Raw genomic sequence first — 72,089 nt, 5'->3', positions numbered from 1 at the left:
CGGTGCTCTGCACCGTTCATTGTGCCCCATTGCTGTGCCATATACGGTGCTCTGCACCGTTCATTGTGCCCCATTGCTGTGCCATATACAGTGCTCTGCACCGATCATTGTGCCCCATATCTGTGCCCATATACGGTGCTCTGCTCCGTTCATTGTGCCCCATATCTGTGCCCATATACGGTGCTCTGCTCCGTTCATTGTGCCCCATTGCTGTGCCATATACGGTGCTCTGCACCGTTCATTGTGCCCCATTGCTGTGCCATATACAGTGCTCTGCACCGTTCATTGTGCCCCATATCTTTGCCCATATACAGTGCTCTGCTCCGTTCATTGTGCCCCATATCTGTGCCCATATACGGTGCTCTGCACCGTTCATTGTGCCCCATTGCTGTGCCATATACAGTGCTCTGCACCGTTCATTGTGCCCCATTGCTGTGCCATATACGGTGCTCTGCACCGTTCATTGTGCCCCATTGCTGTGCCATATACGGTGCTCTGCACCGTTCATTGTGCCCCATTGCTGTGCCATATACAGTGCTCTGCACCGTTCATTGTGCCCCATTGCTGTGCCATATACAGTGCTCTGCACCGTTCATTGTGCCCCATTGCTGTGCCATATACAGTGCTCTGCACCGTTCATTGTGCCCCATTGCTGTGCCATATACGGTGCTCTGCTCCGTTCATTGTGCCCCATTGCTGTGCCATATACAGTGCTCTGCACTGTTCATTGTGCCCCATTGCTGTGCCATATACGGTGCTCTGCTCCGTTCATTGTGCCCCATTGCTGTGCCATATACGGTGCTCTGCACCGTTCATTGTGCCCCATTGCTGTGCCATATACAGTGCTCTGCACCGTTCATTGTGCCCCATTGCTGTGCCATATACGGTGCTCTGCACCGTTCATTGTGCCCCATTGCTGTGCCATATACAGTGCTCTGCACCGTTCATTGTGCCCCATAGCTGTGCCCCATATAGTGCTCTGCACCGTTCATTGTGCCCCATATCTGTGCCCATATACGGTGCTCTGCTCCGTTCATTGTGCCCCATTGCTGTGCCATATACGGTGCTCTGCACCGTTCATTGTGCCCCATTGCTGTGCCCATATACAGTGCTCTGCACCGTTCATTGTGCCCCATTGCTGTGCCATATACAGTGCTCTGCACCGTTCATTGTGCCCCATATCTGTGCCCATATACGGTGCTCTGCTCCGTTCATTGTGCCCCATTGCTGTGCCATATACAGTGCTCTGCACCGTTCATTGTGCCCCATATCTGTGCCATATGCGGTGCTCTGCACCGTTCATTGTGCCCCATTGCTGTGCCATATACGGTGCTCTGCACCGTTCACTGTGCCCCATAGATGTGCCATATACGGTGCTCTGCTCCGTTCATTGTGCCCCATAGATGTGCCATATATGGTGCTCTGCACCGTTCATTGTGCCCCATTGCTGTGCCATATACGGTGCTCTGCACCGTTCACTGTGCCCCATAGATGTGCCATATACGGTGCTCTGCACCGTTCACTGTGCCCCATAGATGTGCCATATACGGTGCTCTGCTCCGTTCATTGTGCCCCATTGCTGTGCCATATACGGTGCTCTGCACCGTTCATTGTGCCCCATATCTGTGCCATATGCGGTGCTCTGCACCGTTCATTGTGCCCCATTGCTGTGCCATATACGGTGCTCTGCACCGTTCACTGTGCCCCATAGATGTGCCATATACGGTGCTCTGCTCCGTTCATTGTGCCCCATAGATGTGCCATATACGGTGCTCTGCACCGTTCATTGTGCCCCATTGCTGTGCCATATACGGTGCTCTGCACCGTTCATTGTGCCCCATAGAAATCTCTGCCGCCGCTGCTGCAATAAAAAAAAAAAACACATACTCACCTCCCTTGATTGCAGCTCCCGGCGTCTCGTTCCGGCGCCTCCATCTTCCCGGTGTCTCTGCTCTGACTGATCAGGCAGAGGGCGCCGCGCACACTGTATGCGTCATCGCGCCCCCTGCCTGAACAGTCAGAGCGCAGACGCCGGGAAGATGGAGGCGCCGGCCGGGAAGATGGAGCGGCGCCCGGCGGCTGGAACGAGGACCGGTGAATATGCTATACTTACCTAGTCCTGGCGATCCTCGCGCTGTCCCTCTGCCTGGTCTTCGGTGCCGCAGCTCTTCCTGTCAGCGGTCACCGGCACCGCTGATTAGAGGAATGAATAGGCGGCTCCGCCCCTATGGGAGGTGGAGCCGCTTATTCATATCTCTAATGAGCGGTCCCACGTGACTGCTGAAGAGGGGAAGAAGCTGCAGCACAGAAGCCCGTGGGACGGCAGGGACAGCGCGAGGATCGCTGGGACTAGGTAAATATACCTCAGCGCCCTCACCCCCTCACCCGCCGACCCTGCCACCCACATTGACTCGAGTATAAGCCGAGAGGGGCACTTTCAGCCCAAAAATTTGGGCTGAAAATCTCGGCTTATACTCGAGTATATACGGTAATCAGTTTTTATGAAGAGGTAAGCTATAGGCTGGACCACGGTGAGTCATTGGACGTGGTATATCTCGATTTTTCCAAAGCGTTTGACACCGTGCCGCACAAGAGGTTGGTACACAAAATGAGAATGCTTGGTCTGGGGGAAAATGTGTGTAAATGGGTTAGTAACTGGCTTAGTGATAGAAAGCAGAGGGTGGTTATAAATGGTATAGTCTCTAACTGGGTCGCTGTGACCAGTGGGGTACCGCAGGGGTCGGTATTGGGACCTGTTCTCTTCAGCATATTCATTAATGATCTGGTAGAAGGTTTACACAGTAAAATATCGATATTTGCAGATGATACAAAACTATGTAAAGCAGTTAATACAAGAGAAGATAGTATTCTGCTACAGATGGATCTGGATAAGTTGGAAACTTGGGCTGAAAGGTGGCAGATGAGGTTTAACAATGATAAATGTAAGGTTATACACATGGGAAGAAGGAATCAATATCACCATTACACACTGAACGGGAAACCACTGGGTAAATCTGACAGGGAGAAGGACTTGGGGATCCTAGTTAATGATAAACTTACCTGGAGCAGCCAGTGCCAGGCAGCAGCTGCCAAGGCAAACAGGATCATGGGGTGCATTAAAAGAGGTCTGGATACACATGATGAGAGCATTATACTGCCTCTGTACAAATCCCTAGTTAGACCGCACATGGAGTACTGTGTCCAGTTTTGGGCACCGGTGCTCATGAAGGATATAATGGAACTAGAGAGAGTACAAAGGAGGGCAACAAAATTAATAAAGGGGATGGGAGAACTACAATACCCAGATAGATTAGCGAAATTAGGATTATTTAGTCTAGAAAAAAGACGACTGAGGGGCGATCTAATAACCATGTATAAGTATATAAGGGGACAATACAAATATCTCGCTGAGGATCTGTTTATACCAAGGAAGGTGACGGGCACAAGGGGGCATTCTTTGCGTCTGGAGGAGAGAAGGTTTTTCCACCAACATAGAAGAGGATTCTTTACTGTTAGGGCAGTGAGAATCTGGAATTGCTTGCCTGAGGAGGTGGTGATGGCGAACTCAGTCGAGGGGTTCAAGAGAGGCCTGGATGTCTTCCTGGAGCAGAACAATATTGTATCATACAATTATTAGGTTCTGTAGAAGGACGTAGATCTGGGGATTTATTATGATGGAATATAGGCTGAACTGGATGGACAAATGTCTTTTTTCGGCCTTACTAACTATGTTACTATATTACTATGTTACTATCACTAACTTTATGACCACCAAACCGCTACATGACCAGCTCCGCCCTCACCTATTGTATCCTCACCTATCCCTTGTAGATTGTGAGCACTTGCGGGCATGGTCCTCTCTCCTGTACTAGTCGTGACTTGTAAGATTTTTGTACCTGTTTTTTATTATGTATACCCCTCCTCACATGTAAAGCGCCATGGAATAAATGTCACTATAATAATAAATAATAAAATAATAATAATGACTGTTGTATATGAACTGTTGAATTGTAAAGCGCTGCAGAATGTGTTGGCGCTATATAAATAAATGTTTTTTCTATCTTCAAAAAGGGGAAGAAGGTGGACCCAGGGAACTATAGGCCGGTGAGTCTGACTTTCATACCAGGAAAGATCTTTGAACAAATTATTAAACAACATGTATGTAAGTACCTGGATAAGAATGAAGTGATTAACCAGAGTCAGCATGGGTTTGTAAATAATAAGTCATGTCAGACTAACTTAATTTGCTTCTGTGACAGAATCACTGACTGGGTGGATCAGGGAAATGCTGTAGATATAGTATATCTTGACTTCAGCAAAGCATTTGACAAAGTATCTCACACCATGCTTATTGAAAAAATGACTAAGTATGGAATGGACAAGGCAACTGTTAGGTGGATTCTTAACTGGCTGAGTGATCGGACCAAAGAGTGGTCATAAATGGCTGCACATCCAGTTGGAAGAGTGTCTCAAATGGGGTACCACAGGGTTCTGTCTTGGGCCCTGTATTGTTCAACATCTTTATCAATGATTTAGATGAAGGAATTGAGAGTACACTGATAAAATTTGCTGATGACACAAAGCTAGGAGGGATAGCTAATACTAGAGAAGAGAGAGATAATTCAAAAAGATATAAATAAACTGGAGCAGTGGGCAGCAACTAACAGAATGGTTTTTAACAAGGAAAATTGCAAAGTACTACATCTGGGCAATACAAATGAAATAGCATACACAAAATGGGAGGAATAGGGTTAAGCAACAGCACATGTGAAAAAGACTTGGGTATACTAATAGATCATAAACTGAACATGAGTCAACAGTGTGATGCAGCAGCAAAAAAGGCAAATGCAATTCTGGGATGTATTAACAAAAGCATACAGTGATCTCGTGAAGTCATTATTGCCTTCTACTCCTCTTTGGTCAGACCTCATCTGGAATACTGTGTCCAGTTTTGGGCACCAAATTTTAAAAAAGACATCAACAAACTGGAGCAAGTTCAGAGAAGAGCGACCATAATGGTGATTGGTCTGCAAACCATGTCCTATGAGGAACAGTTACAGGATTTAGGAATGTTTAGCTTGCAGAAAAGAAGACTGAGAGGAGATTTAATAGCTGTCTAGAAATATCTCAAGGGCTGTCACATTGTAAAGGATCATTTTTATTCTCATTTGCACAAGGAAAGACTAGAAGCAATGGGATGAAACTGAATGGGAGGAGACACAGATTAGATATTAGAAAAAACTTTTTGACAGGGTGATCAATGAGTGGAACAGGCTGCCACGAGAGGTGGTGAGTTCTCCTTCAATGGAAGTCTTCAAACAAAGGCTGGACAGACATCTGTCTGGGATAATTTAGTGAATCCTGCTTTGAGCAGGGGGTTGGACCAGATGACCCAGGTGGTCCCTTCCAACTCTACCATTCTACGATTCTAAGATTATTATCATCTCACGCCTCAGCTATTGCATCATCCTCCCGACTCTTGCACCTCTCCAGTCCATCTTTAACACTGCTGTCTGAATAATCCACCTCTCCCTTTGCTCCTCCTCTACCTTTCCCCTTGTTAATCTCTTCACTTACTCCCAATTCCAAAGTGAAGCCATTTTAAACTACTAACACTGACCTAGAAGACCAGCCATAATTTGTCTCTTCCATATATCTCCAACCTAATCTCCTGATACCTTCCCACAGTAATCTCCTTCCAATACCTCCTTCTCTCCTCACCTAACCATCTCCGAGATTTTCTTGCTCAACCCCCTGTTTGCAATTTACTGCCTCAAATTTTCCTTTTGTCTCCCACAATAGCAGCAACCACTCCTATGTTTGACCTGTCACCTGGGTCTTTGTCAAGCTAGATACAGATCTATATTAGGGGTAAAAACCGTGCTGTTTCTGTTTTTATGATGCCATAATAAAGTAAGTTGAGCATTATTGGATGCTGAAGCTATTTTTATTTACTCCTAGAGACAAGAGGAATTCCTTCTCTCCTGTGTCAGAGTCAACAGCAAAGCTTAGCAGTGTAGCTGTAAATCCGGCTTTGGGGTGATGGCAAACTTACTAAAAAATAAGATGCACTGTGTGTGTGTGTGTGTCTGCCTTTCTTACTTCATCCAATTTCACCTTCCTCATTATACAGAATTCATCTTGTTTTGTGCAAGCCGGTTTCAGAGAGTATGATGAATTCAGGAGCTAGGGAGGGAAGTGGTTCATAAGTGGGGAAGAAAACAGATTACTCTAAAATATATTGCAAAGTTTCATTAAAATTTACCATTACTACTTGCGGTAGATTATTTCAAAATTCAAAAGTTGAAAAAACAAATCCATATGGAAAAGAGTTTTCCTAGGAGAATTGTATCATTTTTGAAATGAGTAAGTCCTTGAAGTTGTATTTGTTATATTAATCTTCAGTAAGGATGTTCAGGTTCTGGTACCTTACCCAAACTTTTTGCAAAGTTTGGCCAGGCACCTGAACAGTGCCCAAACTTCCACCAGAACACGAACCCCTTTGAAAATAATGAACACCCTCTCTCTTCCCCTCTATCTCTTCCCCCTCTCTCTCTCTCTATTCCCCCTCTCTCTCTCTATTCCCCCTCTCTCTCTTTCCTCTCTCCCCTCTCTCTCTTTCCTCTCTCCCCTCTCTTCCCCCCCTCTCTCCTCTCTCTCTTTCCCTTCTCTCTCCCTTCCCCCTCTCTCTTCATCACCTCTCCTCCACATCACTATGGACTTACCTCCAACACTGCACCGCACTTCTGCAGGAAGTCTGTGTTTTTCGTTCAGGCACAAACAGTGACTGTCCTGTTAGGAACGCTGAACATTTCTGTTCGGGTTCGCCCATCTCTACTCTACAACATTGGGCACCAAGCAGTAAAAAAACAATGTTTGACCTTATCCCCAATGTGAGACCTTACAAGGGATATATTGAGGGACAGTATTACATTAGAAACACAAGATTTTGTTCTTGCATAGTTTGGTACCAGAAGAAACTTGTGAGAGTAGATTATGTGGGGTAATTCATCTTTTATCTACACAGAACATGAGGTACATGCATCAACTTCTTAATACAGCATAACAGGAAGTCTAAAGGACCTTTTTACCAGAGAGAAAGTGAAACCAAAGTACAAGTATATGCATTACATTTAACTAAGCATATAACAGTAACAACATCGCCATCTACTGTCAGAAAAGTGTAAACTCCTCCAGCACACAAATAAGTCTGTATCTGTTGCATATCTACCAACATTTGTATCCACATAAGCAGCTCCATAAAGAGGCCTTCATAGAGGAACATCACAGCGGTGCTAGTTTCCAGGATTATTATATAGGGTGGCATAATGTTCTTTAGCTGGACCCCTATTGTCGTCAATAGGCTAGAATGCAAACGAGATCTCTGCAATGAGGAAGAATGCAGGTCTCAAAGGGGTTGTCTAGCTTTGAGGGCATTTTTTTTATTTAAATGCATATATTTGGGGCTAAATTACTTTCCTGTATATTTGGGGCTAAAAATTTTTGCAATTGGGTTTCATTACAAATTCTGCACCATTTGGCTTTTACAGAATATTTTTATCCTTTTACTTACAACTTTTATGTTTTCTGTGGCCGTAATTCAGCTGAAAGAAGGTCTGAAAAAGACAGATGAGAATTATAAACTCTCCCATCTTTCAATTTGAATGAGCTCACTGACATATTCTCAGTTAACACATTCTAAGACCAGCAAAAGACAGTGCAACACAGAGGATATAAAGGGCAAATAGTGAAAAATTTGTAATGAAACTCACTTGTAAAAATTATTTTTAGCCCTAAATGCATATACTTAGAGTGGTTTCCAGCACTTTTATGTTGATGGTCACCAATATCAAATCACTGGAAGTGCGACACCTGGCAACTTGAGCACTCAGTTATTCCTAATGCCGGGTGTCCTAAAAACCTGCTTCAAAAACTCTTGGAAAACTTCATTTCTATTGGAAGTCTACATATATTTTTGGGGTTTTTTTTAAGCTTTTTTTCTGAAGAGGATTTGTAAAATGCCTGGGAAGAGTCAATATATAAGTAGGTCCAGAAATATTTGGACAGTGCCGCAAGTTTTGACATTTTAGCTGTTTACTAAAATATATTCAAGATACAGTTATATAATTGATATGGGCTTATAGTGCAGACTCTCACATCCTAACTGAAGGAAGGATTTAGGAATTAGGCCGGGATCACACATGCGAGAAACACGTCCGTGTCTCGCATGTGAAATCCAAGCTCTGGCGCCGGCACTGTGGAACGGAGCATGCGACCGCATAGCAACACATGGAGCCGCACGCTCCGCTCCCAAGTGCCGGCACCAGAGCTTGAATTTCTCATGCGAGACACAGATGTGTTTCTCGCATGTGTGATCCCGGCCTTATAGCTCTTAAATATGTAGCTGCCTCTTTTTCAAGGGACCAAAGGTAATTGCGCAATTATCTCAATCTCTTTAATGGGCTGTATGGGCTATTCTCTCATTAATCCATCATCAATTGAGCAGATTGAGGGTGAGGAGCTGATTACAGGTGTGGTGTTTGCATTTGGAAGCTAGTGTGAACCCGCAATATGCGGTCAAAGGAGCTTTACATGGGAGAGACACAGAGATAGCAGGAATGTTAAAAGTGGCCAAATCAACAGTTTGGTACATTATGCAAAAAAAATAGCACACTGGTTAGTTTGGGAATTCATAAAGGCCTGAATGTCCACAGAAGACAACAGTGCTGGATGATCACAGAATCATTTCCATGGTGAAGAAAAACCCTTCACAACATCAACCCAAGTGAATAACATTCTCCAGGAAGTAGGTATATCAGTATCTAAGTCTACTAGTGATGAGCGAGTATACTCATTGCTCGGGTTTTCCCGAGCACGCTCGGGTGGTCTCCGAGTATTTGTGACTGCTCAGAGATTTAGTTTTCCTTGCCGCAGATGCATGATTTGCGGCTACTAGACAGCTTGATTACATATGGGGATTCAGTAGCAACCAGGCAACCCCCACATGTACTCATGCTGGCTAGCAGATGTAAATCATGCAACTGCGTCAACTAAAACGAAATCGCCGCACAGTCACAAATACTCGGAGGCCACCCGAGCGTGCTCGCTCATCACTAAAGTCTACCGTAAAGCGAACACTTATGAGAGCAAATACAGAGGGTTCACTACAACCATTAACCCTAAAAATAGAAAAGCCAGATTAGACTTTGCCAGAAAACATCTAAAGAAGCCAGTCCAGTTCTGGAAATCATTGTTTGCACAGATGAAACCAAGATCAAATCAAATCAGAATGATGGGAAGAAAAAAGTATGGAGAATACTTGGAACGCCTCATGGTCTAAAACACAGCACATCCTATTGTAACACATGGTGGAGGCACTGTGCTGGCCTGGGCATGCATGACTTCCAATGGACCTGGGCCACAATTGTTTATTGATGATGTGACTGAAGAACAGAAGCAGCCGGATGAATTTTGAAGTGTACAGGGTTACACTTACTGCTCAGATTCAACTAAAGGCAGCAAGTTTGATTGGAGATCGCTTCACACTACAGATGGACAGTGGCCCAATGCATACTGCAAAAGCAACACAGGAGTTTTTTTTTTTTAAAGACAAAGACGTGAAATATTCTCTAGTTTCCAATTAAATCATCAGATCTCAAGCAGTTTTTCACATGCTTAAAACAAAACTTAAGGCAGAAAGACCCACAAACAATCAGCAGCTGAAGTCAGCTGCAGTAAAGGCCTGGCAAATCATCACAAAGGAGGAAACCCAGCGATTGGTGACATACGTGGCTTTCAAGATTTCAGGCCGTCATTCTCTACAAAGTATTAAAAATCAACATTTTATTTATGGTAAAGTTAATTTATACAATTACTTTTGAGCCCCTGAAATGAGAAGGATTTGTAGAAAAATGGTTGGAATTCCTAAATTTTTCACCAGATATTTTTGTCACGTATCATGTTTCAAAACATAAAGATACCAATTTAAATTATCGGTGAAGAATCAACAACAAGTGGAACACAATTGTGAAGCTGAATGAAATTTATTGGTTATTTTAAATTTTTGTGGAAATTACAAAAATGAAAAGTGGGGCATGCAATATTATCTGGCCCTTTACTTCTAGTGCAGCAAACACACTCCAGAAGTTCATTGTGGATCTCTGAATGATCCAATGTTGTCCTAAATGCCTAATGATGATAAATATAATCCACCTGTGTGTAATTAAGTCTCTGTATAAATGCACCTGCTCTGTGATAGTCTCAGAGTTCTGTTTGAATCACAGAGAGCATCATGAACACCAAGTAACACAAGAGGCAGGTCCGTGATACTGTTGTGAAGAAGGTTAACGCCGGATTTGGATACAAAATAATTTCCAAAACTTTAAACATCCCAAGAGCACTGTGCAAGTGATCATCTTGAAATGGAAGGAGTATCATACCACGACAAATCTACCAAGACCCGGCCATCCCTCTAAACTTTCATCTCAAACAAGGAGAAGACTGATCAGAGATGCAGCCAAGAGGCCCATGATCACTCTGGATGAAGTGCAGAGATCTACAGCTGAGGTGGGACAGTCTGTCCATAGGACAACAATCAGTCGTACACTGCACAAATCTGGCCTTTATGGAAGAGTGGCAAGAAGAAAGCCATTTCTCAAAGATATCCATAAAAAGTGTAGTTTAATGTTTGCAACAAGCCACCTGGGAGACACACCAAACATGTGGATGAAGGTGCTCTGGTCAGATGAAACCAAAATCGAACTTTTTGGCAACAATGCCAAGCGATATGTTTGGCGTAAAGGCAACACAGCTCATCACCCTGAACACACCATCCCCACTGTCAAACATTGTGGTGGCAGCAACATGGTTTGGGCCTCCTTTTCTTCAGCAGGGACAGTGAAGATGGTTAAAATTGATGGGAAGATGGATGGAGCCAAATACAGGACCATTCTTGAAGAAAACCTGTTGGAGTCTGCAAAAGACCTGAGACTGGGACAGAGATTTGTCTTCCAACAATGATCCCAAACATAAAGCAAAATCTACAATGGAATGGTTCACAAATAAACATATCCAGGTGTTAGAATGGCCAAGTCAAAGCCCAGACCTCAATTCAATCGAGAATTTGTTGAAAGTAGGGTTAAGTGACTTACTTTTTTAGGATCGAGTCGGGTTTCGCGAAACCCGACTATCTCAAGTCGAGTGGAGTGAAATCGGACGATTATCGCGAAAAGTCGGGGATCGACCGAAACCCGAAACCCAATGCAAGTCAATGGGGAAGCATAGTCGGCAGTGAGTGGAGGCCAGGAAAACGCCTACAGTGCCCATTTTAATGGCAAAAACATCCATTCTTGTTACTGAAGCTTGTCAATCTTAATTTACCTTATAATAATAGTTAGGCATTGGAAATTGGGGGTCATTTGGCTAAAGTAGTGGGGCGTAGGGCTGGTTCAAGTATTTAGTGGGCCCAGGAAACGTGGACCACGTCACGGCAGTGGAGCAGGGAGAGGTAAGTATTTCAACTTTGCAAGTGCTGTGATCCCGAGCAAGCAGGGGGGGCCCACTCGTTCGCATTGGCACTAGCACAGGGCCCCTCAAAGTACGGCGGTGTGTTTGCACGGCAGGGGTGCCTCCCACCGGCAGCGACACTTTTGCATACTATGAGGGGCCCTGTGCCAGTGATGTCGACCAACGAGTATTCCCCCCCCCCCCACCTGATGAAGGAACCTGCACTTTCATCTGCACCTTCCTCTTTGTCCCAGTGTAAAGTGGTATAGTATGCGGGAAGGGGAACCTGACTTTCAGCAGGGTCAGATTCTGGCTGTGTAGCGTGCAAGGGGAATGTAGCGGTCTGGGTCAATGTCCCAGCAGACTCATCTACCACTGGCTGGGCAATGGGCAGGATGAGGAGGAAACACAGATATAGGCCCAAATAATAAAGTGGGCTAAATGCATTTCAAAATTGTTAACAAGACTAACCAGGCGGCATTGCTTTGTTCAGTGGAGTACAACTGTAATGAGAGGCTGACACAGTGAGTAGGCCCAAATCAGTAAGTAGGCTAAATGCAGTTCAAAATTGGTAACAGTAGTAAACAGGCGGCACTGCTTTGTTCAGTGGAGGAGAACAGCAAGGAGCGGCAGACACCGTTAGTAGGCCTCAACCAAACTAGTAGGCCAAATGCAGTGTAATCTAAAAACTACTTAATGAAAGCCTGAAGATAGAAGCTCAGGAAAGGAAACCAGGAGAAAACCTTGGAGCGGCAGACACCGTTAGTAGGCCCCAACCAAAGTAGTAGGCCAAATGCAGTTCAATATTAAAACTACTTAACGAAAGCCTGAAGATTGAAGCTCGGGAAAGTAAACCAGGAGAACACCTAGGAGCGGCAGTCCGCTGTATTGAGTGGCACAGACAGACACAGGTAGTAGGCCTTAAACCAAACAGTTGGCTCAAAGCAGTTTAAAAAAGGTTACAGGGGTACACGGGCAGCATTGGTGTGGTCAGCAGAGGACAATTGGAAGGAGGGACCGCAGACAGACTTACTAGGCCTAAAATAAAAAAGTAGGCTCTATGCACTTTTTGAAATAGGTTCCAGGGGTACACAGGCAGCATTGGTGTGGTCAGCGGAGGACAATTGGAAGGAGTGTCTGACACAGTTAGTAGGCCAAAATAATACATTGATGTTAACGTCTGGCAAAAAACAACAAACAAATAAACAGGTGGCATACCTAGGTACAGGGGTGGGCTCCTCTGCTGACTTGCAGACAGTGGTATTTGGCGCAAAGTATTAGCTCGTGTAAATGTAGGACAGGGCCCCTGAATATTTTTACTAGCATCATATATGTCAACAAATTGGTTTTGGCAGTGCCATTGAAGGATTTAACTGCATAGACTAAACAGTGAGAGATAATTTTGCAAGTGGTAGAGCACTGTTTGATCTTGGGGGGGGGGACACTCTCTCGTGGCCGGCGGTACTGGCCCAGGGCCCCTCATGTTACAACGGTGTGTCTGACGTTGGGTGTGCACCACCACTTCCAGACACACTTCATTGTACTATGAGGGACCCTGTGCCAGTGCCATCGCCCAAAAGTGGGCATACCCACCTCTTCAGACAAACGGCAGTCTCACGGGTGCTTGCGCCAAGTGGTGACCACGGCCCCGTGGGGGGTGTCAGCCCATTTAGGGAGGTGTAAAAATGTCGTATGCTGGACATACAGCAGCTGCGCAAATGGAGAAATTGGAACAGTCAGTAAGACCAGTCCAAAAGCAAGACCTTTTTACAGGAAAGCTAGGTGTCAGCCGGGAAAGGTGGGGCAAAATAATTAGAAATCCATGATTGGTTCATTTTAATGAAGGTTAGATCATCAACATTTTGGGTAGCCAGACGACTCCTTTTTTCAGTCAGTATTGAACCAGAAGCACTGAATACTCTTTCTGATAGCACACTAGCTGCTGGGCAAGCAAGCTCCTGCAATGCATATTCTGCCAATTCAGGCCAGGTGTCTATTTTGGATGCCCAGTAATCAAATGGGAATGATGGGTGAGGGAACCATACTGGACAAATGTTGTCTCCTGTCACTTTGAATTGATGCTGCAGTACCTGTCCTGTCTGCGGTCATTGCGAAAACACTCCACAACCTGGTCAGAAAACCACTCTGTCCACTTCTGATTTGTGCACCTCTAACACCTCTGCCATGTTGCCCCCTGCAGCTCGTGTGAGAACCATCAGCGCCGCTGTGTGCTGGGAATGCCTGAATCAAACGGTCTACAAGAGTTGCTTGTTTGGTTGCCAATATTTGCTCAAGGTTCTCATGTGGCATGATATTTTGCAATTTCCCTTTATTGCGAGGATCCAGGAGGCAGGCCAACCAGTAATCGTCATTGGTCATCATTTTTATAATGCGGGGGTCCCTTTTTTAGGATACGCAAGGCATAATCCGCCATGTGGGCCAATGTTCCAGGTGTCAATTCACTGCTTGTGCTGGGTTGAGGAGCACTTTCTGGCAAATCAATGTCACTTGTCTCCCTCAAAAACCCTGAACCTGACCTTGCAACGCCACCAGTTTCTATTGCCCCCTGAGAAGCTTCCTCATCCAAAAAATATTCATCCCCATCATCAGCAGACGCATTAGGGGGATGATCATGCTTATGATGGCGTCGTCTGCACTAACCAGACGTGTGCATTCCTCAAAACACTGAAGGACTTGACACAGGTCTTGTAGCTTCGACCACTGCACACCTGATAACTCCATGTCTGCCATCCAACTGCCTGCCCGTGTATGTGTATCCTCCCACAAATACATAACAGCATGCCTCTGTTCGCACAGCCTCTGAAGCATGTGCAGTGTGGAGTTCCACCTTGTTGCAACGTCTATTATTAGGCGGTGCTGGGGAAGCTTCAAAGATCGCTGATGTTCTGGATACGGCTGAGTGTAAGTGCGAACGGCGGATGTGCGAGCAAAGTCTGCGCACCTTCAGGAGCAGGTCGGGTAACCCCGGATAACTTTTCAGGAAGCACTGCACCACCAGGTTCAAGGTGTGAGCCAGGCAAGGAATGTGTTTCAGTTGTGAAAGAGCTATGGCATCCATAAAATTCCTTCCGTTATCACTCACTACCTTGCCTGCCTCAAGATGTACAGTGCCCAGCCATGACTGAGTTTCTTGCTGCAAGAACTCGGACAGAACTTCCGCGGTGTGTCTGTTGTTGCCCAAACACTTCATTTCCAACACAGCCTGCTGACGCTTGCCACTAGCTGTTCCATAATGGGACACCTCGTGTGCAACAGTAGCAGCTGCGGATGGAGTGGTCGTGCGACTGCGGTCTGTGGACGAGCTCTCGCTTCTGCTGGAGGAGGAGGAGGAGGAGGGGGCGCGAACGCCTACAGTCAACTGTTTCCTAGACAGTGGGCTAGGCAGAACTGTCCCAATATGGCTGTCCCCTGTGGACCCTGCATCCACCACATTAACCCAGTGTGCCGTGATGGACACGTAACGTCCCTGGCCATGCCTACTGGTCCATGCATCTGTTGTGAGGTGCACCTTTCTACTGACAGATTGCCTGAGTGCATGGACAATGCGGTCTTTTACATGCTGGTGGAGGGCTGGGATGGCTTTTCTCGCAAAGAAGTGTCGACTGGGTAGGTCGTAGCGTGGTACTGCGTAGTCCATCAGGGCTTTGAAAGCTTCGCTTTCAACTAACCGGTAGGGCATCATCTCTAATGAGATTAGTCTAGCAATGTGGGCGTTCAAACCCTGTGTACGCGGATAAGAGGATGAGTACTTCCTTTTCCTAACGAGAGTCTCTTGTAGGGTGAGCTGGACTGGAGAGCTGCATATGGTAGAACTAGCGGGGGTGATGGTGAACATGGCAGACTGAGAGAGGGTTGATGATGGTATTCTTGCAGTTGGCCTACATACAGTGTTTCCTACCACGAACCTGGTGATTCCCTGACTGCTTTAGCCTTGCGACGAAACCTCCACATTTGCTGCAGGTGGTGTCGTAAACGGTGGGCTTACAGTGAGGGAAGGAATGTAGCGTTGCTGACTAGCTTCATTGTGAGAGGGTGCAACAACTTTACGGGACGTTTGGTAGTTAGTCCAGGCTTGCAAGTGCATGGTGGTTAAATGTCTATGCATGCAACTTGTATTTAGATTTTTCACATTCTGACCTCTGCTGAAGGTCCTTGAGTATTTCTTACAGATGACTTTGCACTGATCATTTGGATCTTGGTTAAAAAATTGCCAGACTGCACTCTTCCTACTATCGGATACCTTTTCAGGCATTGCACACTGAGCAACTTTAACCGGATGGCCACGCTGTCCTACAACTGTTTTTGGTTTTGACACACGTTTTTGGCCAGATACGGGCCTGCCTGATGAAAGCTGTTGTGATGTTGATGCCTGCTGCGGCTCCTCCTCCGCTTCAGAGCTACTGCCGGCGGCACCCTGTTCCCCCAATGGCTGCCAATCGGGGTCAACTACGGGGTCATCTATCACCTCCTCTTCTATGTCCTGTGCACCTTCCTCTGTGTCACCGTGTAAGCCGGTGCTAGAGCGTTCGGGACGGGACCCAATATTCTCATCAGGGTCAGATTCTGGCTCAGTACGCTGCGAGGGCAATATTGTGATCTGAGTCAATGGAACAGCATAATAATCTAGCTGTGGCTGTGCATCTGTGCACTCCATGTCCGATTCATCTTGTAATGGGCATGGCCTGTTAACAATTTCCCTTTCTAACCCAGGCACGGTATGTGTAAAGAGCTCCATGGAGTAACCTGTTGTGTCTGATCCTTCTCTGTTGTTTTGGGTGAAGGAGACAAGGAAGCGACTTGTTCCTGACCGGGAGCATGCACTGACGACGCACTGCTTTTAAATTTTGCACTTTCCGAAGAGGAGGCGAAAGAGCTAGAGGCAGAGTCAACAAGGAAAGCCAAAACTTGTTCCTGCTGCTCCGGCTTTAAAAGCAGTTTTCCTACTCCCAGAAAAGGGAGCGTTCGAGGCCTTGTGTAGCCAGATGATGACGCTGGCTCAACAACTCGAGACTTAGGTGCTATATTGCTTTTCCCACGACCACCTGATGCTCCACCACCACTACCATCATTACCAGCTGGCAATGACCGCCCACGGCCACAACCTCTTCCACCAGACTTCCTCATTCTTGGAAAAATGTAACCAAACTAACAAACGCTATATGGTACTGTAAAACCAGTTAGAAGGTGTACGTAAACTAGTTGTGAGTTTAAATCTCCCTTTATAGGTGTGTGAGACTGCTGGGAAAATCAGGCCCACTGTATTACACTACACCGTTTGAGTGGCAGAAAGTGGATGACAGATGCCACAAGCAGGACTGACGCAGATGCACTCAGTGGCAATATAAATCTCCCTTTTTTATGTGTGGGAGACAGCAGGAAAAAATCAGGCCCACTGTATTACACTACACAGTTTGGCAGAAAGTGGTTGGCAGATATATCAAAAAATACAAGGGCTGTAGTAGAATTTCAATCTCCCTACAATGATCAGAGGACAAGTATGCCAGCAATAAACTGACTGCTGCACACAAGAGTGTGGACAAAGAAACAAGAGAACTGTGCAGAAAAGAAGGAGCAACAGGATTTTTGCTTTGAAAAAAGCAGTTGGCTTGCACAGCGGCGTACAAACAGCAATGCAGCTATCAGGTAGCCTTATAAGCCACAGAGCTGATGCACAGAAATCTAGCCTCCACTGTCCCTGCAAAGAAAAGGTGGTGTTGGACAGTGGAAATCGCTACAGCACAAGCAGTTTGGGGGTTAATATTCCCTTACTAACAATATCCCTGCTTCAGACGAAGCTACAGCAACCTCTCCCTATGCTCAGATCGGCAGAAGTAAGATGGCGGTCGGCGTGCACACCCCTTTATAGCCCCTGTGATGCTGCAGAAAGCAAACCAATCACTGTAATGCCCTTCTCTAAGATGGTGGGGACTGAGACCTATGTCATCACACTGCCCACACTCTGCATCCACCTTCATTGGCTGAGAAATGGCGCTCAACGCGTCGTATGAAACGCAACTTTGGCGCGAAGATCGCCGACCGTGTGGCCGATCGCACACTGGGATCAGCTCGGATTTCACGAAACCCGACTTTGCCGAAAGTCGGCGACTTATGAAATTGACTGATCCATTTCGCTCAACCCTAGTTGAAAGAGTTGAAAACTGCTGTTCACAAACGATCTCCATCAAACCTCACTGAGCTTGAGCTGTTTGCCAAGGAAGAATGGGCAAGAATTTGTCTCTCGATGTACAAAACTGATAGAGACATACCTCAAGCGACTTGCAGCTGTAATCTCAGCAAAAGGTGCGCAACAAAGTATTAAGTTAAAGGGCTGAATAATATTGCACGCCCCACTTTTCAGGTTTTGAATTTCCACAAAAATTTAAAATAGCCAATAAATTTTGCTCAACTTCACAATTGTGTTCCACTTGTTGATTCTTCACCAAAAATTTACATTTGGTATCTTTGTTTGAAGTATGATATGTGGGAAAAGTTTGAAAAGTTCCAGGGAGCGGAATACTTTCGCAAGGCACTGTAAATGTGGACTGGAAATGCCGTTGTGTTAATAGCACCATAGAACAACATTGACTCCGATCAGGACCAACTCAATAAAGGCCTGTTTTGGGTGTTTTGCACCAATTTCTCCATTTGTGCCTTTTTTTTTTTTAAGTCTTTTATTTGTTCGCCTGTATTTTTTAGTAAGTTTGCTAATGGGGTTTAGGGTTTCCAGATGTTTTCGCCTGATTCATCATTGTTGACTTTAAAAAAAAAGGTCACAATTTGGAAAAAATGTCCCTCATTCTCCCTCTGGAGTAATTCCATGTATGGTAGAAATTTTTGCAACATTTTGAGAAATACGTGACTTTTTGCACTAAAAAGCAGCCAAAATAGTTAAACAGAAGGCAAATAATTTTTGGCTTTGTACAAATTTCATGTACTGTGTATGACATAAATGACACGAAACAAAACGAAAAAGAGATGGCGTGAAAAAAAAATTATTGTGGTGTTTTAGAGAAAAACATACTTTAACTGCGTCACAACCTTGGATGTACTCAGTACGTCCTGATTGGGAAGTGCTTCCCGGCCTTGGATACACTGGGCACGTCCAGACGATTTTGCGCACAGCGCTATCAGCAGTTTAACCACCTAAATGCTCCAATTGAAAGCACTAGTTAACCCCTTCAGTGAACACCATAAAAAAAAAATTGATAAAAAACGGGGCAAAAAATTTTGCTTTTTCATTATACCACTGAACAAAAAGTGGAATGATACTAGATCAAAAAGACAAATGTAAAAAAAATAGTATCTCTCAAAACCATCTTGTTCTGCAAAAAAAAAAATGCCATACAGCTCCATTAGTGGAAAAATGTAGTCATACATCTCAGAATATAGTGATGCAAAATTAATTTTTTTCTATAAAATAGTTTTTACTGTGTAAAAGTGACAAAACATAAAAAAATATCAATTTGGTATCGCTGTAATCGTACATTGACATTACAATATTGCCAACCGATCTGAATGGGCAAACACTTGGCACATGATATTTAAAATAGATAAATGTAAAGTAACGCACCTAGGACAGAGTAATCCTATTGCTGCATATACATTAAATGGAAGTATACTTGGGATTACAGATTAAGAGAAGGACTTGAGTATTCTGGTTACAAGTAAACTGAGCAGCAGTACTCTGTCAGGCAGCAGCTGCAAAAGAAAACAAGATTTTAGGATGTATAAAAAGAGAGAAAATCCTGCGATCCCAACGTATTATTACCCCATTATAAATCACTGGTGAGGACACATATATAGAATATGGGATCCCGTTTTGGGCTCCACATTTTAAAATGGATATTCATAAGTTAGAATCAGTTCAACGATGGCGACTAGATTATTACAAGGGATGGAAGGCCTCTCATATGAGGAGAGGTTGGAAAAGTTGGGCTTGTTTAACTTAGAAAAAGACGCCTCAGAGGGGATCTCATTTACATGTATAAATATGTGTGGCCAGTACAAAACACTGGCACATGACTTGTTCCTTCCAAGGACTGTCCTGAGGACTAGGACTTATTACGCGTGGAGGAAAGGCGATTCCAACAGCTAAACAGGAAAGAGTTCTCTACAGTTAGAGCAGTCAGACTGTGGAATGCCCGACCACAAGAGGTAGTAATGGCAGACACTATAACAGCTTTTAGAGAAGGGCTCGACGATTTCCTTGATAAACATAACATTGCGGGTTATAGCTAGATTAGTGACGAAATGTACAATTGGTGGAGAAAGGTTGAACTTCATGGACCTAGGTCTTTAGTCAACCTAAGTAACTATGTACTAACCTGAAGAATAAAGCTGCCTTATCAATATTACCATATGCAGAACGGCATAAAAACACCCCTGTAAGGGAAAGGGGGGCGTTAACTTTGCTCACTTCGGGAGAGGGGAGAGAAGGACCCAGCAGGGATCGGCTCTCTGGCGCCACCGCTTGCTTCAGGTCAGTCAGGGAACTGCCCCGAGGGCAAATAGTCACCGGAAAGGCTTCCCTTATAGGTACGAGTTAGTGAGGCGCTCACAGTGAGGGGGATATATATCACCAGTCCAGCCTGGGGATATATTTAAACCTCCCGGCCGTCACTGCCAGAGTTCCTCACTAAAACAGTATGGTATACTGCCACCAGTTCCTTATTTAAAATAAGCCCCAGTCAAGAACTAACCCTGCGGCAGCATATAATATAACCGACGGAGGGTGGGGATTCGTGGATCGAGATAAAAGAGCAGCCCAAGATTAATTTTATATTTAATCGCCGAGGAGGAGCACTAGAAAATACAGCTATACATACAAGAGCAAATATATACAGTCAGGAGTGTAGTACAAGGATAGGGTATTGATAGGTTGCAATTACTGTGTTATGTACCATGTGACCACTGGGAGGCGCTGATTGTTATGAACAGGTGATTCAGAACCACAATGGACCTAGTGGTTAAGAGCACACAAAGTGACCTGATAGTTACTAACATAGGACGAGCTCTGGGACGTGGGAACTCTGCTGACCGCAATCCCTAATCCTATCATACCACACTAGAGGTAGCCGTGGATTGCGCCTAACGCTCCCTATGCAACTTGGCACAGCCTGAGAAACTAACTAGCCCTGAAGATAGAAAAATAAGCCTACCTTGCCTCAGAGAAATTCCCGAAAGGAAAAGGCAGCCCCCCACATATAATGACTGTGAGTAAAGATGAAAATACAAACACAGAGATGAAATAGATTTTAGCAAAGTGAGGCCTGACTTACTGAATAGACCGAGGATAGGAAAGATAGCTTTGCGGTCAGCACAAAAACCTACAAACAACCACGCAGAGGGGCAAAAAGACCCTCCGCACCGACTAACGGTACGGAGGTGCTCCCTCTGCGTCTCAGAGCTTCCAGCAAGCAAGAAAAACCAATATAGCAAGCTGGACAGAAAATACAGCAAACAAAAGTAACAAGCAGAACTTAGCTTATGCAGGGCAGACAGGCCACAAGAACGATCCAGGAGAAAGCCAGACCAATACTGGAACATTGACTGGAGGCCAGGAACAAAGAACTAGGTGGAGTTAAATAGAGCAGCACCCAACGACTCAACCTCGTCACCTGAGGAAGGAAACTCAGAAGCCGCAACCCCACCCACATCCACCAGCGGAAGCTCATAGACAGAACCAGCCGAAGTACCACTCATGACCACAGGAGGGAGCTTGACCACAGAATTCACAACAGCTGATCAATCACAGGTCCAAATCTTAGTTATAGGCTTTCTGAGCTGCGTCAGCAAACCTATCCTCCGACCATCAGAAAAACCCCAGTCCAAAATGAGGGGCTGCCTTATATCTCCTACGCTGCTACCTCACACATCTGCTCCCACCCCTGGGTGGTGCAACCTCTCTCCTCCCATGTCTGAGAATATGATTTTCTGCCTAGAACTGTGGCTGGCCCATAACTTTGCGCCCAAAGCTCTGAATAGATTGGTTTTACCACCACTGGATTCCGCTGGATTTTATCTGCGCATAGAGACTAAATATGACTATCTTATGTAATTACTGCTAGCTATGCTTTATAACTCCATAATCCAGAGTGCTACAAGTGGCTTAATAATATGGGCACGTGGGGAAAGGAACGCCGATTCGGAATATGTGCTCGGCTTATATTAAGAGATATTGCATTCTAGGATCGGCGTTTGAAGTGTTTGTATCTGGTCTAAATGTTAATGATTATGGTTTGGAGTTTACCCCAACTATAAGTACCACAAATGTAAATTTCTTGGACCTGAATATCTACATAGAGGGCAATCAGTTATGCACGAAGTGCTATCGTAAAGAAGTGGATGCAAATAGTTACATCCACATCACAAATTGCCATCTCCCCGGTGTCTCACGAATATCCCCAAGGGTCAATTCACACGTATTAAACGTAACTGTACCAAAGAGGAGGATTACCGTGTAGAGGCAGAATTCTTGTCACAGCAGTTTTTGGACAAAGGATATCCGAAACATGTGATAGATCAAGCTAAATGTGACATGGAACATATACCAAGAAATGAGATGGTATATCCAGTAAAAGCAACCTCTACACAAGAAATCAACATTGGGGAACAAATTTGTCAACTTTCTCTTATATCCCAATTCCATACAGGCCACAATCAATTTAGGAGAATTATAGCAACACATTGGGCAGTTCTACAAGGGGACAAAACGGTAGGGGAATATCTACCTGAAGTCCCACGGTTTATATACAAAAAAGCCCAATCTCTGGGCCATATCATAGCCCCCACCACCAAACTGGCTATGAGCTATGGAAATAAGAGGCCCAAAGTATCTGCACAACCAAATGCGGGTTTTACACCATGTGGTAGCTGCTTTAGCTGCATTAACACCAATTTTAAAAAAGTAATACAGACCACATTTAAAGACACAAGTGGGAAGAAGGAATTCATCATAAGAGATAAGATCTCATGTTTCTCTAAGGGGGTCATTTACGTGATCCGTTGCCCATGTGATAAACTGTATGTGGGGCGCACTAAGCGGTGTCTCATGACTCGGGTGAAAGAGCACCTCAAAAACATCCAGAAGGGCCACTCGGGACACCCCCTCTCGCGGCATTTCCTAATGAAACACAATAAATCAACTAAGGGAATATTCTTCACTGGGATCCAACGTGTCCACCAGAACCCAAGGGGCGGTGATTATATTAAGAGCATGTCCAGGGCAGAGACCCAATGGATATTTACCCTGGACAGCTTGGCCCCAAAGGGCTTAAACCAGGAGGTGGAATTATTTGCGTTTTGAGGTATACAAACTATCCTGCCTAAATACAAGGTGGCTGACTAGCAATGAATAGGTAGTTGAAGATGTGTTCATGGGTATTATTGGGAATTAATATAAGGCCTACCACACAAGCTTCAGAGTAATCAGGTCTCCCTGTTTTCAGGAGACCCCTAAGGATAAACCATTTGAGGTATACAATTTTAAGTACTAGAGACTAAGTGGAAGAGACAGATAAGGATAAAGATAATTATAATACAATATTTAATATATAGGAGTCTTTGTGTAGAGGCATATGTATGCGTGCATGTATGTATGTGTGCATATATGTGAATCCCAGTTTTACCTCCATGCAAGACCTGGTTGGAGGACAGATATCTCTCTCTCTCTTTCTCCTTTTAGAGTTTTTTAAGAGTGCTTATTAAAGTTTTTTAGAGGATTTTTGGGGAGATTTGCACAAAGATGTCCAGTAGTAATACTATAGCTAAAGTGCTATCAGTACAACATGCCCATTTCCTGGCCACTACTGAGAGTTTTCTCATCTAACTGATGTCGCGTGTTCATGTCCATATGTACGTGTGTATATATTTTTATATATATATACATATATGTATATATATTTTTAGTATTCTTTATACGTACACAATTTTTTATATATTTTGTATTTTCAAATAAATTATGTTTTTAATGCATACACATACATTTAGGTCCATTCATCCTTTGATTTATTTATTTATTTATTCGCTCAGCATATTGCGAGATTCATTTGCCTGTCCCATCATATCATATTGCAACAGATCAAAGTAGATGCACTGGGCTCTAAAATATATTCGGGGCACGTAGGGAGTACATAGGAGATCAATGTGGATGTTTGTACATATGCTGGGAGACCTGGGGTTAAATTTGGGGCAGGGTATATAGATGGCGGGATACTATATAAGATAAGTTGAGCAAGGGGAACGGTAACCCTGAGGAAGAAGAGGGTCACTCTTCGAAACGCGTTGGTTGTTTCCTATCCCCCCTTTTTGAGCGTTCTAGCGCTCCTTACTACAGGTGACGTCACGAGGTAGGAGCCTATCGGCCATCTTTTTTGTTGCATGCGGTATTCATGGAACGCTACCGGCCGGGGCTTCCCTGTACTGCACTCCGCCATCTGATACTCACCACACCGCAGCCCCGGGAGAACTGACTGGGCGGGTGAAGTCACACTCAGCACGGGTCCATACTCAGCCGCATCTAATTGGTATAAGGTAAGCGGAGGGACATCGGCGTCTGAGTGCCACTTATATTTAGTGTGTTGTCAGTGGAGGAGCTTGGAGGATCATCTGGTATCGGTCCTGGGATTTATTGCCACTAGCTATACAGGTGGGATTTTGGTGGATTACTTCACACCAGATACTGTATGTGGGTGGCTACTGTTTCCAACATCCTCAAGCGCGGCATCTATTGGTTTTATAGATATTGTATTCTGTTATTATAGATCATTTTCCAGATTCCATACCTCATAGCCTTGCTGTGCCATGTGCTTGGTCACACAAAGAGGTTCAGGTTGTTATAGCTGCAGAAGAGTTCGCACCCTTGTGTTAACAGCTTCAAAAGAGCTTGTCCTAGCTCTTTTAATTAAAAGGAAACAATGATGCTGTGGAATCCCAAGGTTGGGGGCACATTTCAGGAGTGGAAGGAGATGTCCTGAACTTAAAATCCAAAATGGATTCTGCCTTGTCACTCACAACCCCCAAAAAACAATTCCTGAATTGCGGGATTTTGTTCATTCTGCTTCCCAAAAATCAGAATAGAAAATGATCAAAAAGTGTTGTGACACAAAATGGTACCAATAAAAACATCAACTCGTCCCTCAAAAAAGGAAGCCCTCATATGACTATATATGGAGAAATTATGGCTCTCAAAATATGGAAATGCTTTTTGCAATAAAAAGCATTTTTAGTGTGTGACCGTAGCCAAACATAAAAAAATACTCTGCTCAAAAAAACAAAGGGAAAACAACAGAATATAAAACTATATATATAAGTAAATCAAACTTCTGTGAAATTAAACTGTCCACTTAGGAAGCAACACTGTTTGACAATCAATTTCACTTGCTGTTAATAATAATAATAATAATTTTTATTTATATAGCGCCAACTTGTTCCGCAGCGCTTTACAAATTATAGAGGGGACTTGCACAGACAATAGACCTTACAGCATAACATAAATGCAGTTCAAAACAGATACCAGGAGGAATGAGGGCCCTGCTCGCAAGCTTACAAACTATGAGGAAAAGGGGAGACACGAGAGGTGGATGATAACAAATTGCTGTTGTGCAAATGGAATAGACAACAGATGGAAATTATTGGCAATTATCAAGACACACTCAATAAAGGAGTGGTTCTGCAGGTGGGGACCACAGACCACATCTCGGTACCAATGCTTTCTGGCTGATGTTTTGGTCACTTTTGAATGTTGGTTGTGCTTTCACACTCGTGGTAGCATGAGACGGACTCTACAACCCACACAAGTGGCTCAGGTAGTGCAGCTCATCCAGGATGGCACATCAATGCGAGCTGTGGCAAGAAGGTTTGCTGTGTCTGTCAACGTAGTGTCCAGATGCTGGAGGCGCTACCAGGAGACAGGCCAGTACACCAGGAGACGTGGAGGGGGCCGTAGGAGGGCAACAACCCAGCAGCAGGACCGTTACCTCAGCCTTTGTGCAAGGAGGAACAGGAAGAGCACTGGCAGAGCCCTGCAAAATGACCTCCAGCAGGCCACAAATGTGCATGTTTCTGCACAAACGGTTAGAAACCAACTCCATGAGGATGGTCTGAGTGCCCGACGTCCACAGATGGGGGTTGTGCTTACAGCCCAACACCATGCAGGACGCTTGGCATTTGCCACAGAACCCCAAGATTGGCAAATTCACCACTGGCACCCTGTGCTCTTCACAGATGAAAGCAGGTTTACATTGAGCACATGTGACAGACGTGTCTGGAGACGTTGTGGAGAGCGATCTGCTGTCTGCAACATCCTTCAGCATGACCGGTTTGGCTGTGGGTCAGTAAAGGTGTGGGGTGGCATTTCTTTGGAGGGCACACAGCCCTCCATGTGCTCGCCAGAGGTAGCCTGACTGCTATTAGGTACCGAGATGAGATCCTCAGACTCATTGTGAGACCATAAGCTGGTGCGGTTGTCTCTGGGTTCCTCTTAATGCAGGACAATGCCAGACCTCATGTGGCTGGAGTGTGTCAGCAGTTCCTACAAGATGAAGGCATTGAAGCTATAGACTGGCCCACCCATTCCCCAGACCTGAATCCGATTGAACACATCTGGGACATCATGTCTCGCACCATCCACCAACGTAACATAGTAACATAGTTAGTAAGGCCGAAAAAAGACATTTGTCCATCCAGTTCAGCCTATATTCCATCATAATAAATCCCCAGATCTACGTCCTTCTACAGAACCTAATTGTATGATACAATATTGTTCTGCTCCAGGAAGACATCCAGGCCTCTCTTGAACCCCTCGACTGAGTTCGCCATCACCACCTCCTCAGGCAAACAATTCCAGATTCTCACTGCCCTAACAGTAAAGAATCCTCTTCTATGTTGGTGGAAAAACCTTCTCTCCTCCAGACGCAAAGAATGCCCCCTTGTGCCCGTCACCTTCCTTGGTATAAACAGATCCTCAGCGAGATATTTGTATTGTCCCCTTATATACTTATACATGGTTATTAGATCGCCCCTCAGTCGTCTTTTTTCTAGACTAAATAATCCTAATGGAACTAGAGAGAGTACAAAGGAGGGCAACAAAATTAATAAAGGGGATGGGAGAACTACAATACCCAGATAGATTAGCGAAATTAGGATTATTTAGTCTAGAAAAAAGACGACTGAGGGGCGATCTAATAACCATGTATAAGTATATAAGGGGACAATACAAATATCTCGCTGAGGATCTGTTTATACCAAGGAAGGTGACGGGCACAAGGGGGCATTCTTTGCGTCTGGAGGAGAGAAGGTTTTTCCACCAACATAGAAGAGGATTCTTTACTGTTAGGGCAGTGAGAATCTGGAATTGCTTGCCTGAGGAGGTGGTGATGGCGAACTCAGTCGAGGGGTTCAAGAGAGGCCTGGATGTCTTCCTGGAGCAGAACAATATTGTATCATACAATTATTAGGTTCTGTAGAAGGACGTAGATCTGGGTATTTATTATGATGGAATATAGGCTGAACTGGATGGACAAATGTCTTTTTTCGGCCTTACTAACTATGTTACTATGTTACTATGTTACTAATGTTGCTAATCTATCTGGGTATTGTAGTTCTCCCATCCCCTTTATTAATTTTGTTGCCCTCCTTTGTACTCTCTCTAGTTCCATTATATCCTTCCTGACCACCGGTGCCCAAAACTGGACACAGTACTCCATGTGCGGTCTAACTAGGGATTTGTACAGAGGCAGTATAATGCTCTCATCATGTGTATCCAGACCTCTTTTAATGCACCCCATGATCCTGTTTGCCTTGGCAGCTGCTGCCTGGCACTGGCTGCTCCAGGTGACGTTGCACCACAAACTGTCCAGGAATTGGTGGATGCTTTAGTCCAGGTCTGGGAGGAGATCCTTCAGGAGACCATCCGCCGCCTCATCAGGAGCATTCCCAGGCTTTGTAGGGAGGTCGCACAGGCACGTAGAGGCCACTCACACTACTGAGCATCATTTCCTTGTCTTGAGGCACTTCCACTGAAGTTGGATCAGCCTGTAACTTCATTTTCCACTTTGGTTTTGAGCATCATTCCAACTCCAGACCTCCGTGGGATATTAGTTGTGATTTATGTTGATCATTTATAGGCTTTATTGTTCTCAACACATTCCACTATGTAATGAATAAAGATTTACAACTGGAATATTTCATTCACTGATATTTAGGATTTGGGATTTTAGTATTCCCTTTATTTTTTTGAGCAGTGTATATAATTCTGGTATCGCTATAATTGCACCAACCCAGAGAATAAAATGGTCTAATCACTTATACCGCATGAGGGACGGAGTTAAAAAAAATAAATAAAACCAATTCTTAACCTGTTGTTGATTTTTTTTTTTTTTTGCATTCTGCCTCCAAAAGATCACAGTAAGGCTCGGCTCACATTTATTCTGACAATAAACAACAATAATAACAGACAACCCGAGCACACCAGCCTGACCAACGAACTGAGGCGTGCTTCTAGGGTTGCTAAGTGGAGATGGAAAAGATCCCACTCCAGCGAGCACTACATTGCATTCAAACAGTCCCTCACTACTTTCAATGCCACACTCGCTACAACAAAACAAAACTACTTTTCATCTCTCATATCCTCCCTGTCTCACTCACAACCCTAAACAGCTATTCAACACTTTTTCAATTCTCTCTTCCATTCCCCAGCATCTCCTCCCTCTCCACTCTTCCGCTGAAGACTTTGCCTCATTCTTCAAGCAGAAGATTGATAACATCAGAGCAAGCTTTGGCCTACAACCTCCAGAGCCTTTCCTCCTAACTACTCAGCCCTCCTCCAGAACCAACTTCTCCAGCATGTTGCATTCGGCGGTCACATCAAAACGACGCACGAGGACGCATCCGCATTCAACGCATGTCCCTGTGTGCACAATATAGGTACGCAAGACACATGCTGATATGTACGCAGGCATACGCTGTGTACAGAAGCGCTAGTGTGAAACCATCCTAACTGGTGTTTTCCCCTCATGCTTCATGCCTCATTCACACCCATCCTCAAAAAGCCCTCTCTTGACCCATCCTCTGTATCTAGCTATCACCTCATATCACTTCTCCCCTATGCCTCAAAACTGCTGGAGCAACACATCTATTTTGAACTGTCCTCCCACCTCTCTTCCTGCTCCCTCTTCTACCGCTTACAATCTGTCTTCCGATCGCATCACTCTACTGAAACTGCCCTAACTAAAGTTACCAATGACCTACTTACCGCCAAAGCCAAGCGACACTACTCTGTCCTCCTCCTCCCAGAGCTGTCCTCTGCCTTTGACACAGTAGATCATTCCCTCCTACTACAGACCCTCTCACCTCTTGGCATCACAGACTTGGTCCTATCTTTGATCTCATCATACCTAACAGACGGGACGTTCAGCATCTCCCACTCGCACACCACCTCCTTACCTCGCCCCCTATCTGTCGGAGTCTCGCAAGGTTCAGTGCTAGGGCCCCTGCTCTTCTCCATTTACACCTTCCGCCTGGAACAGCCCCTAGAATCTCACAGCTTTCAGTATTCAGTATTGCACACAGATCCACCTCTCTGGACCAGATATCACCTGCCTACTAACCAGAATCCCACAAAGTCTGTTCGCTATTTCATCCTTCTTCTCCGATGGATTTCTAATATTTAATATGAACAAAACAGAATTCATCATCTTTCTGATTCTCACTCGAGCCCCCCCCTCATTTCCAACGGACATATCCATTAAAGTAGATGGCTGCTCACTATCCCCAGTGCCACAAGCTTGCAGCCTTGGGGTAATCCTTGACTCTGAACTCTCCTTCAAACCACATATCCAAGCCCTTTCCACTTCCTGCCGACTTCATGTCAAAAATATTTCCCGGATATGTACATTCCTCAACCAAGAATCTGCAAAAACCCTAGTCTATGAACTCATCATCTCCCACCTTGACTACTGCAACCTCCTGCACTGTGGCCTCCCCTATAACACTCTCACACCCCCCCAATCTATTCTAAACTCTACTGCCCGACTAATCTATCTGTCTCCTGCTGTTCTCCAGCCTCTCCTCTCTGTCAATCCCTGCACTGACTGCACATTACCCAGAGACTCCAATTGAAAACCCTAACCATGGTATACAAAGTCATCCACAACCCATCTTCTCCATACATCTATGACCTAGTCTCCCAATACTTACCTGCATGCAACCTCCGATCCTCACAAGATCTCCTTCTCTACTCCCCTCTTATTTCCTCTTCCCACAATCGCATACAAGATTTCGCCTGGGCATCCCACCTACTCTGGAACTCTCTACCACAACATATCAGACTCGTGCCTACCATGGAATTCTTCGAAAGAAACATGAAGACCTACCTTTTTAGACAAGCCTGCAACCTGCAGCAACCACCAAACTGCTGCATGACCAGCTCTACTCACACCTACTGTATCCTCTTCCATACCTTGTAGATTGTGAGCCCTTGCAGGCAGGGTCTTCTCTTCTCCTGTAGCAGTCATGACTTGTATTGTTTAAGATTACTGTACTTGATTTTTATGTACACCCCTCCTCACATGTAAAGTGTAACGGAATAAATGGTGCTGTAATAATAAATAATAATATAACAAAAAGTAAGCGTAGAGCACCGGCTAAATGTAATCCAAAACGTTATGTAAAATGTTCCCAGTAAAATCCTCAACTCAATCCACAAAAAATGGCAAGTCCCCACTAAGGTCCATCACCTTTCAATGGAAATATAGGGTGCTTTCACTTTACTGGTACAAAGGGTCAGGAAAAGTGCTATGGCTCCTCGCTGCACAAAAGAAATTCAGGGAATTCTGCACTCCCAAATCCAAATGTCCCCTCTTTTCTGAGCCCCCGTGTGCTTAAACTACGTTTAGCATCCCACATGTTTGGCATTTCTATAATGATGAGAGCTCACCTAATTTACGGATGCTTGTCTCCAGAAGCATAAGCTGGACATACATACTGGGCGCTACAATGGCAGTTTGCAATTTACTCAGTAACATCCACTGCTGTTTGTTTCTGGAAAACACCCATAGAGTCCAAATAGTCATTACACCTGTAGATAAATTCCCAAAGGGACATAATTTCCAAAATGGGGTCACTTGAGGGGGAAATCTGCTCATCTAGCACTTTGGGGCTTTGTATATGGAGTCCGCAAGCTTCCAGGAAAATCTACGCTCCAGGAAGTAAGTAATGCTCCGTCCCTCCCGAGTCTCGCCATGTGGCTAATTAGTACTGTTCAGCCACATATGGGGTATTTCTACATTCAGCAGAAATAAAATTTCTGTGACACACCTGTAGTGTCAATATGATCACTGCACCCCTAGATTAACTTATCAAGATTTGTAGTTTGTAAAATAGGGTCACATATAAGGAGGTCTGCTGCTCTGGCACCTCAGAGTCTTTCCCTGTAGATAATGGCATCTGCAAACCATAACCGAAAATCTGCACTATAACATGGCGCTCCTATCCTTTTGAGTTTTGCACTGTGCCTGAAAAGTATTTCCCGTTTACATATATTGACGTACTCAGGAGACATTTTTTACAACAGAATGAGGTCAATTTTTTCCTATTAGCCCTTAGAAAAATGAAAAACTTGGGTCTAAAACAACATTTTAATTGTAAAAAATTAATTATTCTTTCTTCACCTCCCAATGGTCTAAAATTCTTTGAGGCACATGTGACATCAATATGATCACTGCACCCCTAGATTAATTCATTGGGTAGTGTAGTTTGTAAAATGAGGTCATATATGTGGGATTTCTGCTGTTCTGGCCCTTCAGAGGTTCTGCCAATGTGACATGGCACCCTCAAACCATTTCTGCAAAGTCTGAACTCCAATATGGGTCTTCTTACTTTCTGAACTTTGCACTGTGCCTCAAAAGTAGTTTTTGACCACATATGGGGTATCGTGAACTCAGAAGAAATTGCACAACAAATTTTGGGGTCCATTTTTCCCTGTTAACCTTGTGAAAATGAAAATAAGATAAGTTCCTTAAGGAGTCTAGTTTCCAAAATGGGGTCACTTGTGGAGGGTTTCCACATGGTGTCATGTTTCAAAAATTGTGCTGATGTAAAGTAGACATGTGAGAAATGTTATTTATTAACCATTTTGTGTGACAAATTTATGGTGGGATCCCTCTCTTATACTAAAGTGCCTCCAGATCTTTCTTTCTCTACAATGCAAGTTTATAGATCTGTCGAAAAAAATCAGACCGCACTTGAATGTTATCCATGTGCTGTCCATCTTTCATGGACTATTTGATAGAAGAAGCTGGAGAAACCTTTTCCTTTTTTTCATATGGGAAAAGTGATGACCCCTTTTTGCCTATGAGAAAAAATACTGATGTATGAAGGAGCATCTTTTCAAGGCTATTGGAGGCTCTGCAGTACTTGCAAATCACAGTTAATCAAATACTTGGTGAAGCTGGTGAATTTGAATTTCAAAAGTTGTAGCACTCGTCCCCGTGTTATTCTATGAGGTCATGTACATGTCCGATTTTATTTCCCCAGAACAAGCCAGACTAGGGTAAAACGTGCATCATGCACAATTTGTTTTCAATATTCAGATGGCTCTCACCCATACAAGTCTATGGGTCAGTGGAAAAATGGGATTGCACTTGGATGACATCCAAGACTGGTCTGATATTCATGGACTGATGTAATGGAGAAAGTGGAGAAACTTTATATTTTTCTCTCCATCTCTCCACCAGAAAATTGTATCCCACTCTGATCACAATCTGATCAAACTCTGCAGCTCACCATCCTTAGGGGAAGTGTGTACTAAAAACATTTCTCCATTTACCTTTTCTTGTCTCCTGAACCCATTATAGCATTATAATTAGTACAAAAATGACTCAATTATGATTGATAAGTAAAAAGGGCAGCACACTGCAGCGCCAAAACATGCAAACTTGAAAACATGAAATTTGAACTGCATTACTGCACTAGAAATATGAAAAATGAGAGCTTTTAGCGCATAAAAATGGCCATATTTATGTGTACCTCGTAGCCACTTTACGGCATCTCTCTTATACGAGGTCCTACGCTTGACCTACCTCACCGAGAATAAACGTCTCCATCTGAATGGGTACATGTGAAACCTCTTCTTGGACTCAAATTCTCTCTTTCTGTGGAGGGGTATTGGACCTACTATAATTAAAACACCTGTGGCTAGGAGGCGGGGAGTGCACGATCAGAAGGCTAAAGAATACATTTCAAAAACCTGACCTGCACATCCAAACATAGACTGAGTGTGAACAGGTGCTGAACCCAGAGTCGCCAACTCGCACATAGTTAAGTAAAAAGGGCAGCACACTGCAGCGCCAAAACATGCAAACTTGAAAACACGAAATTTGAACTGCATTACTGCACTAGAAATATGAAAAATGAGAGCTTTTAGCGCATAAAAATGGCCATATTTATGTGTACCTCGTAGCCACTTTACGGCATCTCTCTTATACGAGGTCCTACGCTTGACCTACCTCACCGAGAATAAACGTCTCAATCAATCAATTATGATTGATATATATATATATATATATATATATATATATATATATATATATATATATATATATATCAATCTCCTGAACCTGAAGGGAACTGAAGGTAACTGGCCAGTCACTATAAAGAATGTTTCTGTTTGTTTTCACTTTCACCCCTATAATCCTTCACTTTCTGGTGCCTCCCCCAATCCCCACACCAAGTAAAGAACTGTTTATCTCTGCTTCAATCCTCCCCATCCATCTCACCTCCTCCTCTGAACTGTTCCTTAACATACAATCCTCTGTCTCAAAGCACAGGCACCCCCCTCATGCCCTCTCCTGCTCCCACCTGCTAACACTTTCTCTGCTCCTGCTCACTGCTGGTGATATCTCTCCAAATCCTGGTCCATCCTCACCATTTTCCCACAGTCATTTCTACCTCCCATCCAGGTACGGACTGGGGCTGAAATTCAGCCCTGGCATTTGAAATCACACAGGCCCATGCTGTCACCGCCCACACGCACCAGATGGGGATATATTACTAACATTACCCTGGATGGGGGGCGTGTCCTAGCTGGCCATGTGAGTGGAAGCAGGGAAGAGTGCTCCTGCTGCCATAAGGACAAAAATCCTGCTTTAACCCCGATTTTCGGGTAAACTCACCTAAATCCGGCTGGCTGAAGGTCCGGAGAGTGCAGCGGTGCGGAGCAGCAGGTACGGAGTCGGCAGCGGTGACCAGGAGGCGGCAGAAAGACGCTGGCACCAGCGATGCAGGAGCCAGCCAAGATGGCTTCGATGCTAGGGAGGACGCCGAGAAGGAGAACGCCGCATGTCAGCGGCGCATGGAGGTGGCCGCAAAGCTGCAGCAGTATGCCAGAGTGGAGGCTGCTGAGGAGGCAGAACCAGGATCTGGAGCTGGAGCTGACCAGGTGGAGGAAGCAAGCACAGCCGAGCAGCATGAGGTACAGAGGGGGAAGGAGAGAGGCAGCATGGCTGGGGCTAGTGGGGGACCTGGAGGCATATCACAGGGAGAGGAGCCGACTCTTAGAGATGTTATCACACTGATCTCTTCATGTCAGCAATCCCTGAACTCCTTGGCCCAGCAGATGCAGGAAGTTAAAGGGGACACGGCACAGATTAATGCGGCTCTGCAGAAACTGGACAAACGTATAGGAGTGGTGGAGGAGAGGGTGAGCACGGCAGAAGATCACATAGTTAAGCTCCAAAAAGCTGAAAAGAAGTTCGCCCAAGCAATAGCCGAGCTCGCTGCCAAAAATGAGGATTTGGAAAATAGATCCAGAAGAAATAATATACGTATAGTGGGGCTGCCTGAAAAGACTGAGGGGAGAAATCCCACTGAGTTTGTTGAGAACTGGCTGCTGGAGAAGATTGGGAGCACAGTGTTGACAAAAGTCTTTGCTGTTGAACGGGCTCATAGGGTCCCGCCGCAGCCCCCTGCCCCAGGAGCGAATCCCCGTACCATGTTTGCTAAAATACTGAACTACAGGGACAGAGACATTATCCTTAGAAAGGCTAGAGAGATGGAGGATCTGACGGCTGGAGGTCAGAAAATCGCCATTTATCCGGATTATTCCGCTGCGGTTCAGAAACAGCGGATGAAGTTTACTGGAGTCAAGCGGCGACTGAGGGAGCTGGGAGTGCAGTACTCAGTGATGTTTCCCGCCAAGCTGAGACTGGTGGCTTTTAATAAGACCCACTTTTTCTTGACACCGGAGGACGCTACCCAGTGGCTTGATACTCATGAGAAAAAACTTAAGGGAATGGGCGACTGACATTTCGGCGAGATCCAGTTGGGATTTGTTTTCTCTGTCGATGGAGGAGAGTTCTGCGCTCGTTAGCAATGGTTAAAGAGTTGAGCAACTGTTGGGGGTTTTGCTGGGCCATATTGAAGGAATGGCCGGAGGGGACAGTACCAACTACTAAGTACGGGGGAGGAGGGTTATGCTGGGTACTGTGAACTGGTTTGGTACTTTTTCTATATGTTAATATAAGTTGAAATGTTAAGATACAATAAAGTGAAAGTTGGGGGGGAAATTGTGATTGCTATGGCAGCGGGACGCGAATGGAGAGGGTTAAGTAAGGGAGAGTGTTCGCAGTGGGCAGTGGAGCCCCACTCTTGCTGAGAGGAAGAATGCGTTATATTGGGGGGGTTAGGGAGGCAGGTTGGGAGGGGGCAGGGGGGGTGGGAGCATTGGGGCAGCTCATTTGGGAATATGGATACTTTAAGAAATGATGAGCCACATGATGGGAGATTGTATTAAAATATTGAGTTGGAATGTGAGAGGTCTGGTGGATAAAACACGGCGGGCGGCAAGTCTGCAGTATGTCTGAGAACAGAAGGTCTCAATGATATGCCTGCTGGAGACACATTTAGTGCGGGAGAGGGTGAACATATTGAATAGGCGCTGGATACAGAGGGCGTATCATTCTACTCGATGTATTCTAGGGGTGTGTCTGTGTTAATACCTGCGGGGGTGCAGTATGAGGAGGTAATGGTAAAAGAAGATTTGGATGGTCAGTATGTGGTGGTGAAATGTAAAATGAATGGAGTATTGGTATGTATAGTGGCAATGTATATTCCGCCCCCATACTCAAGCAAGAAGATAAGAGAGGTGCTGGAGAGGGTACAGCGCTGGGGACCGTTACCATTACTAATTATCGGCGACCTTAATAATATATGTGATGACTTTTGGGATAAGAACAAAAAACCCCAGAATAGGACGGCGGGACATATCACTACGTTTGGGACTTATGTCGGGGAAGTGGGCATGGTTGATTTATGGAGAGTTAGGCATATCGGGGAAAGGGCGTATTCATGCTACTCACCAGCTCATGGTACGCTGTCTAGGATTGATCTGGCACTGGGTAACCGATTACTAGATACGATGGTAAGGGACGTGAGATATTTACCTAGGGCTCTCTCAGACCATAGTCCAGTTGAAGTGTAATTTCGATCAGTGGGGACACGGAACGGGAGCAGAAGGGAGTGGAAAATTCACCCTAATTGGCTACACAGTATAGACTTGGAGAAGATTAAGAAGGAATTGGTGGAATTTTTTGAGATAAATGAGGGTAGCGTAGATGTGCTTACTGTGTGGGAAGCCATGAAAGCGTACTTGAGAGGGCTGTTGTTTAGGCATATTAGCAGGTGTAAGCGGAAATCGAGAGAGGCAGAGAGGCTGGCGATAGATGGGCTGAGGGTGGCTGAAGATGAGATGGTAATAATGGGTACTTTGGAGGCTGGGAGGAGGTTAAAGGCAGCTCAGAGTCAGCTAGAGGCGGTCTTGCTGAGTAAGGCTGAAAGGAAGAGGGAATTCATGAATTTGGCCTATTACCAGGAGGGTGAATCAGTGGGTCATTTGCTGTCGCTGGTGGCATCTGCCCAGAGAAATACTTCCTTTGTTCACTCTTTGGTGACTGGGAGTGGTGTTGCTGTTTCTGAGACTTCAGAGATTTTGGAGGCTTTTGCAGATTTTTACGCAGACTTATACTCCTCTCGGGTAGATGGGTCAATGGAGGACACGGTGGCGTTCCTTGAGGAGTTGGAGCTCCCGAGGCTGAGTGACACAGCTAGGGAGGATTTGGAGGCTCCCATTACGGAGGAGGAACTGGGACGGGCATTGCAGTCGATGGCTAATGGGAAGGCGCCTGGCGTAGACGGATTTCCTGCCGAAATTTATAAAAGCTTGGGGGAAGTGTTGATCCCTAAATTGAAGGCGGTCTTGGAAGAGGCTACGAATGGTGGAAGGCTACCGGCATCTATGCGGGAGGCCACAATAGTGGTGATTCCAAAGGAGGGGAAAGACCCGACACAGCCGGATTCATATCGGCCAATTTCTTTGCTTACTATCGACGTTAAACTCCTGGCTAAGGTGTTGGCGATGAGGTTGACAAGTGTTATTTCTGGCCTGATACACTCAGACCAGTCTGGCTTTATGCCTGATAGGTCAACTGCGATTAATCTACGAAGGCTGTATATGAACTTGCAACTCAAAGCCAATAACTGTGGCCAGAGAGTTATTGCATCTTTAGACGCTCACAAGGCGTTCGATAGTGTGGAGTGGGGGTATCTCTGGCAGGTGTTGCGAAGAATGGGGTTTGGACCGCAGTTCATATCATGGATTCAATTAATGTACTCGATGCCAACGGCCAGGGTTAGGGTAAACGGGGAGTTGTCACGGACCATACAATTGGCTAGAGGGACGAGACAGGGGTGTCCGCTTTCCCCCCTTTTGTTTGCTCTGGCGGTGGAAGCACTGGCCGCTACGCTTCGACAGTCTGATGAGATGACGGGGTTTAAATATGGGGTGATTGAAGAAAGGGTGGCGTTGTATGTGGATGATATTTTGTTGTTTCTGGCTGACCCGGTTGCATCCTTGGAGGGAGCCATTGGGATTATTGAACGATTCGGATCAGTGTCGGGACTTAGGATAAATTGGAGTAAGTCTATCTTGTTTAAGGTGGACGATGTGGATGGGGAGCCATTGGAGGACGGGCGACTGGAGGTGACGAGTAAATTTAAGTACCTGGGAATATGGGTATCTATGCCGGTCACTGACTATATACATGAGAATCTGACTCCAATCTTGGGTGCCCTCAAGGCAAAAGCGGATGCATGGCTTAAGCTACATTTGTCTGTGGTAGGCAGGGTGAATCTTATCAAAATGATTCTGATGCCGAAAATACTGTATATTCTTCACAATGCGCCGGTTTGGATACCACGTGGGAAATTTAGACAGATCAACTCTCTGTTTGGGAATCTGATTTGGGGGAGGCAGCATCCGTGTATCAAACTGGAGACACTTCAGCGACCCAAGGATGATGGGGGTCTGGCATTGCCTAACCCTGAGTTGTACTTTCTTGCAGCCCAGAGTCAGCATTTAAGGGGCTGGGCGCATGAGGGGTCATCTGGGGCAGTACAGCGGTTGATGGAGGTGGTGACAAAAAGAAGGCCAGTGGTGCAATGTTTGGAGGATGGATCCTTGGAGAGTTTGGGGAAGCTATATCCGACTTTGCTGTTGATACGCAAGCTGTGGAGTAGATTGAGGCACATACGTGGGATCACGGACTTGACTAGATACTCGCCGCTATGGCATAATAACAATCTGAAAGAATTTGAGGCATTGGGGGTACTGATAGAGTGGTTGGGCAAAGGGATTCAGTATGTGTATCAAATAATTGAACAAGGTGAACTGAAATCATTTTCCCAATTGCATGCGGAATTTGGTCTTGGGTCTGCAGGGGAGTATCAATATTTGCGGATGAGGCATGCCTTTGGAGCTCAGAGTAGGAACGGAGGTATTAGGATTCAAAGGGATATAGTACTGGAGTATGTGTGTAATGATGGGACGACTGGAGGAGTCATATCCACTCTGTACAGGGATCTGTTGCACACTTTTCTATTGGGGTTTCCAATAATGGCAAGAGCTAAATGGGAAAGGGATTTGGGCCCAATAGATAACGAGACTTGGGAGTCGGTGTTGGAATGGATCCCAAGACTGTCGCTGAGTGAACCGTATAGACTGTCACAGCTCTATGTGATACACAGAGTTTATAGGTCTCCGATGGTGCTATATAAGGCAGGATTGCGTAATGACTCTGAATGTCCGAGGTGTAAGTCTACGGATGCAGACATTTTCCATATGATGTGGACATGTCCGAGGTTGGCTGCCTTCTGGGTGGTAGTTTTGAGTCGTATGGAAGGTGCGTATGGATGCACGGTGCCAAGGGATCCAGTTGTCTGTTTGTTGGGATGCATGGATGAGATTGGGGTGGATAAACACCTAAAGATAGCTATAGCTAGATTGTTGTACATGGCTAGGAAGGTGATAGCTAGAAACTGGATTAGGGAAGAGCCGCCGTCAAGAGGAGAGTTCCTCCAGTATGTGAAACAGGGCCTGACACAAGAAAAAGGGATTTATAAGAAGAAAGGGAAAACTGAAACGTTCAATAAAATGTGGTCTCCATGGATTGCTATGGGATAGTAATGTGAAGTGTGGCTTATACGAATGGTTAAGGGATTAGATACTCTATTGTTTTAATGATGGTAGTAATTAACAAGATGAGCTGCTTTGTGGGGTGGGGGTGGGGGGCTTTGGTATCGAAGGGGGCTGTTTGAAGGGGGCTGTTTGAAGGGGGAGGGGGGGGGGAAATACTCTATATTGAAAATGTAAATGTAACATGTTAATTGCCTTGTTATTCTTAATAAAAATTTATTTGAATAAAAAAAAACATTACCCTGGATGGAAGAAAGCAAGATTTGCTACAAGACCAATATTTCTAATGATACCCATGGCCTGCTGGGGTAAGTTACGGAGTCAGCGACACTGTGCTCCTTCACAAAGCTTAACAGTATGGGGGTCTTGAGAACACAGATTCTGCTAACAACGTAGCAGAGAAGGCAGCCCACGAACAGACAGGCCCTTCTGGCATTTGCCAGATGGCCAGTCCGGCCCTGCTCCCATCCACGCTCTCACAAACTTCCGTAACCTCTCTAACCTCTTACCCATTCGCCCAGCCCCCGCTTCCCCAGTCCCACTAACAGGAGCTCTGTGGAACGCTCGCTCTGTCTGCAACAAGCTTTCCTACATCCATGATCTTTTTGTTACTACCAAACTTTCCTTCCTTGCCATCACCGATACCTGGCTCACCCCTTCTGACACAGCCTCCCCTGCTGCACTCTCTTACGGTGGCTTCCACCTTTCTCACAAACCCCGCCCCAGTAGCAAACATGGCGGAGGAGTTGGTTTACTCCTGTGAGATACCTGCTCCTTCACCCCAATCCCACTTCCACCCTCTGTTACCCTCCCTTCCTTTGAGGTGCACTCTGTGCGCATCTACTCCCCCCCAACATCCAACTGGCTGTCATTTACCGCCCCCCAGGGCCAGCCACCACCTTCTTTGACCACTTCACCACCTGGCTACTTCATTTCCTTTCTGCGGACATACCCACTATCATCATGGGTGACTTCAACATCCCCATTGACACTTCCCTCTCAGCTGCCACTAAACTTCTAACTCTCACTTCCCCCTTTCGGCCTCACTCAATGGTCTTCTGCAGCCACTCACAAAGATGGTCACACACTGGACCTCATCTTCACTCGCCTCTGCTCTCTATCTAACCTTCCACTCTCTGACCACAACCTTCTCACGTTCTCATCTCTCTCTCCACTCCATGTCTACAATCCCCACCCCACAAACTTTCACACCCTCGCAGAAATCTTAAACATCTTGACCTACATTCATTCTCTGAATCCCTCCTCCCTCTCACAGACATGAGTTCCATACACAATGCGGATGACGCTGCCGCTCTATATAACACCACAATAGCTGTAGCTTTGGAATCTGCTGCCCCACTTACACATACCAAAGCTCGCAAAATCAACAGACAGCCCTGGCACACCAGCCTGACCAAAGAACTGAGGCTAGCTTCCAGGGCTGCTGAGCGCAGATGGAGCACTTCATCGCATTCAAACAGTCCCTCACTACTTTCAAGACCACACTCGCCACAGCTAAACAAACCTACTTCTCATCTCTCATATCCTCTCTGTCTCACAACCCTAAACAGTTATTCAACACCTTCAATTCTCTCCTCCGTCCCCCCGCACCTCCTCCCTCCCCACTTATCTCCGCTGAAGACTTTGCCTCATTTTTCAAGCAGAAGATTGATAGCATCAGAGACAGTTTTGGTCAACAACCCCCAGAGCCCTTCCTCCCGACTTCCCAGCCCTCCACCTCCAAAACCAACTTCTCCACCATTACAGAAGATCAACTCTCCACTCTACTCTCAAGATCGCATCTCACCACCTGTGCACTTGACCCGCTCCCATCCCACCTCGTCTCAAACCTCACCACAGTCTTCATCCCAACCCTAACCCATCTGTTCAACCTATCACTAACAACTGGTGTTTTCCCCTCAAGCTTTAAATATGCCTCCATCACACCTATCCTCAAAAAGCCCTCTCTTGACCCATCCTCTGTATCTAGCTATCGCCCTATATCACTTCTCCCTTATGCCTCCAAACTACTGGAACAACACATTTACCTTGAACTTTCCTCCCATCTTCTTGCTCCCTCTTTGACCGCTTACAATCTGGCTTCCGGTCACACCATTCCACTGAAACTGCCCTAACTAAGGTCACCAATGACCTCTTAACCGCCAAGAGCAAGCGACACTACTCTGTCCTCCTCCTGGACCTGTCGGCTGCCTTTGACACAGTGAACCATTCCCTATTATTACAGACCCTCTCATCCCTTGGCATCACAGACTTGGCCCTATCCTGGATCTCATCATACCTAACAGACCGGACATTCAGCATCTCCCACTCACACACCACCTCCTCACCTCGCCCCCTATCTGTCGGAGTCCCACAAGGTTCAGTTCTTGGTCCCCTGCTCTTCTCCATTTACACCTTTGGCCTGGGACAGCTCATAGAATCTCATGGCTTTCAGTATCACCTCTATGCTGATGACACACCGATCTACATCTCTGGACCAGATATCACCTCCCTACTAACCAGAATCCCTCAATGTCTATCCACTATTTCATCCTTCTTTTCCGCTAGATTTCTCAAACTTAACATGGACAAAACAGAATTCATCATCTTTCCCCTATCTCACGCGACCCCCCCTCCCAATGAACCTATCCATTACAGTAAATGGCTGCCCACTCTCCCCAGTTCCACAAGCTCGCTGCCTCGGGGTAATCCTTGACGCTGATCTCTCCTTCAAACCACATATCCAAGCCCTTTCCACTTCCTGCTGACTTCAACTCAAAAATATTTCACGAATCCGTTCATTCCTCAACCAAGAATCTGCAAAAACCCTAGTCCATGCCCTCATCATCTGTCGCCTTGACTACTGCAACCTCTTGCTTTGTGGCCTCCCCTCCAATCTATTCTAAACTCTGCTGCCCGACTAATCCACCTGTTCCTCCGCTATTCCCCGGCCTCTCCCCTCTGTCAATCCCTTCACTGGCTCCCCATTGCCCAGAGACTCCACTACAAAACCCTAACCATGACGTACAAAGCCATCCACAACCTGTCTCCTCCATACATCTGTGACCTCGTATCCCGGTACATACCTACACGCAACCTCCGATCCTCACAAGATTTCCTTCTCTACTCCCCTCTTATCTCCTCTTCCCAGAATCGTATACAAGATTTCTCTCGCGTATCACCCCTACTCTGGAACCCTCTACCACAACACATCAGACTCTCGCCTACCATCGAAACCTTCAAAAAGAACCTGAAGACCCACCTCTTCCGACAAGCCTACAACCTGCAGTAACCACCGATCGACCAAACCGCTGCATGATCAGCTCTATCCTCACCTACTGTATTCTCACCCATCCCTTGTAGATTTTGAGCCTTCGCGGGCAGGGTCCTCACTCCTCCTGTACCAGTTATGACTTGTATTGTTTAAGATTATTGTACTTGTTTTTATTATGTATACCCCTCCTCACATGTAAAGCGCCATGGAATAAATGGCGCTATAACAATAAATAATAATAATATATATATATACTAGATTGTGGCCCGATTCTAACGCATCGGGTATTCTAGAATATGCATGTGCCCGTAGTATATGGACAATGATGATTCCAGAATTCGCAGCAGATTGTGCCCGTCGCTGATTGGTCGAGGCAACCTTTATGACATCATCGTCGCCATGGCAACCATTATGACATCTACGTCGATACTGTGCCCGTCGCTGAATCAGAAACGTGGGATTTCTACGTCCTTTATGACATCATCGTCGCCAATGGTATTGGATGATAGAATAGAATTGGTATTCCTTCCACAATCTACCAATTAGATTACCAATGGTATTACCTTGATGTTCTACAAGAACATTGACAGCTGGCCTGGAGTAACGATCTGAGTGGAGTTAAATAGAACAGCCAGCCAAAGAATAAACTACGTCACCTGTGGAAGGAATACCAATTCTATTCTATCATCTAGAATACCAATCTAATTGGTCTCGCCAATGGTTCTACGAGATCTAGTTCGTGGCCCGATTCTAATGCATCGGGTATTCTAGAATATGCATGTCCCCGTAGTATATGGACAATGATGATTCCAGAATTCGCGGCAGACTGTGCCCGTCGCTGATTGGTCGAGGCAACCTTTATGACATCATCGTCACTATGGCAACCATTATGACATCATCGTCGCTGTGCCCGTTGCTGATTGGTCGAGGCAACCTTTATGACATCATCGTCGCCATGGCAACCATTATGACATCATCGTCGCTGTGCCCGTCGCTGATTGGTCGAGGCAACCTTTATGACATCATTGTCGCCATGGCAACCATTATGACATCATCGTCGCTGTGCCCGTCGCTGATTGGTCGAGGCCTTGCGGCCTCGACCAATCAGAGGCGTGGGATTTCTACGTCGATACTGTGCCCGTCTCTGATTGGTCGAGGCCGCCAGACAGAGAGAAAGACAGACAGACGGAAAAACCCTTAGACAATTATATATATAGATTATGGATGGCAGGCAATGCTCGGACTGGCCTGGGGCTTTCCTGAACCCAGAGTGAGGGCTGCATAGAACTACAGGCTGTCATGCTGGAGTGAGGACAGCCAGTCCGAGCACTGCGATTGTCGTCCATGTTATTTGACCGTCTGACTGCGCCCTTACAGCTGTAGATTTTTGAAAAATGTATGATAATTCCAGCACCACGGACAGCTCAAAAACTCGATTTTCTTCATTTTATCCATACTTTGCTGTTGAAGATACTGAAAACCTGATTTATTTTCTTCCCTCAATTGAGCTTAATGTTTTTTTTTTTTTTTAATTTCATTTATGAGAATAAGTTTTTGCGCTGCTTGTTGTTTTCCTCTGACTTTATGATAATAGACATTTATAAACCTTGGTATTTCTCACATTCAGAAGGAATTGTTTTTTATCTGTATACCACTTCTATTCATTTCTGTACGTAAATCACAATGCTGAAATAATTCTGTTATCTTCATTGTAAAAACTCCATGAACTAAATTGTGCCTGAAGCATTTATACTGTCAATAGGAGGTTTTTCTCTTGCTCTTAACACAATGCTAGAAGCAGCATGTTAGTAAGTGGTTGACAGAATATGTCACCGGTGACCTCAATAGTAAGGGATCTAAATGTCCCACCGTGTGCCTACTGTGACACCGTAACTTCTGGTAATCAACGCTAAAGAAAGAAATTCTTTTGTAAAACAAGAAAGACATTCAGACTGTGCTTGGGGAGCCGTGTGTTTGTATTCAATCTAGGGCAACCTTGAAATCTTCAATACCTGCAGTCTGCGTCCTGAAATAATGGCAGGCTATTTTCTCATTCGTCCCTTAATGGTATCACTCAACAGAAGTTGTGGATTATTATTTATTTTTATTTTTTTTTACAACAATGTAGCTGCGAGGATGAACAGAACTTTCTGATTTAGTGACATTTGTGATGGAAAGGCTTTTAATTGTCAATTAGCTGAAACCTTGTTTGCTTTCTCCCAGAATCTGGTTCGGAAAGGGCAATAAAACCTACTACCAGAAATCCCTTACTGCAAGGATCATGCCCAGGTCAGATTGCATTTGAAAGCTTCAATGTCAATCTTATTTATTTCCTTTTTTTTTTTTTTTTTTTAAAGCCACATATTTAACCTGAAAATTACTGTGGCTGCACCACATAGTTCTGTAGAAATCATCTGAAACTCTAAAGAATGTATTATTCACGAAGATGACGTGTATAACTGGTGTGTACGTGAACTACGAACTTGCAGCTTTAAAATGAATTTTCATACCAATGCCAATCTGATAGGGCGCAAAATTCATTGTCTAGTACAGTGATTGACAACCTGACACATTCTGGGGGCATCATTTGCAGCTTTTAGCTGATTGTTACACACACTATTTAATGAAAATACCGGAGAAACAGCGGAAGCTTTTGTTTTTGTATAAAAATATCACAAAGCTTTATTAACAAATATAAACATTTTAAAAACACACAAACAATGTCATGAAAGTGCTATTAAAACAAAGACACCAGATTATGAGTGGCCCTCAAAATACATAGGTAATTGCCTCAGTGCATTGATATTAATACAACTGGTGAAAAAAACGCAAATGCTCCCAGAAATATCACAGGTAGTCGCAACCCCCAATCATGAGCGGTAAAAATCATTAGTACACAGACCATTTCTTGTAATAACCTATGGGAGTGTGGATACCGCGCACCACCAGCTATTGTAAAACCTCTAGCTGTAAAAAGTACCCGGCCTGGTAGATCAGCATATGGATGCTAGGGAAGCATGTCTCACCTATGAATGTGGGGTCGACTGCACGTACCCCGACGCGCGTTTCGCCTCTGTCAGCACTCGCTTTCTCCCCGGGTACTTTTTACGGCTAGAGGTTTTACAATAGCTGGTGGTGCGCGGTATCCACACTCGGATAGGTGATTACAAGAAATGGTCTGTGTACTAATGATTTTTACCGCTCATGATTGGGGGTTACGGCTACCTGTGATATTTCTGGGGGCATTTGTGTTTTTTTTCACCAGTTGTATTAATATCAATGCACTGAGGCAATAACCTATGTATTTTGAGGGCCACTCACAATCTGGTGTCTTTGTTGTAATAGCACTTTCAGGACATTGTTTGTGTTTTTTTTAAAATGTTTATATTTGTTAATAAAGCTTTGTGATATTTTTATACAAAAACAAAAGCTTCCGCTGTTTCTCCGGTATTTTCATTGCCTGTATGTGGAAGTACATTGAGGTAGTTGGTGACTATTTGAGTCACAATTATGAATCTGGAAAATGTTGTATTGCACAATATTTAATGTTGTTTGCCCCTATTAGGAGCTGAGAGGCATGAGAATGTGAACACGTCCTACATGTGTGCCTGTGGGTTCCTAATGTGAATAAGACTATAGACAGATTTATTGTTATTTGTATATACAGCTATCTCTGAGGATTAGTCTGACAATTGCTTGTTTCTAGTATCTATGTATTGGCTTCTATTTCCACATTAAAGCTTCACATCCCAATATGGGATGTATCTATGCCTGAATCTGACTAATGGCCATACTTTATCTCTTCTACTCTCATGAGGCACACCATACAAGCGGGAGACTTCTTGAAACTTGTAGAGGGCCCAGCAGTTTAACCAGTACCATTAAGACATTAAAGAGAACCTGTCAGCGCAATTTTGTAATGTACAGTAAAGACATGGCTGTAATGGTGCAGTAATGCAAATTACATTGATACCGTTCATGAAGAAATCCGCTTTGTTGTTCTCTTTAAATCACCATTAAAATTAGATTTCAGTGCACAGGGGCCGGACTGTGCACTGGGTCATCTCCTCCCTGTCTGTGATTCCCCGGCCCCCTGCTGCCTCCGGTCTTAAAATTACCGGCCTCCCCTATTAGAAGTCAAGAATCGGGGGCACAAAGCGGATTTTTTCACCAAAGGTATCAATGTAATCTGTATTTCAGCACCATTACAGTCATGACTTTAAGAAGAACCTGTCAGCACGATTTTGTAATGTAAAAGACATAGCTGTAATGCTGCTGTAATACAGATTACATTGATACTGTCAGGACTCAAACCCGGCACCTTGCGGCAGCTCTTCCCTCTGAGCTATTCAGCTCTCTGGACAGTTCTGTGCTAACCTAAATACTTGTACCGGTGTTCAGGGGCTGGCTGGCATTTTTCAGCCTGGGGGGCAATCACAAGGCAGTGGCCCTCCTTTTCCCTAATAATCTCTGGCCACTGCATAAAAGTAGCAGAGATAACAGGCTTTAAAAACAGGCTGGTTCATAGATATGGGAACAGAACGGAGCTTGCTGCATAGATATGGTAGCAGAACCAAGCTTACTCCAGAGATATGGGAGCAGAACAGAGCTTACTACAGAGATATGGGAGCAGAACCGAGTTTACTGCAGAGACAAGGGAGAAGAACCGAGCTTACTGCAGAGATATGGGAGAAGAATCAAGATTACTCCAGAGATATGGGAGCAGAATGGAGCTTGCTACAGAGATGTGGGAGCAGAACGGAGCTTACTACAGAGACATGGGAGCAGAACCTAGCTTACTCCGGAGATATGGGAGCAGAACCGAGCTTACTCCGGAGATATGGGAGCAGAACCGAGCTTACTACAGAGATATGGTAGCAGAACCGAGCTTATTCCAGAGACATGGGAGCAGAACCGAGCTTACTACAGAGATATGGGAGAAGAATCAAGATTACTCCAGAGATACGGGAGGAGAATGGAGCTTGCTACAGAGATGTGGAAGCAGAACAGAGCTTACTACAGAGATAAGGGAGCAAAACAGAGCTTACTACAGAGATATGGGAGAAGAATCAAGATTACTCCGGAGATATGGGAGCAGAACCGAGCTTACTGCAGAGATAAGGGAGCAGAACAGAGCTTACTACAGAGATATGGGAGCAAAACAGAGCTTACTACAGAAATATGGGTGCAGAACTGAGCTTACCACAGAGATAAGGGAGCAAAACAGAGCTTACTACAGAGATATGGGAGCAGAGCGGAGCTTACTACAGAGATAAGGGAGCAGAAAGGAGCTTACTACAGAGATATGGCAGCAAAACAGAGCTTACTAAAGAGATATGGGAGCAGAACAGAGCTTACTACAGAGATATGGGAGCAGAACCGAGCTTAATAAGTCTACTACATGTAACCAAGCCTGCTACATGGAAACTGGAGCAGAACCGAGATTACGGCATACATACGGTACCATAATCTAGATTACTACAGTGATACAGTACTAGAACCAAGTTTACTGCTTAGATATGGTGCTATAACGGAGCTTACTTACAAGCTTACTTACAAACATACGTACAATATGGCTACACAGTGCCTACTACTGTCACCACTACACAGCGAATACATAATATTATAATATCACTATTACCTCTATATGAAACTACATTCTATACAAAGACCAATGATACCACCATACACCTTTTACTATGATTGAATTACATTTAGCTGCTACTAAATTTAAAAAAAGTTACCTAAAAAGAACAATATTACAACCTTACAGTAACCGTACATTGGTAGATACCAGTTCCGCAGAATTAAGTAATTACAGTACAGTTATATATAGTAACTTACACATGATTCTTTCTGATTCGGATCGTTCACATTTCTATCTGGCCCAGACCGACATGACAACTTCTCCAGCCAGGACTCGTCTGCACAGATTACAACAAAGGTACATTTGACTTCTCACATTTCTAGCGCCGTCCCCATCTTTTCCCAACCTACAAAAACTTCCCACTGTCTGCACCTGCAGTGTGGACCACTGACCCCAATATTTAATCAATTGTGTCATTACTAGGATCCCACAGAAAGTAGTAATGCCCCTACTGTGCAACAACACGTATGGTCCTTTGAAGGACATAATATCCCAAGTACCCCCTTCCAGCAACAAATACCCTTGAGTGCTCACTTAAAGTAACACTGCCCCCCCCCAAAAAAAAAAGGAACCTGAGTGCCCCTATCAAAACTAATAATGTGTCCATTCATAACAAATAATGTCCTCTGAGCACACACACAGCTCTGTATATATAGAATGATGGTCCTGCAGCCCCCAATACCCCTTTATTATACATTGAGGACCCCAAAACTCCCTATATATACACTCCCTGACAGAAGTTATGTCCTCAGGGGGCGGTAACACTACCAAATCGCGCGTCGGGGTGTAAGGGTGCCCCTGGGTGTCAGCGTCTGTATTGACAAGGTACTATTGTGGGGTAGTTTATGATTTATAACCATGATTGGAATAGGTGATGTGTTATATGGGCTACTGCGCTGTGATTTTTTGTACTATGTAGACATCTACATGTTCCATACATGAGTGTATTGCTACCTTACTGGTATATCTATACATGACCTGTACCAGGGACATACCCTACCTTGGGCTTTTGTGTATGTGGGCATTATCTTGATACCACCTTTTGGCCCCGTTGAGTCCAATTGTCTGACATATTATGCCTTTTATATATTTTATCTAAAAAAGTTGTTATTGTTGGATTCTATGACTGCTTAGTTGGTTGTTTCTGTTCAGGTTGTTGCAGTTATCCATACATCCATGCATAGGTGGTAGATTGGCAGACTTATTCTTACACTTCATACTTATTGTGATGATTAACACCCTCTACCACTGATTATGTTCATCAGAATTTGGTTCTAGCTTATGAGACAGACCAGGGTTTCCACTAGGAATTTTGGGGCCCCTGTCATGATCCCAATGGCAGGGGATCACAAAAGGACAAGCACAAAAAACAAAACAAGCTCTAGGGTGATGGAAACTGAGCTGACCGCGATCCTGAACCTAACACACAACTAGCTGTAGCCGGGGAACGTGCCTACGATGATTCCTAGACGTCTCGCGCCAGCCGAAGGACTAACTTCCCCTATTAGAAGAAACACAGACCTCTCTTGCCTCCAGAGAAACACCCCACAGAAATAGCAGCCCCCCACATAAAATGACGGTGAAATGAGAGGAAAGCACATACGTAGTTATGAAAACAGATTCAGCGAAATGAGGCCCGCTAAAGCTAGATAGCAGAGGATACAAAAGTGAACTGCGCGGTCAGCGAAAAACCTTACAAAAAACCATCCTGAAATTACTTGAATTCATGTGCCAACTCATGGAACATGAGGAGTAATATCAGCCCACTAGAGCAACCAGCAAAAAGGAATCACATATCTGCAAGCTGGACTAAGACAAAAATTAAGCAAAACGTGGAACAGGAAAATCAAAAACTTAGCTTGTCCTGAAGATTATAGAAGCGGGAAGCAGAGGTAACAAGACACACTGATTACATTGATAGCCGGCGAGGAAATGACAAGAAAGCCAGGTTAAATAGGAAACTCCCATATCCTGATAGAACAGGTGGACACCAGAGACCGCAGAAAACACAAGTCACCCAGTACCATCTGTAACCACCAGAGGGAGCCCAAAAACAGAATCCACAACAGTACCCCCCCCTTGAGGAGGGGTCACCGAACCCTCACGAGAACCACCAGGGCGACCAGGATGAGCCCTATGAAATGCACGGACCAAATCAGCAGCATGAACATCAGAGGCAACCACCCAAGAATTATCCTCCTGACCATAACCCTTCCACTTGACCAAATATTGGAGTTTCCATCTGGAAACACGAGAATCCAAGATCTTCTCCACAACATACTCCAATTCTCCCTCATTCCACCAGCACCGGAGCAGGAGGTTCAAGCGAAGGAACAACAGGTACCTCATACCTCCGCAACAACGACCGATGGAACACATTATGAATAGCAAACGATGCCGGGAGATCCAAACGAAACGACACAGGGTTAAGAATTTCCAAGATCCTATAGGGACCGATGAACCGAGGCTTGAACTTAGGAGAAGAGACCTTCATAGGAACAAAACGAGAAGACAACCACACCAAGTCCCCAACAAGAAGTCGAGGACCCACGCGGCGACGGCGATTAGCAAACTGCTGAGCCCTCTCCTGGGACAACTTCAAATTGTCCACCACATGACTCCAAATCTGATGCAACCTATCCACCACCATGTCCACTCCAGGACAATCAGAAGGCTCCACCTGACCAGAGGAAAAACGAGGATGAAACCCCGAATTACAAAAGAAAGGAGAAACCAAGGTAGCAGAACTAGCCCGATTATTAAGGGCAAATTCGGCAAGCGGCAAAAAGGTAACCCAGTCATCTTGATCAGCAGAAACAAAACACCTTAAATAAGTTTCCAAGGTCTGATTAGTTCGTTCCGTCTGGCCATTCGTCTGAGGATAGAATGCAGACGAAAAGGACAAATCAATGCCCATCTTAGCACAGAACGTCCGCCAAAATCTAGACACAAACTGGGATCCCCTGTCAGAAACGATGTTCTCCGGAATCCCATGCAAACGAACCACGTTCTGAAAAAACAGAGGAACCAACTCAGAGGAGGAAGGTAACTTAGGCAAGGGTACCAGATGAACCATCTTAGAAAAGCGGTCACACACAACCCAGATGACGGACATTTTTTGAGAGACAGGGAGATCCGAAATAAAGTCCATGGAAATGTGCGTCCAAGGCCTCTTCGGGATAGGCAAAGGTGACAACAATCCACTGGCCCGAGAACAGCAAGGCTTAGCCCGAGCGCAAACTTCACAAGACTGCACAAAAGAACGCACATCCCTCGACAAGGAAGGCCACCAAAAAGACCTGGCCACCAAGTCTCTAGTACCAAATATTCCAGGATGACCTGCCAACACAGAAGAATGGACCTCGGAGATGACTCTACTGGTCCAATTATCCGGAACAAACAGTCTTTCAGGCGGACAACGATCAGGTTTATCCACCTGAAACTCCTGTAAAGCACGTCGCAAGTCTGGGGAGACAGCCGACAAAATCACCCCATCCCTAAGGATACCAGTGGGCTCAGAATTTCCAGGGGAGTCAGGCACAAAACTCCTAGAAAGAGCATCCGCCTTCACATTCTTTGAACCTGGCAGGTATGAAACCACAAAATCGAAACGGGAGAAAAACAGTGACCAACGAGCCTGTCTAGGATTGACGCTTGGCAGACTCAAGGTAAATCAGATTTTTGTGATCAGTCAAGACCACCACACGATGTCTAGCACCCTCAAGCCAATGACGCCACTCCTCAAATGCCCACTTCTTGGCCAAAAGCTCCCGATTACCAACATCATAATTCCGCTCAGTGGGCGAAAACTTTCTAGAAAAGAACGCACATGGCTTCATCACTAAGCAATCGGAGCTTCTCTGCGACAAAACCGCCCCCGCTCCAATCTCGGAAGCATCAACCTCAACCTGAAAAGGAAGCGAAACATCTGGCTGACGCAACACAGGAACAGAAGAAAACCGGCGCTTAAGTTCCGGAAAGGCCTCCACAGCCGCAGGAGACCAATCAGCAACATCAGCACCCTTCTTAGTCAAATCCGTCAAAGGCTTAACAACACTAGAAAAATTAGTTATGAAACGACGATAAAAATTAGCAAAGCCCAAGAACTTCTGTAGACTCTTAAGAGATGTAGGCTGCGTCCAGTCACAAATAGCCTGAACCTTGACGGGATCCATCTCAATAGTAGAAGGGGAAAAAATATACCCCAAAAAAGAAATCTTCTGGACTCCAAAGAGACACTTTGAACCTTTTACAAACAAAGAATTGGCCCGCAGGACCTGAAACACCTTCCTGACCTGCTGAACATGGGACTCCCAGTCATCAGAAAAAAACAAAACATCATCCAAATACACAATCATAAATTTATCCAGATATTCACGGAAAATATCGTGCATAAAGGACTGGAAGACAGAAGGAGCATTAGAAAGTCCAAAAGGCATCACCAAATACTCAAAATGGCCCTCAGGCGTATTAAATGCGGTTTTCCACTCATCACCCTGCTTTATCCGCACAAGATTATACGCACCCCGAAGATCAATCTTAGTGAACCATTTAGCCCCCTTAATGCGAGCGAACAAATCAGTCAACAATGGCAAAGGATACTGATATTTGACTGTAATCTTATTCAAAAGACGGTAATCTATACAAGGCCTCAAGGAACCATCTTTTTTGGCCACGAAAAAAAAACCTGCTCCCAAAGGGGACGAAGATGGACGGATATGTCCCTTTTCCAAGGACTCCTTAACATAATCCCGCATAGCAGTATGCTCTGGCACTGACAGATTGAACAAACGTCCTCTAGGAAATTTACTGCCAGGAATCAAATCTATAGCACAATCGCAATCCCTGTGAGGAGGAAGCGAATTGAGCTTAGGCTCCTCAAAAACATCCCGATAATCAGACAAAAATACAGGAACCTCAGAAGGAGTAGATGAAGCGATAGAAATCGGAGGTGCATCATCATGAACCCCCTGACATCCCCAGCTTAACACAGACATCGTTTTCCAGTCCAAGACTGGGTTATGAGTTTGTAACCATGGCAGACCAAGCACTAAGACATCATGTAAATTATACAGTACCAGGAAGCGAATCACCTCCTGATGAACGGGAGTCATACGCATGGTCACTTGTGTCCAGTACTGAGGTTTGTTCATAGCCAAAGGTGTAGAGTCAATTCCTTTCAAAGGAATAGGGACTTCCAGAGGCTCCAGACTAAACCCACAGCGGTTGGCAAATGACCAATCCATAAGACTCAGGGCAGCGCCTGAATCCACATAGGCATCGACGGAAATGGCTGATAATGAACAAATCAGAGTCACAGACAGAATGAACTTAGACTGTAAAGTACTAATGGCAACAGACTTATCAACCTTTTTTGTGCGTTTAGAGCATGCTGATATAACATGAGCTGAATCACCACAATAAAAACACAACCCATTTTTCCGCCTATAGTTTTGCCGTTCACTTCTGGACTGAATTCTATCACATTGCATTGTCTCAGGTGCCTGTTCAGAAGACACCGCCAAATGGTGCACAGGTTTGCGCTCCCGTAAACGCCGATCAATCTGAATAGCCATAGTCATAGACTCATTCAGACCTGTAGGCGCAGGGAACCCCACCATAACATCTTTAATGGCCTCAGAAAGGCCATCTCTGAATCTTGCAGCCAGGGCGCACTCATTCCACTGAGTAAGCACCGACCATTTCCGAAATTTCTGACAATATATTTCTGCTTCATCTTGCCCCTGAGAGAGAGCCAATAAAGCTTTTTCAGCCTGAATCTCTAGGTTAGGTTCCTCATAGAGCAAACCCAATGCCAGAAAAAACGCATCCACATTGAGCAACGCAGGATCCCCTGGTGCCAATGCAAATGCCCAATTCTGAGGGTCACCCCGCAGGAAAGATATAACAATTTTGACTTGCTGAGCAGAGTCTCCAGAGGAGCGAGATTTTAAAGGAAGAAACAACTTGCAATTGTTCCTAAAATTCAGAAAACTAGATCTATCTCCAGAAAAAAAACTCTGGGATAGGAATTCTAGGTTCAGACATAGGAGCATGTACAACAAAATCTTGTATATTTTGAACCTTAGCAGCAAGATTATTCAGGCTGGAAGCCAAACTCTGGACGTCCATGATAAACAGCTGAGGTCAGAGCCATTCAGGGATTAAGAGGAAGTAAGACGCAGCCAGGCTGCAATTAAGGCTAGGCAGCAAACTCTGAGGGAAAAAAAAAAAAAAAAAACTTCCTCAGACTACTTTTCCTCCTACTTCAGCCAATACGATTACCACTTTTTGGCCGGCTATACTGTCATGATCCCAATGGCAGGGGATCACAAAAGGACAAGCACAAAAAACAAAACAAGCTCTAGGGTGATGGAAACTGAGCTGACCACAATCCTGAACCTAACACACAACTAGCTGTAGCCGGGGAACGTGCCTACGATGATTCCTAGACGTCTCGCGCCAGCCGAAGGACTAACTTCCCCTATTAGAAGAAACACAGACCTCTCTTGCCTCCAGAGAAACACCCCACAGAAATAGCAGCCCCCCACATGTAATGACGGTGAAATGAGAGGAAAGCACATACGTAGTTATGAAAACAGATTCAGCGAAATGAGGCCCGCTAAAGCTAGATAGCAGAGGATACAAAAGTGAACTGCGCGGTCAGCGAAAAACCCTACAAAAAACCATCCTGAAATTACTTGAATTCATGTGCCAACTCATGGAACATGAGGAGTAATATCAGCCCACTAGAGCAACCAGCAAAAAGGAATCACATATCTGCAAGCTGGACTAAGACAAAAATTAAGCAAAACGTGGAACAGGAAAATCAAAAACTTAGCTTGTCCTGAAGATTATAGAAGCGGGAAGCAGAGGTAACAAGACACACTGATTACATTGATAGCCGGCGAGGAAATGACAAGAAAGCCAGGTTAAATAGGAAACTCCCATATCCTGATAGAACAGGTGGACACCAGAGACCGCAGAAAACACAAGTCACCCAGTACCATCTGTAACCACCAGAGGGAGCCCAAAAACAGAATCCACAACAGTACCCCCCCCTTGAGGAGGGGTCACCGAACCCTCACGAGAACCACCAGGGCAACCAGGATGAGCCCTATGAAATGCACGGACCAAATCAGCAGCATGAACATCAGAGGCAACCACCCAAGAATTATCCTCCTGACCATAACCCTTCCACTTGACCAAATATTGGAGTTTCCATCTGGAAACACGAGAATCCAAGATCTTCTCCACAACATACTCCAATTCTCCCTCATTCCACCAGCACCGGAGCAGGAGGTTCAAGCGAAGGAACAACAGGTACCTCATACCTCCGCAACAACGACCGATGGAACACATTATGAATAGCAAACGATGCCGGGAGATCCAAACGAAACGACACAGGGTTAAGAATTTCCAAGATCCTATAGGGACCGATGAACCGAGGCTTGAACTTAGGAGAAGAGACCTTCATAGGAACAAAACGAGAAGACAACCACACCAAGTCCCCAACAAGAAGTCAAGGACCCACGCGGCGACGGCGATTAGCAAACTGCTGAGCCCTCTCCTGGGACAACTTCAAATTGTCCACCACATGACTCCAAATCTGATGCAACCTATCCACCACCATGTCCACTCCAGGACAATCAGAAGGCTCCACCTGACCAGAGGAAAAACGAGGATGAAACCCCGAATTACAAAAGAAAGGAGAAACCAAGGTAGCAGAACTAGCCCGATTATTAAGGGCAAATTCGGCAAGCGGCAAAAAGGTAACCCAGTCATCTTGATCAGCAGAAACAAAACACCTTAAATAAGTTTCCAAGGTCTGATTAGTTCGTTCCGTCTGGCCATTAGCTGTAGCCGGGGAACGTGCCTACGATGATTCCTAGACGTCTCGCGCCAGCCGAAGGACTAACTTCCCCTATTAGAAGAAACACAGACCTCTCTTGCCTCCAGAGAAACACCCCACAGAAATAGCAGCCCCCCACATGTAATGACGGTGAAATGAGAGGAAAGCACATACGTAGTTATGAAAACAGATTCAGCGAAATGAGGCCCGCTAAAGCTAGATAGCAGAGGATACAAAAGTGAACTGCGCGGTCAGCGAAAAACCCTACAAAAAACCATCCTGAAATTACTTGAATTCATGTGCCAACTCATGGAACATGAGGAGTAATATCAGCCCACTAGAGCAACCAGCAAAAAGGAATCACATATCTGCAAGCTGGACTAAGACAAAAATTAAGCAAAACGTGGAACAGGAAAATCAAAAACTTAGCTTGTCCTGAAGATTATAGAAGCGGGAAGCAGAGGTAACAAGACACACTGATTACATTGATAGCCGGCGAGGAAATGACAAGAAAGCCAGGTTAAATAGGAAACTCCCATATCCTGATAGAACAGGTGGACACCAGAGACCGCAGAAAACACAAGTCACCCAGTACCATCTGTAACCACCAGAGGGAGCCCAAAAACAGAATCCACAACAGTACCCCCCCCTTGAGGAGGGGTCACCGAACCCTCACGAGAACCACCAGGGCGACCAGGATGAGCCCTATGAAATGCACGGACCAAATCAGCAGCATGAACATCAGAGGCAACCACCCAAGAATTATCCTCCTGACCATAACCCTTCCACTTGACCAAATATTGGAGTTTCCATCTGGAAACACGAGAATCCAAGATCTTCTCCACAACATACTCCAATTCTCCCTCATTCCACCAGCACCGGAGCAGGAGGTTCAAGCGAAGGAACAACAGGTACCTCATACCTCCGCAACAACGACCGATGGAACACATTATGAATAGCAAACGATGCCGGGAGATCCAAACGAAACGACACAGGGTTAAGAATTTCCAAGATCCTATAGGGACCGATGAACCGAGGCTTGAACTTAGGAGAAGAGACCTTCATAGGAACAAAACGAGAAGACAACCACACCAAGTCCCCAACAAGAAGTCGAGGACCCACGCGGCGACGGCGATTAGCAAACTGCTGAGCCCTCTCCTGGGACTTCAAATTGTCCACCACATGACTCCAAATCTGATGCAACCTATCCACCACCATGTCCACTCCAGGACAATCAGAAGGCTCCACCTGACCAGAGGAAAAACGAGGATGAAACCCCGAATTACAAAAGAAAGGAGAAACCAAGGTAGCATAACTAGCCCGATTATTAAGGGCAAATTCGGCAAGCGGCAAAAAGGTAACCCAGTCATCTTGATCAGCAGAAACAAAACACCTTAAATAAGTTTCCAAGGTCTGATTAGTTCGTTCCGTCTGGCCATTAGCTGTAGCCGGGGAACGTGCCTACGATGATTCCTAGACGTCTCGCGCCAGCCGAAGGACTAACTTCCCCTATTAGAAGAAACACAGACCTCTCTTGCCTCCAGAGAAACACCCCACAGAAATAGCAGCCCCCCACATGTAATGACGGTGAAATGAGAGGAAAGCACATACGTAGTTATGAAAACAGATTCAGCAAAATGAGGCCCGCTAAAGCTAGATAGCAGAGGATACAAAAGTGAACTGCGCGGTCAGCGAAAAACCCTACAAAAAACCATCCTGAAATTACTTGAATTCATGTGCCAACTCATGGAACATGAGGAGTAATATCAGCCCACTAGAGCAACCAGCAAAAAGGAATCACATATCTGCAAGCTGGACTAAGACAAAAATTAAGCAAAACGTGGAACAGGAAAATCAAAAACTTAGCTTGTCCTGAAGATTACAGAAGCGGGAAGCAGAGGTAACAAGACACACTGATTACATTGATAGCCGGCGAGGAAATGACAAGAAAGCCAGGTTAAATAGGAAACTCCCATATCCTGATAGAACAGGTGGACACCAGAGACCGCAGAAAACACAAGTCACCCAGTACCATCTGTAACCACCAGAGGGAGCCCAAAAACAGAATCCACAACAGGCCCCATACTGGCAACATTTTCGGGTTCCCTTGAGACTCCGCCCAGGCTCCACACCAGCTCCACCTCCACAGTCCCACTGCTCATTCTTGGAAAAACTCAACTTCTCCACCACATCCTCACTGATCAGATATTAACAGTTCCCATCAAACACCAGATCACATTAATAACCAGCAGCTTTTTTTCTGGCCAAAAGAATTTTTAAGTTGACACCACGGGACGGTAGACTCTTTCGGCTGGGCCCTACTCTACTCTAAACTATTAAAAATAAATATTTTTTTTGGATTTTTCTTTAAGGGAATGAGTGACATACATTTACATTTTTTTAAACAACCATAAATACCACATATAGTACAAGGGACAAATATCGTCACACCATGACCAGACCACACATTACCACCACAGTGACCGAATAATACCACATACAAGGAACAAATACTAATACACCATGACCAGACCACATATTAACGCCACATAGTGACTGAATAATACCACTTACAGGGAACAAATATAGTGATGAGCGAGTATACTTGTTACTCAAGGTTTCCCGAGCACGCTCGGGTGTCCTCCGAGTATTTGTAAGTACTCGGAGATTTTGTTTTCAGCGCCGCAGCTGAATGATTTACAGCTTTTAGCCAGCATAAGTACATGTGGGGTTGCCTGGTTGCTAGGGAATCCCCACATGTACTTATGCAGGCTAACAGATGTAAATCACTCAGCTGCAGCGATGAAAACAATCTTTGAGCACTAAAAAATACATGAAGGACACCCGTGCGTGCTCGGGAAATCTCGAGTAACGAGTATGCTCGCTCATCACTAAACATACCAACTCACCATGTCCAGACCACATATTACCACCACATCATGACCAATAATACCACATACAAGGAACAAATACCGCCACACCATGACCAGTCCACATATTACCACCACATAGTGACTGAATGCTACAATACTGATCACTAATTAAAAAAAAAAAACACAATACTAAGTGCTATTGTATACAGGAACTCTGTATTTACTGTCAGTGTACAGGTAATACAGTGATCACTGGTGACATTATACACAGGAGCTCTGTATATAGTGTCAGTATACAGGTAATACAGGATCAACAGTGACATTATACACAGGAGCTCTGTAAAAAGTGCCAGTGTACAGGTAATACAGTGATCAGTGATTGCCAGTGACATTATACACAGGAGCTGTGTATATAGTATACAGTGTATAGTGTCAGTGTACAGGTAATACACTGACTTAACAGTGACGTCTGTAGCTGACGTCCTTCATCTTTGCTTTTCTCATTCATAAGTAGAGCACTAAGGTGGAACAGTGTAAGGTCACCAGCATCGTAATAGAACCCAAATAGGGTATATTTAATCCAGAAAAAAATGGGACCAAAGAAAGGACCATATTGGACCACTGCACTCAAATCGACAAAAACCAATAGAAAGGAAGCAGCATAAAGTCCAGATAAATATGTAGAACAAACTTTATTAATGATAATTCCAGGTTTAAAAACGACAGGGGGAAATAATCCCCATGCTGTACTCAGCACGCACCTACATGAACAGGGGACAGGTGCCTACAGTATAAATATATCCACATTGTAACTGAGACAGGTCCAGAGGATTGTATAAAAGAGCACATATACAATGAGTAAAACTAATATACATACCAGTCAGTGTAGAAAGAATCCCGGCGTGGACTGGCACCTCACCCCTGTTCCCCCCGACGCGCGTTTCGGCTATTGCCTTTCTCAAGGGGTACATAAGCATAGCACTGGGTTTAACCCCTTCATGACCCAGCCTATTTTGACCTTAAAGACCTTGCCGTTTTTTGCAATTCTGACCAGTGTCCCTTTATGAGGTAATAACTCAGGAACGCTTCAACGGATCCTAGCGGTTCTGAGATTGTTTTTTCGTGACATATTGGGCTTCATGTTAGTGGTAAATTTAGGTCAATAAATTCTGCGTTTATTTGTGATAAAAACGGAAATTTGGCGAAAATTTTGAAAATTTCGCAATTTTCACATTTTGAATTTTTATTCTGTTAAACCAGAGAGATATGTGACACAAAATAGTTAATAAATAACATTTCCCACATGTTTACTTTACATCAGCACAATTTTGGAAACAAAATTTTTTCTTGTTAGGAAGTTATAAGGGTTAAAATTTGACCAGCGATTTGTCATTTTTACAACGAAATTTACAAAACCATTTTTTTTAGGACAACAAATTTTTTTGAAGTCAGTTTGAGGGGTCTATATGGCTGAAAATACCCAAAAGTGACACCATTCTAAAAACTGCACCCCTCAAGGTACTCAAAACCACATTCAAGAAGTTTATTAACCCTTCAGGTGCTTCACAGCAGCAGAAGCAACATGGAAGGAAAAAATTAACATTTAACTTTTTAGTCACAAAAATGATCTTTTAGCAACAATTTTTTTATTTTCCCAATGGTAAAAGGAGAAACTGAACCACGAAAGTTGTTGTCCAATTTGTCCTGAGTACGCTGATACCTCATATGTGGGGGTAAACCACTGTTTGGGCGCACGGCAGGGTTTGGAAGGGAAGGAGCGCCATTTGACTTTTTGAATCAAAAATTGGCTCCACTCTTTAGCGGACACCATGTCCCGTTTGGAGAGCCCCCGTGTGCCTAAAAATTGGAGCTCCCCCACAAGTGACCCCATTTTGGAAACTAGACGCCCTAAGGAACTTATCTAGATGCATAGTGAGCACTTTGAACCCCCAGGTGCTTCACAAATTGATCCGTAAAAATGAAAAAGTACTTTTTTTTCACAAAAAAATTCTTTTAGCCTCAATTTTTTCATTTTCACATGGGCAACAGGATAAAATGGATCCTAAAATGTGTTGGGCAATTTCTCCTGAGTACACCAATACCTCACATGTGGGGGTAAACCACTGTTTGGGCACATGGTAAGGCTCGGAAGGGAAGGAGCGCCATTTGACTTTTTGAATGAAAAATTATTTCCATCGTTAGCGGACACCATGTCGCGTTTGGATAGCTCCTGTGTGCCTAAACATTGGCGCTCCCCCACAAGTGACCCCATTTTGGAAACTAGACCCCCCAAGGAACTTATTTAGATGCCTAGTGAGCACTTTAAACCCTCAGGTGCTTCACAAATTGATCTGTAAAAATGAAAAAGTACTTTTTTTTTCACAAAAAAATTCTTTTCGCCTCAATTTTTTCATTTTCACATGGGCAGTAGGATAAAATAGATCATAAAATTTGTTGGGCAATTTCTCCCGAGTACGTCGATACCTCACATGTGGGGGTAAACCACTGTTTGGGCACTCGGCAGGGCTCGGAAGGGAAGGCGCGCCATTTGACTTTTTGATTGGAAAATTAGCTCCAATTGTTAGCGGACACCATGTCGCGTTTGGAGAGCCCCTGTGTGCCTAAACATTGGAGCTCCCCCACAAGTGACCCCATTTTGGAAACTAGACCCCCCAAGGAACTTATCTAGATGCATATTGAGCACTTTAAACCCCCAGGTGCTTCACAGAAGTTTATAACGCAGAGCCATGAAAATAAAAAATAATTTTTCTTTCCTCAAAAATGATTTTTTAGCCTGGAATTTCCTATTTTGCCAAGGATAATAGGAGAAATTGGACCCCAAATATTGTTGTCCAGTTTGTCCTGAGTACGCTGAAACCCCATATGTGGGGGTAAACCACTGTTTGGGCACACGGCAGGGCTCGGAAGGGATGGCACGTCATTTGGCTTTTTAAATGGAAAATTAGCTCCAATCATTAGCGGACACCATGTCACGTTTGGAGAGCCCCTGTGTGCCTAAACATTGGAGATCCCCCAGAAATGACACCATTTTAGAAACTAGACCCCCAAAGGAACTAATCTAGATGTGTGGTGAGGACTTTGAACCCCCAAGTGCTTCACAGAAGTTTATAACGCAGAGCCATGAAAATAAAATTAAAAAATTATTTTCTCAAAAATGATCTTTTAGCCTGCAATTTTTTATTTTCCCAAGGGTAACAGGAGAAATTTGACCCCAAAAGTTGTTGTCCAGTTTCTCCTGAGTACGCTGATACCCCATATGTGGGGGTAAATCACTGTTTGGGCACATGTCGGGGCTCGGAAGTGAAGTAGTGACGTTTTGAAATGCAGACTTTGATGGACTGCTCTGTGGGCGTCACGTTGCGTTTGCAGAGCCCCTGATGTGGCTTAACAATAGAAACCCCCCACAAGTGACCCCATTTTGGAAACTAAACCCCCAAAGGAACTTATCTAGATGTGTGGTGAGCACTTTGAACCCCCAAGTGCTTCATAGAAGTTTATAATGCAGAGCCGTGAAAATAATAAATACGTTTTCTTTCCTCAAAAATAATTATTTAGCCCAGAATTTTTTATTTTCCCAAGGGTTACAGAAGAAATTGGACCCCAAAAGTTGTTGTCCAGTTTCTCCTGAGTACGCTGATACCCCATATGTGGGGGTAAACCACTGTTTGGGCACATGCCGAGGCTTGGAAGTGAAGTAGTGACGTTTTGAAATGCAGACTTTGATGGAATGCTCTGTGGGCGTCACGTTGCGTTTGCAGAGCCCCTGATGTGCCTAAACAGTAGAAACCCCCCACAAGTGACCCCATTTTGGAAACTAGACCCCGAAAGGAACTTATCTAGATGTGTGGTGAGCACTTTGAACCCCCAAGCGCTTCATAGAAGTTTATAATGCAGAGCCGTGAAAATAATAAATACGTTTTCTTTCCTCAAAAATAATTATTTAGCCCAGAATTTTTTAATTTTCCCAAGGGTAACAGGAGAAATTTGACCCCAATATTTGTTGTCCAGTTTCTCCTGAGTACGGTGATACCCCATATGTGGGGGTAAACTACTGTTTGGGCACATGCCGGGGCTTGGAATTGAAGTAGTGACGTTTTGAAATGCAGACTTTGATGGAATGCTCTGCGGGCGTCACGTTGCGTTTGCAGAGCCCCTGATGTGGCTAAACAGTAGAAACCCCCCACAAGTGACCCCATTTTGGAAACTAGACCCCGAAAGGAACTTATCTAGATGTGTGGTGAGCACTTTGAACCCCCAAGTGCTTCATAGAAGTTTATAATGCAGAGCCGTGAAAATAATAAATACATTTTCTTTCCTCAAAAATAATTATTTAGCCCAGAATTTTTTATTTTCCCAAGGGTTACAGGAGAAATTGGACCCCAAAAGTTGTTGTCCAGTTTCTCCTGAGTACGCTGGTACCCCATGAGTGGGGGTAAACCACTGTTTGGGCACACGTCGGGGCTCAGAAGGGAAGTAGTGACTTTTGAAATGCAGACTTTGATGGAATGGTCTGCGGGTGTCACGTTGCGTTTGCAGAGCCCCTGGTGTGCCTAAACAGTAGAAACCCCCACAAGTGACCCCATTTTAGAAACTAGACCCCCCAAGGAACTTATCTAGATATGTGGTGAGCACTTTGAACCCCCAAGTGCTTCACAGACGTTTACAACGCAGAGCCGTGAAAATAAAAAATCATTTTTCTTTCCTCAAAAATTATGTTTTAGCAAGCATTTTTTTAGATTCACAAGGGTAACAGGAGAAATTGGACCCCAGTAATTGTTGCGCAGTTTGTCCTGAGTATGCTGGTACCCCATATGTGGGGGTAAACCACTGTTTGGGCACACGTCAGGGCTCGGAAGTGAGGGAGCACCATTTGACTTTTTGAATACGAGATTGGCTGGAATCAATGGTGGCGCCATGTTGCGTTTGGAGACCCCTGATGTGCCTAAACAGTGGTAACCCCTCAATTCTACCTCCAACACTAACCCCAACACACCCCTAACCCTAATCCCAACTGTAGCCATAACCCTAATCACAACCCTAACCACAACCCTAATTCCAACCCTAACCCTAAGGCTATGTGCCCACGTTGCGGATTCGTGTGAGATATTTCCGCACCATTTTTGAAAAATCCGCGGGTAAAAGGCACTGCGTTTTACCTGCGGATTTTCCGCGGATTTCCAGTGTTTTTTGTGCGGATTTCACCTACGGATTCCTATTGAGGAACAGGTGTAAAACGCTGCGGAATCCGCACAAAGAATTGACATGCTGCGGAAAATACAACGCAGCGTTTCCGCTCGGTATTTTCCGCACCATGGGCACAGCGGATTTGGTTTTTCATATGTTTACATGGTACTGTAAACCTGATGGAACACTGCTGCGAATCCGCAGCGGCCAATCCGCAGTGTGGGCACATAGCCTAATTCTAAAGGTATGTGCACACGCTGCGGAAAACGCTGCGGATCCGCAGCAGTTTCCCATGAGTTTACAGTTCAATGTAAACCTACGGGAAACAAAAATCGCTGTACACATGCTGCGGAAAAACTGCACGGAAACGCAGCGGTTTACATTCCGCAGCATGTCACTTCTTTGTACGGATTCCGCAGCGGTTTTACAACTGCTCCAATAGAAAATCGCAGTTGTAAAACCGCAGTGAAATGCGCAGAAAAAAACGCGGTAAATCCGCAGCGGTTTAGCACTGCGGATTTATCAAATCCGCAACGGAAAAATCCGCAGAGAACCAGAATACGTGTGCACATACCGAAACCCTAACCCTACCCCTAACCCTACCCCTAACCCTAGCCCTAACCCTACCCCTAAACCCTAACCCTACCCCTAACCCTACCCCTAACCCTACCCCTAACCCTACCCCTAACCCTAACCCTATTCTAACATTAGTGGAAAAAAAAAAATTTCTTTATTTTTTTATTGTCCCTACCCATGGGGGTGACAAAGGGGGGGGGGTCATTTATTATTTTTTTTATTTTGATCACTGAGATATAATCTATCTCAGTGATCAAAATGCACTTTGGAACGAATCTGCCGGCCGGCAGATTCGGCGGGTGCACTGCGCATGCGCCCGCCATTTTGGAAGATGGCGGCGCCCAGGGAGAAGACGGACGGGACCCCGGCTGGATCGGTAAGTATGATGGGGTGGGGGGGACCAAGGGGGGGGGGGATCGGAGCACGGGGGGGAATCGGAGCGCGGGAGGGGTGGAACGGAGCACGGGGGGCGTGGAACGGAGCACGGGGGGGCTGGAATGGAGCACGGGGGGGTGGAACGGAGCACCCGGGGGGGGTGGATCGGAGTGCAGGGGGGGTGATTGGAGCACGGGGGGGTGATTGGAGCACGGGGGGAGCGGACAAGAGCACGGGGGGGAGCGGAGCACTGGACGGAGGGGAGCCGGAGCAGTGTACCGGCCAGATCGGGGGGCTAGGGGGGCGATCGGTGGGGTGGGGTGGGGTGGGGGCACATTAGTATTTCAGCATCGGCCATGGCTGGATTGTAATATTTCACCAGTTATAATAGGTTATAATAGGCGAAATATTACAAATCGCTCTGATTGGCAGTTTCACTTTCAACAGCCAATCAGAGCGATCGTAGCCACGAGGGGGTGAAGCCCCCTGGGCTAAACTACCACTCCCCCTGTCCCTGCAGATCGGGTGAAATGGGAGTTAACCCTTTCACCCGATCTGCAGGGACGCGATCTTTCCATGACGCCGCATAGGCGTCATGGGTCGGATTGGCACCGACTTTCATGACGCCTACGTGGCGTCATGGGTCGGGAAGGGGTTAATAAATAGTAAAAGGCAGCACACACTGGTGGAGGTGTAATTAGCAGGCTGACCAATCACCACATAGAGCCTAATCACTCTGCACCCAATGCACCTGAACGCCACTCATCAGGGAACACATGGGGCCCCATGCATCTCCAAAGAGATAGCGTCATGCGACCGGGGACAGAGGGAGTGACTGCAAATGGCTATGTAATCATGATGCGTCCGCACAGCGCACATCGCGCCGGACGGACATATAGATGTTGACACATACCCATCGCTGCGGCCATATTCTTAAAGCCTGACATGCGCAAAGGGAATGGAGACTACAGATGGCTGCGTAGTCATGGTACGCCCGCGCCTGGGCACATCGCATCCGGCGGCCATATAACTGTAGGCCAAATCCTTACTCAGCACTGCGGCCATGTTACCGGAGCCAGACATGCGCAAACAATGCTTGCGGCCATGTTGGGAAAAAAAAAAAAAGCCATATTGGTAGGTGCCAAAGATAACACCTATGGGCAGAAAATATGGCCAAACATAGAAAATAAATAAGAATAAGGATAAATGGCCATATTAACCATAGCAGTCATAAAAGACATGTGGGCAAGATAACAGGGGGCGGATTACCCCAAAAATTATATGGAAAAAGCGCAGCCATATTGGTAGGTGCCAAAGATAACACCTATGGGCAAAAAATATGGCCAAACATAGAAAATAAATAAAAATAAGAATAAGGATAAATGGCCATATTAACCATAGCAGTCATAAAAGACATGTGGGCAAGATAACAGGGGGCGGATTACCCCCCAAAATTATATGGAACAATACGCTATCATGCCAATCCACACATCGCAGAAAATCAGTGGCAATATATATATCATCGACAAAGCCCGCTAATTAGAGATACACCAAAGCACAGAAGAACAAAAAACACAAAAAAACATAATAGTAAAATATCAGAAAATGAAATGCACGGAATACAGACCACCATACTAGATGTGTATACAGACAAACGTTTGGAATGACTTGCTAGGGCTCAACATATGAAGATAGTTATAGGTGGTACTGGGCGAAATAAAATGGTCTAAATACAGGATAACAATCTCATGTACCAATGCATATACGGGAAACAGGGACATGTCCGAGAAAGTAATAATAATAATATGTATAATATAGTCCTGGTGGATCCGTAGTATGCGTATAAAGAGTCCCAATAGGTTTCTTCGACCAACCTGGTCATATGTTGCTCAAGACTTCACATATCTTCCAACAAGCTGATTATCCTGCTCACAAGTAGGCGGCCAAGCAAGCGTCCTTAACGTGCCACAACTATCAATACTAAGAAAGAAAACAAAAAACCAATTAAGATCACATAAAATCAAATGCATGCGGAGGCACACAGGGAAACACACAGAAACCGGCGGACTACAAAAATGGGGCAAACGAAATATTTTCATTTAAACCCTCCGGATGGATAGTCTGGAGGCGCCATATCCATTGCGTCTCCAATTTCGCAAGCCTTTTCGATAATTGGCCACCCCTGATATTAATTTTTAGAGTGTCGATTCCTCTAACCCTCAGTAGTGATGCATTGCACCCGTGGAACTCCCTGAAATGCCTAGGCAATGTTTTTAACGTGGAGGAATCCACGTGGCCACTGGCCGCCTGTATCCCCAGAACGTGTTCCCTCACACGGACTTTAAATAAACGGGTAGTCAGACCTACATAAATAAGTCCACACGGACAGGTGGCATAGTAGATCACATATCGTGTATTACACGAGATATGTGATCTAATCGAGTATGTTCTGACACCCTTAGAGTCCATGAAAGTATCACAGGTATCCACGTTGGGGCAGGCGACACAGTGGCCACACGGACGACATCCAGGTCCAGGAGCAAATCTCTCCAAGAAGGTTAGAGATGCTGGCTCACGTAGTGGCTCCGAACCAGGCAGTCACGGAGATTCTTAGCCCGTCTAAATGTCAATAAGGGCCGGGTTGGGAGGAATTTCCCGATAATCGGATCCACCTTTAGGATGGGCCATGCCTTTTCCAACACATGGCGTATCCGGTCTGATTGCAGGCTGAAGGTGGTGATGAATCTGGTCTTTTCATTGACGCCTACAGTAGAACGTCTAGGGGGACCATAGATCAAACTATCCCTAGAGGTATGTTTTGCACGCAGATAGGCTCTTTTAATGGACCTCCCACTATATCCACGTTCCCTAAATCTGAGGCGAAGTTCCTCCGCTCGTTTTTCAAAATCACCCATATCAGAGCAAATGCGTCTCAAGCGGAGGAATTGCCCCACAGGGATCGATTTAACCATGTGTCTTGGGTGTCCAGAGGTGGCATGTAGCAGGGTGTTAGTTGATGTTTTCTTATGGAATATGTCCGTATTTAGGGTACCCCTGCTGTCTCTCTTTATCGTGACGTCCAAAAAATCAATAGAATCGGCATCTGATACAAACGTAAGATGAATATTCAGATCGTTACTGTTCAGGAGAGACATAAATTGCGCCAGGTCGACGGATGTGCCCTGCCAGATGAAGAAGACATCATCGATATATCGTGTCCATAAAGGAACACGATCAATCGATCCCTGTTCATCTGACAGGGGGAGGTCCCTCTCCCACAGCCCCAGGAAAAGACCCGCATACGCGGGCGCAAAGGCCGCCCCCATAGCGGTCCCCTGGAGCTGCAGGTAGAAGGACCCCTTAAAAACAAAAAAGTTATGAGTGAGGGTGAACTCTAGAAGTTCCAGCAGAAGCGATCTCATACCCATAGACAGTGATGAAGTATCCAGAAAATATCTTACAGCACGAATGCCGTCGCTATGTCTAATATTGGTGTATAGAGACTCGACATCCGCTGAAACCAATAGAGAACCACCCTCCAAACACAATCCGTCGACCCTACGCCAAAGATCCCCCGTATGCAAAAGAAAAGAGGGGAGGTTAGAGACAAGGGGCTGCAGGTGGAAATCTATCCCTCTATTCACGTGCTCAAGCAGGTTCCCCCTCCCCGAAATGATAGGTCTACCTGGCGGGGACTGGAGGCCCTTATGAATTTTAGGTAGTAAATAAAATGTTGGTATAGTCGGCTCTTTGACTACCAGGGCCATAGCCAAGTCCCTGGTGATAACGTCGTCCTGTAAGGCCCGCTGGATAATCGACTCTAGTTGTGCAGAGAATGCAGAGAGGGGGGGTTATATGTAAGTTTTTTATAACATGTGTTGTTATCTAATTGCCTAAACGCCTCCCTCTCATACATATCTACGGGCCACAGGACGACGTTACCACCTTTATCCGCTGGTTTAATAACCACGTCGGGTGGATTTTGGAGATATTGCAATCTATTCCTCTCAGCTCTAGATAAATTATCATTTTTGGAAGACCTCTGGATATGGCCAAGGTCTTCCGTAACTACCCGAACAAATGTGTCAATAGAGGAACATGTAGAAAAAGGGGGGAACCTGCTGGAGTTAGGGCGAATAGATGGAGGGATCAGATTACCTTCATGTACATGTTCCACCGCCAGCTCCTCCAAAATTCTCAGCGTGTTTTGCTCCTCCTCTGTGGGGAATAAAAGATGTAACTCATTATTATAATGGTATCTCCTGAACAGTAACGACCGAGCAAAAATATGAAGATCCTTGATGGTAGAAAATAAATCAAAATTGGACGTCGGAGAGAAAGAGAGACCCCTTTCCAATAACTGCAAGTCAACATCAGAGAGAGTATAACTACTGAGGTTAATCACCTTGTTATCACGTTTGGGTGCTTTCGAAACTTTATTGTTCCTCCTATATGGGTGGTACGTATGGTCCCGCAGTCTATTCCCATCACCTCCAGAAATGTAGGTGGATGCCGAGGAGATATCTGATCTTCCACTCTGAGATGATAGGGAGGTATTGGACAAAGCTCTATCCGATTGCTGAATTGCCTTTGTCCTCCATAAGTAGACTCTCTTATTTTGATAGTCTCTATTATCCCTGTTGAATTTAGATGTCTGAGTGTCTTGTATTTTCTTCACAACGGCATCCATTGACTTATCCAAGTCATTCTCAAATTGTTGTAACTTAATAGGGGGACACCCTATCTTTACTTCAGCCTGCATCAAATCAATAGATTTATCCAACTCGGAGATACAGCCAGTGTTGAAATCAATCAATAGCTGCATGAGTGTGGTGGAACAAGATGTACAAGCCTCCTCCCATTGTGTAATAAAGGCATTGTCATTAATCGGGAAGGATGGAAGAATCCTCACCCTGAGGCCCCTGGGAATCATCTTATTTCTAATGTATTTTTCAAGGAACATCCTGTTCCACCACAATTGCGAGCGCTTTAGAATCATGGTCTTGATGGACTGTAATTTATCATCCCATTTAGCGTCCGCCGGCTGCTGTGCGTCCATCCCGCCGTCATTATAAACCTGGTCAATCTGATCGAGCCAAGGACGCTCCTTGGCTCTGTAGTCCATTGTGAAGTCCACGCAACCTGTGCATAACACAGCAAACAAATATAAGTAGAGCACTAAGGTGGAACAGTGTAAGGTCACCAGCATCGTAATAGAACCCAAATAGGGTATATTTAATCCAGAAAAAATGGGACCAAAGAAAGGACCATATTGGACCACTGCACTCAAATCGACAAAAACCAATAGAAAGGAAGCAGCATAAAGTCCAGATAAATATGTAGAACAAACTTTATTAATGATAATTCCAGGTTTAAAAACGACAGGGGGAAATAATCCCCATGCTGTACTCAGCACGCACCTACATGAACAAGGGACAGGTGCCTACAGTATAAATATATCCACATTGTAACCGAGACAGGTATCACAGAAAAATCAAAGTGACTGTGCAAGTAAATAAAGTTCAAACACCTGCATTAAACACACAGGTCCAGAGGATTGTATAAAAGAGCACATACACAATGAGTAAAACTAATATACATACCAGTCAGTGTAGAAAGAATCCCGGCGTGGACTGGCACCTCACCCCTGTCCCCCCCCGACGCGCGTTTCGGCTATTGCCTTTCTCAAGGGGTACATAAGCATAGCGCTGGGTTCAATAAATAGTAAAAGGCAGCACACACTGGTGGAGGTGTAATTAGCAGGCTGACCAATCACCACATAGAGCCTAATCACTCTGCACCCAATACACCTGAACGCCACTCATCAGGGAACACATGGGGCCCCATGCGTCTCCAAAGAGATAGCATCATGCGACCGGGGACAGAGGGAGTGACTGCAAATGGCTATGTAATCATGATGCGTCCGCACAGCGCACATCGCGCCGGACGGACATATAGATGTTGACACATACCCATCGCTGCGGCCATATTCTTAAAGCCTGACATGCACAAAGGGAATGGAGACTACAGATGGCTGCGTAGTCATGGTACGCCCGCGCCTGCGCACATCGCATCCGGCGGCCATATAACTGTAGGCCAAATCCTTACTCAGCACTGCGGCCACGTTACCGGAGCCAGACATGCGCAAACAATGCTTGCGGCCATGTTGGGGAAAAAAAAAAAAAAAAAAGCCATATTGGTAGGTGCCAAAGATAACACCTATGGCAGAAAATATGGCCAAACATAGAAAATAAATAAGAATAAGGATAAATGGCCATATTAACCATAGCAGTCATAAAAGACATGTGGGCAAGATAACAGGGGGCGGATTACCCCAAAAATTATATGGAAAAAGCGCAGCCATATTGGTAGGTGCCAAAGATAACACCTATGGGCAAAAAATATGGCCAAACATAGAAAATAAATAAAAATAAGAATAAGGATAAATGGCCATATTAACCATAGCAGTCATAAAAGACATGTGGGCAAGATAACAGGGGGCGGATTACCCCCAAAAGTTATTATTAAAAACATTGCCTAGGCATTTCAGGGAGTTCCACGGGTGCAATGCATCACTACTGAGGGTTAGAGGAATCGACACTCTAAAAATTAATATCAGGGGTGGCCAATTATCGAAAAGGCTTGCGAAATTGGAGACGCAATGGATATGGCGCCTCCAGACTATCCATCCGGAGGATTTAAATGAAAATATTTCGTTTGCCCCATTTTTGTAGTCCGCCGGTTTCTGTGTGTTTCCCTGTGTGCCTCCGCATGCATTTGATTTTATGTGATCTTAATGGGTTTTTTGTTTTCTTTCTTAGTATTGATAGTTGTGGCACGTTAAGGACGCTTGCTTGGCCGCCTACTTGGGAGCAGGATAATCGGCTTGTTGGAAGATATGTGAAGTCTTGAGCAACATATGACCAGGTTGGTCGAAGAAACCTATTGGGACTCTTTATACGCATACTACGGATCCACCAGGACTATATTATACATATTATTATAGTGCTTTGGAACAAAGCACTATATTGTTATTCCACCGTAGACAACTTCTTCTTATTATTATTATTATTATAGTGCTTTGGAACAAAGCACTATATTGTTATTCCACCGTAGACAACTTCTTCTTCTTATTATTATTATTATAGTGCTTTGGAACAAAGCACTATATTGTTATTCCACCGTAGTCAACTTCTTCTTCTTCTTCTTATTATTATTATTATTCAGTCCGCAATTAA

This window comes from Ranitomeya imitator, chromosome 1 (assembly GCF_032444005.1).
Source record: "Ranitomeya imitator isolate aRanImi1 chromosome 1, aRanImi1.pri, whole genome shotgun sequence".
Lineage (NCBI taxonomy): Eukaryota > Metazoa > Chordata > Amphibia > Anura > Dendrobatidae > Ranitomeya > Ranitomeya imitator.
Note: the sequence above shows the minus strand (reverse complement) of the source record.